At 39.1% G+C, this 71969-nt stretch overlaps 2 protein-coding genes across 6 annotated transcripts in view; both read right to left on the bottom strand.

Moving 5' to 3' along the window:
• Positions 1-2543, bottom strand: part of slc2a12 (solute carrier family 2 member 12) — a 19377-nt gene extending 16834 nt beyond the window's left edge. The window contains exons 1-2 of one of the 2 annotated variants that reach the window (XM_060893797.1): positions 2255-2543; positions 15-149 (exon numbers count right to left, since the gene is read on the bottom strand). In XM_060893797.1, coding sequence (XP_060749780.1) covers positions 15-126 — 112 coding nt within the window. In that variant the 5' untranslated portion in view covers positions 127-149; positions 2255-2543. Of the gene's footprint in view, positions 1-14; positions 150-378; positions 589-2254 lie in introns of those variants that run through there. The other variant, XM_060893798.1, reaches the window with a different exon arrangement.
• Positions 2544-11738: 9195 nt separating this feature from the next.
• Positions 11739-52926, bottom strand: sgk1 (serum/glucocorticoid regulated kinase 1). Of its 4 annotated transcripts, XM_060893721.1 has the most exons (13): positions 52834-52926; positions 44685-44915; positions 29527-29724; positions 25709-25769; positions 16073-16148; positions 15658-15733; positions 15368-15556; positions 14727-14858; positions 14131-14367; positions 13898-13993; positions 13623-13778; positions 13443-13532; positions 11739-12959 (listed from the first exon to the last, which is right to left on the bottom strand). In XM_060893721.1, exons 1-13 carry the CDS (start codon positions 52909-52911, stop codon positions 12792-12794), a joined length of 1788 nt encoding a protein of 595 aa, XP_060749704.1. In that variant the 5' UTR covers positions 52912-52926; the 3' UTR covers positions 11739-12791. The 4 variants fall into 4 exon arrangements, with proteins under 4 accessions (XP_060749704.1, XP_060749702.1, XP_060749703.1 ...); XM_060893719.1 differs by lacking the exons at positions 25709-25769; positions 29527-29724; positions 44685-44915; positions 52834-52926 and adding an exon at positions 18137-18208; XM_060893720.1 differs by lacking the exons at positions 25709-25769; positions 29527-29724; positions 44685-44915; positions 52834-52926 and adding an exon at positions 17142-17293.
• Positions 52927-71969: the final 19043 nt, after the last annotated feature.

Here is a 71969-nt window from a genome sequence, read left to right as displayed (position 1 = left end):
GACACAAACAATACCTGTGTGTGCAGGTGCAGCTTTCTCAGCGGGTGTGTGCACATCCTGAGCACGCAGGTCCGTTCGGTTCAGCAGGTCAGGAGTCGTACGGTCCGTCTCAGCCGGAGGGTCCATGCTCTCCCACCAGGGTAGTGCAGCTGCAGGGTAAAGAGAAATACTGTGAGATTTGGATTCGTGCTATTTGGATTAGAGTCGTTTAACTTGGAGATGAGTTTTTTTTTACAGACTACTTAGACTACTCCGTATTTGACCATATTGTTTTACAATTTCCAGTAAAATGATCACTATTTAATATGTTTCACTGTCCACTTTTCTAAGGAACACCTGTACGCTATGCAGTTATGCAGCAAATGAATAAAATCATACCGACACTGGTCAAGAGCTTCACTTCATGGTCATGTCAAACATTAGAATGGGGAATTTTATGTCTGTGAGTTTCACCATGGCATGATCGAGTATTTCAGACACGTCTGATCTCCACACGCTGTCTCTAGAGTGGTGCGAAAAACAAAAAACAACCACTGAGAGACATTTCTGTACAGGTGTTTCTGATAAAGTGGACGTCAAAGCGTACATCTCGTTCGAATTGAGATGTTGGCAAAGCTTCCATAACGTCCTCTTGTTTAAAAGGTTTGCACTTTTTCTCTTCAGTATAGTGGCACAACAGGAAGCAATCTCTCGCTGCAAGCAAAACAAAGCTATATATCAGCAGTTTCCAATGCAAAACTACAATACAGCCCCTGGGCAAAGCCTACATACGTTTTAGTCCTGTAATGATCCAACAAGAGCTCGTAATAGGAAAATACAGGAAAACTTTAACAGGAAAAAAAACAATTGTTTGTATAAAAATAAGGTGTGTGTGTGTGTGTGTGTGTGTGTGTGTGTGTGTGTGTGTGTGTGTGTGTGTGGTTTGCATGGAATTTTGAAACTATATACACATCAGTCCTATTTTAAACCAAGTTTGCTTATTCTGTCCAAAACTTGTCATCATAATCATCATCATCATCATCATCATCATCATCATCATCATTACAGACACATGTACAGAAAACTAACCCCATGTAAACAGTACCTTAGACCTACAATCTTCTTGTTTTGCCATTCAGGAGATTTGTTTTTGTTGTTTAGTTAAAACTTTGATCTTTTTCCATGCACCTTTTTCTCAATCCCATGAAAAATGGATGCAAATTCATATATTAAAAGAAAAAAGAGAAAAAGGTCACAGATTGCAGTTTAATGCAGACCATCTGAAGGCAAAACAGATTTCTGATTAAAGAAGCGGCAACACACACACACTCACTCAGACACACACATACATGCACACACACTCACATGCACACATACACGCACACACACTCAGACACACACTCACATATACACACACAAACTCGCACACACACACACTCACACTCACTCAGACACACACACATACACACACACACTCACACACACTCACACGCATACATACACGCACACTCAGACACACACACATACACGCACACACACTCACATGCACACATACACTCACACACACTCAGACACACACACACTCACATACACAAACACAAACTCGCACACACACACTCACGCACACACACATGCACACACATACACGCACACACTCACACAAACTCGCACACACAAACTCGCACACACACACACACACACACATTTACACACACACTCTCATACACTCACACACACACTCACTCAGACACACATTCACACACACTATCACACTCAGACACACACACTATCACACACTCAAACACACACTCGCACTCTCACACACTCACACACTCTGACACAGACAGACACTCACTCACTCACACACTATCACACTCAGACACACACACACACACACACTATCACACACTCAGACACACACTCACTCCCACACACACTCATACACACACTCATACACACACTCATACACACACTCACTCCCACACACACTCATACACACACTCATACACACACTCATACACACACTCACTCCCACACACACTCACACACACACTCACACACTTGGGACAAAACAGCCAAGGTCAATTGCATTTTAATAGACTTTCTTGCTAGGACGAAACACAATTAAATAAACTAAAGTGTTAGCATGTTTACATTCAGACCACCAGCTGCAGTAATAAAGTCGCAGTATAAACAAAGCTGCTCTCTTCACACGGTCCCTTTAAGGAAGTATACGAAGAAAAGTCCATTATTAGATTTAACAGTAAAATCTTACCTGTTAACCTTTAAGGTCGTCCGGGATCCTTTCCCCCTTAAATGCTTCTGATAGCATAGCCGTAATGGGAGCTTTTCTTTTTCCCCTGCACTTATATACCAGCCTTAATGTCGGCACACAGTCCTAACGGCTACGTCCACAGTCCCCACACTAGCTTACTAAAGAGTTAAACGCGTACCAAAGCGTTTCCTCTACTTCACCATGACCGTCCCAGGACACTCTTTAGTACGCTAGTACGCAGGCTTATCGGTAACCATGACGACCAACCACATCTCAACCGTTATTTCTTGCGTCTTCTCACGTACTACATAGTAGGCTAGTACGTACTACCGCCTCGAAACCACGCCCACTCCAGCACGCGCAAGAAAAATAGCAGACTCCCAAGTTAGGAGCTCACGCGCAGACAGCAGGGTTGCCATGTCGAACGTTTATACACCGCTCGAAACAGCACGTGTTAAATCTCTTAAAAGAATCTGTACTTTTTTTTTTTTCCTTAGAAACACTACGTTTATAGTGTGCAGTTTTGATATTAAAAGTAGTTGGAGTATATTGTGAAATTGGACGTTTGTCTGAAACCAGGGAGAAATTAAGGTTTTAATTAAATTTAAATTAACTGATTTGTTATGTTTGTGAGAAGTTAGGTTGGGTTGCCAGATTTCACAGAAGTCAAACGTTTTGGGGTTTTTTCCACACTATTTTACAGAAATATTAATGTGAAATTCAATCCAGAAGTTGTAGAAATGCTGCAATAATTAAACCTAATTTTATATTTGGATCCTATGCGTGTTCGGGTTCTAGTTATTATCAAGTTATTATTAGATATCTACAAGATAATGAGTGCAACAGAATTAATGGTGCTGTTAGAATGAAAGTAAATTAAACTGAATGATTGTCATCTCAGTTCAATTCAAATTTATTTGAATGGCGCTTTTAACAATTGACGTCATCTCAAAGCAGCTTTACGGAACATAAACATAGAATTAAAGGTTATTATAAAGAATCAGGGGCGGTTCTAGAGGCGGGGCCACAGGGGCCCTGGCCCCTGCTGAAATCTGATTGGCCCCTGATTGGCCCCCATTCCATCAATCGTCGACGAGAAGAGCAACCGGAGAATTTTTCACAACGAAAAATCATTAAGAACTTTACTGGCTCATATTTTTTTATTAGAGCGTTCCTAAGCCTAGGAAAAAGGAATAACTGCCAAAATGTATTTGCGCCGTACTGAATAAATTATTTTGTGTGCTTGAATGTACCCTGTACTTGGCCCCTGAATGTAACATGTGGCCCCTTAATGCCCCTGTTACAGAAAAATCCTAGAACCGCCACTGTAAAGAATAATATAAAGATTAATATAACACAAAAGTTCAAGGTTAATATTAGATAAATTTTAATGTGTTTGTGTTTATCCATACTGAGCAAGTCTGAGGTGACTTAGGTGACTGTGGCGAGGAAAGACTCCCTTGAATGGTAAAGGAAGGAACCTTGAGAGGGACCAGACTCAAAGGGGAACCTCATCCTCATATGGGTGACACTGGACGGTGTGATTATAAATATACAGTCTGATAAATGTTGTATTCATGAGGAGATTATTGTCCTCAAAGACCACATGGAGTTGCGTCTCCTCTTCTGTATCGCAGAGTCTAACCGGAGCTGGTAGATCTCTAGATGTCTCAGGATCCTCACAGAGTCGGCCTCATCTCAGCGGAGGTACGAAATCTTCATGGCATGGAAGACAATCGGCACGTTTGCAATTTCTCTTCTCTCTTCATCTCTCTTCAGCGCTTTACTATCTGCAGTTATCAGTATTGTTTTTTTTTATTTAGAAAACTGCTTAAGTGTTGAAGTCACGTGCATTCTGTGGCCTCCACAATCACCTGAGGTTAACCTTAAACTTTTACAGGAAGGTCTGAAGTACACCGTCAAGCTGATCTCCATCTCCTTGATCCATCAAAGAACTGGAACTTTTTCTTCTTGAACATTCAACCAAAACAAATTCAAGAAGGGTTAAAGCTTTTCTGGGACTGATCTACTACTTATTACGTTTTTCACATTAATATATTGTTATGGGTTTCCATAACAAAGTATGTTATAGTCAGACAATTTTTCTGATTAATAGCTCTAATAATAACAATAATAATAATAATAATAATAATAATAATAATAATAATAATAATAATAATAATAATAATAATATATAATATGTCCTCATTAGTAGTTTAACTAGAATATTTTACACCAATATTCTCCAACAGACAGCAGTTCTCCCTGTATATATATATATATATATATATATATATATATATATATATATATATATATATATATATATATATATATATCAAATCAATTTTTATTTGTCACATACACATACATACGTACATACAGAGTACGACATGCAGTGAAATGCTTTTTGCATCTGTCCAGTATTCAAACATAAGGAATGCAATTTGGAATAAAAAAATATAACCAAAAGGAGGTAGATAAATAAAAAAATATATATAAACTATATAAAAAGAAACTATATAAAACATGAAAATATAAGTGAAAAATAATGTGTATACATATACATAAATATACATAAATGTGTAGGGTTTTTAATTATTGTCCTTAAAGTGTCCATGTGCAGTATGATGTGTATAAAGTTTATAAAGTGGTACTGTGCTGTGCAAGTCCAGAGTTAAAGTGACACTCCAGAGTTAAAAGGTGTGCAGAAAAAAACAGTGAAGGGGAGAGGTCTATTCTAATCTAAAAATGGCCTCATTTTCCTTCCATTCAAGCATGAGTTTTTTTGAAAAACAAGATCAGCTAAATAAACAGGTGGTATTAGGTGTGGCTCCTGCTTGACTGGAATGAAACCTGCACACCCTCGGCCTTATGCAGATAGGATCAGACACCCCTAGAACAATAATCCTGCCTGCAACACAACCCTTTCCTACCCAGAATTATTTAATAAAGTCAGAAATACTGTTTGGGACTTGAATGGAGTTTCAGATTTTAGGTATATGCTTAAAACCTGGACTAAGCAATGCATTCGGGTTTGCGTGAAGAAATACAATGTAATGTTATTCCTGGTTGTTCTTTGCCACTGTCACTCCCAACACATCTATGTAGCATATAGAGATCACTTTACGCAGTATCTCTGGATATATAGCTACAAAATCAAAGCCAGTGCAATCAAAATTATTATAACCTTTATTTTACCAGGAAAGAAGCACATTGAGATAAAAAATCTCTTTTACAAGAGCGTCCTGGCCAAGACTAACAGATGCAAGTACGTTTGAGTTTAACAAATAACATCCAACAATACATACACACACACACACACACACACTCAAGCAAATCCATCAAATTCCAATATCAATAAAAAAAAAAAAAAACTAATTAAAACACCTACAGCCCGAAGTTTCATTCTCCAAATCATGTAAAAGTTTTTTAAAAATGTCCAACGGAACCAGTGTCCTCAGATTTAATGCACTTTGCAAACAATTCCAGGCAGAGGGAGCAGCAAATTTAAATGCCTTTTTTCCACATTCAGTACGTACCACTGGAACAGAAAGTAAAAATAATTCTTGTGACCTGAGGTTATAGCTACAAGCATACTTTTTACAGATGTATGTACAAAGATATGATGGAAGTAAACCCAGGATAGATTTATATATAAGAACATGCCAGTGTTTTTGTCTTCGGATGGACGGCGCAGACCAGCCAACCCGAGCATACAACACACAGTGATGTGAGGGTTTTAAGATTTCTTATAAACCTCAATGCACCATGATAAACAGTATCAATAGCATGTAAACATTGTGAAGATGCATGCATATATATAAAATGACCCCGGTTTGGGTCTCAAATTGAATCTTCATCAAGATATTGTAATGCAATATTATTAATATGGAAAGTTTGGAGGTAGATGATTAAATAACAAATTCATGTCAGAACCACTCCTACTGCTGTCTGCTACTCATCGATTGTTAGTTATGACACAGAACTACTGTGAATTCCTGATAACAGGAAAACATTAAGCAGAAAAATTTTCCCTATCTATTTTCCAAGCTCTTGTGTGACAAATGATACAAGTCTGTGGGGGATTTGTGTCTGACAAATATGCATTAGAAAAAAGGACAGTCAGCAGAATTAACATAAGGTTAACCACAGGTTCAGTTGTCAGGGTCAACCTGTAAAACATGCTGAGTACACAGAATCTTTACAAAGTATATGTAGTTTTGGTAAAGGATGTGAGGTATGGCTGGAGAGAAAGGGAAAGGCCTATCGGTGCTCGCTCTGTAGATTTTCTCGAAGGCAGCAGAGAGCTTTTAAAAATTTGGCAATAACGCATTCAGTTGTAATTTTATGTTGGTTAAGGCATTTGTTGTACTTCTATATATATATATTTTTTTTTAATTGAGGTATTTAATGCATAATGTTAGGTAGGTTTTTGGAAATTGTTCTTAAATGTATGTTCTTAAAAAAATATGGTTTTCAGTCATTTATGATCCTTGAAATTAACTAGAAGAAAAGAGTTAAATACAAATAAATGGAACTATTTGGAACAGACTTCCAATTAGTGTACGGGACTCGGACACGGTCTCAGTGTTTACGTCCATGCTAAAAACACATTTGTTTAGTCTTTTTATGAATAGATTTTCTTAGGTTAAGGAGTAACCCTAACCCTAACCCTAACCCAAGGAGATCTGGAGGGTTCATGGGCATAGAGTGTTTGGTGAACTGGGATGTCTGGATGCTGTCGGCTTACCATCCTCGCAAGTCGCTCAGGTTTGCAAACTGTGGAGTGGTGGAACGCTTTACATCCCAGGAAGCCCTTGTGTCTGTCATGCCTTCTGGCTCTAGCCTTTTAGTTATGCTGTCATAGCTCGTCTTGCCTAAAGTCCCTGTCTGCACTTTGCACATAATTTACATTGTCCATAACCTGATTACAGTCATACTTAACAATTTTTCTCCTCTCTCTCTCTGTCGAGCTATATACGCCACTCCCGAGCTCCCGGTGTTCCGAGTTCCCAGCCTCATCGTCTCTTCTTACGGAGCTACTGCTTCAATCCTGATGTTCTACCCTGGTTGGAGTCTCGTCACCCGGTGGTCACCTTGCCAGGGATTGATCTGCATGGTCAGCCAGTGACTCATGGGATTGTTGTGTATAAAGCTGCCCGGAGACTGTCATGCCTTCTTTTGAACCAATCTTGTGTCAGTTAGCTGTATGGTCTGGTCTTTATCAGCAATCAGGTTTGTGCTGAACTCAGAGTTTACGATGACCCATTAGTTCCTCAGGAGCTCTCGGCTGCACTATTATAAACTGCTGTAGAGGATGGGTTCCCTTCTGAGCCTGGTTCCTCTCAAGGTTTCTACCTCATGTCCTCTCAGGGAGTTTTTTCCTTGCCGCCGTCACCTCCGGCTTGATCATTAGGGATTGATATATAGTATAATCTTAATCTTACATTCATTCATTTTCTACCACTTATCCGAGCTTCTCGGGTCACGGGGAACCTGTGCCTATCTCAGGCATCATCGGGTATCGAGGCAGGATACACCCTGGATGGAGTATCTTAATCTTTTTTAAATTAATTTTAAACTTTAATTGTATATATTCATTTATTTATTTTCATCCTTATTTCTTCTTCTTCTTATTATTATTATTATTCATTCATTCATTCATCTTCTACCGCTTATCCGAACTACTACTACGAAGTACTACTTTTTGGACCAGGGGAGGAAACCGGAGTACCCGAAGGAAACCCCCGAGGCACGGGGAGAACACGCAAACTCCACACACACAAGGTGGAGGCGGGAATCGAACCCCGACCCTGGAGGTGTGAGGCAAACGTGCTAACCACTAAGACACCGTGCCCCCCTATTATTATTATTATTATTATTATTATTATTATTATTATTATTTATTTATTTATTTATTTATTTATTTATTTATTTATTCCTTCTTTTTCTCTCTTCTGTTTCCATACTTATGTATTGAATTGAAATAAATAATTCACACAAATTTTGCGTTTCCAAGCCAAAATTGTGAATTAGGGAACACATGAGACTGATCCATTTAATAAACCTATACGACTTGTTAACTATAGGGGGCGCTGATCAGCAGGATATCACTATGAAATTACATGGAACCTGTTTGTCTGAAAGCACAGACTACTCTTTCATCCCTGACATGTTTCCTGGTTACAGATCATTTTACTGGTTAAAGATTAGATGTCAGGTTAAATATTACTATCAGGAAGTCTTTCCTCTGGACTTTATTTTTATGGGGAACGTAGTTCACAAAACAGCATGCAAAGTGAAAGATAAAGGGACGACCATCAGTAGCAGCCATGTTGAAACCCAATCAAGTTCTTCTTCAGGATGTTTGAAAAACGTTTAGAGATGAAATTGTAGTCTGTCAGTAGTTATGGCTAAAAGCAGAGGTTTTTATAAACTAATTTATTAATACGTTGTTGTTTCTATAGTAACAACTTACACAGGAATTCGTATAAATAGACAATAACAATGTGTTGGTACAATTCATCAGCAAGATGGAGACTCCAGGGTCTTCTTCCAGGTCTTCTTCAAAGATTTGATGTTTTTCTTAAGATTTCTTAAGTGTTACTTTAAGATTTCTCAGTATCACATCACAAGAAAGTTAAATAAAGAAACCCTGTTGAAGGATCGTCTGGTTTTGGCTGGTATAATATACAGGAATTAATAATAAAAAACTTATTCACAATCGTTTCACAATCATCTTAAGATTTAAGACAAACTAGGCATTTGTAATTCTTGACATATTAATGTGTTATACTGTGAAGGAATAAAAAAACGTACAAAAGTGATGTTAGGATAATAATAAACCTCGGGGTCGTGTTCTACACATCACACAACCTGCTGATGATTATTTTCCAATACTTGAATACTCTGTACTTATATACTATATCTATATAATACAACATAGTCATGACAAATGCCCAATGTTAAACTGCTAGCTTATTTGCTGGTTAGCAAATCTCTTTAAACATGCAAGATATAGACAACACACTCGTTTTTTTTCCGTTCGTTTTTGAGCTACGTTGATTTTGTGAGGAAAATTTGCACATTCTACTTTTGTCTGAACTGTTTTTAAGCTCACGGATGTGACGTGTACTGTATAAACACAGTCATAATCAGGATTAGCGATTTAGCGTCGTGTGTAAACGTAAGAACACCAGCATGGGGGCAGTAGAACACTACGGCTGCGAATACAGTGAAGAGAACATGGTGGCCGTTTAGAATGAAGCCTACACCTGACAGCTTGTTCAATAATTCATATCTATCGTCACGAAAAGCACATTTACTTCAGATTTTTGTCTAGAAGCGAAAAACGCAAAACGATATGACGATTGATTGACCATTTTAAGAAATCTGTACAAATGTCTGAAAACAGTCTGAACAATCCATCAAGGAATATGAGACCAGTCTGAAGATATTTCTTTTTGCAGTCCTATAAGCATTCGAGTCTGACTCAACACCACCAAAGTAGTTTACCATCAACAACATCCTGTCTCGCTGTGAGCATACGCACATGTTTGTTGCATCATAAGAGAATTTCGGCTTGTATCTTTAATCTGATTTAAATGTGTTAAAAATGCCGGTTTCCATATATCATGTCAAATGTTAATGCGATTCTCTTGAGAGATGACTGCATGGGAGAAAGAAGACAGGCTGTAAACGTTTGTGTATGTGCGTCAGAGGGGTCAAATTGTGTAAGAGGAGTGACGCACAAGTTTGCGCTATAAGGGCAAAGTAAAAAGGAAGAAAGTCCATTTGCTACCATCAGGTGAGCTGTTAAACTGTCAGTGAAATGAAAAATTACCCCATAACCAGATATTATAACTAAGACCTTATCGTTCGGTAGATCATTCGGCACAGCGGTCACTCTGTCATGACACACTGGTATGAATGTATCATGTGCTGCAGTATCTGTGGTAAATTTGTTATCAACCTGGAATCACCACATTTAATTGCCATATACACTAAACTGTTTCAGGGATTTGCCTTGATGACCACTCAGACACTCAACAAACACACTTAGGACTTAACTATTGGTCCAACTTGTCAACGTAAAAGTAGAGAAAAGTTTTCTCTACTTAAGTCTCACTAATCTCAGGAATGGTTGATAATTGCATGGAAAACACCAAGACCAGGGTTAATCATGGAGGTACACAGGAGATCAGATACACCTCATATACTGTAGTATAACTGTTATATATATATATATATATTCATTCACTCACTCATTTTCTACCGCTTATCCGAACTACCTCGGGTCACGGGGAGCCTGTGCCTATCTCAGGCGTCATCGGGCATCAAGGCAGGATACACCCTGGACGGAGTGCCAACCCATCGCAGGGCACACACACACACACTCATTCACTCAAGCAATCACACAGTAGGGACAATTTTCCAGAGATGCCAATCAACCTACCATGCATGTCTTTGGACCGGGGGAGGAAACCGGAGTACCCGGAGGAAACCCCCGAGGCACGGGGAGAACATGCAAACTCCACACACACAAGGTGGAGGCGGGAATCGAACCCCGACCCTGGAGGTGTGAGGCGAACGTGCTAACCACTAAGCCACCGTGCCCCCGTTATATATATATTTATATTTATTTTTATATTTAATATCTAATTGTATACATACAATTTGTTTTGTCACTCTAGTTATATGTCCTCACAGTCCGCTTTGGTAGGCTCTCTACATTCAAGCCCACTTCATCTGGATCCTACAACCATGTCATGATTAGTCACAGAGATCAGATTTTAGCATGTCCATTTCCATTTCTGGCATTTTTACAGACACTGTTATCCAGAGTGACTTACAATTTATTTCAATATATACTGTACAACTGAACAATTAAGGGTTAAGGGCCTTGCTCAGGGGCCCAGCAGTGGCAGCTTGGTGGACCTGGGATTTGAACTCATGACCTTCCTATCAGTAGTCCTGTTGTTAGATGAAGCTCTTTACTTGTATACACATTTTGACCTGTATACATTTTACGTATCATGTGCTGCTGCCGCCGCCACGTGATTGGCTGATTGGATAACTGCAAAAAAAATTAAAAGGTGTACCTAATAAAGTGGTCAGTGAGTGTACAATTATACCCTAAAATGCAAGTGTTCTTCAAGGTATATAATAGAATATATATATATAGCCAACTATTATTGGAGTATTGGTATTGGAGTATTAAGTATTGGAACTCGTATGCCAATTCTTTTGGTTTTGCTTTACATTAACTAAATACATTTGGGTTTGAGGTCAAAACATGAATATGACAGAAGCCTTTTAATAGGTTCAAATATAGATTGGCGTCCCATTACATGCATGTCTGTGTGTGCTCTCAATAGTAATGTTCAATGCTTTTAATGGTTCCTTCTGATTTTTAACCCCATTCTAAACCCTGAGATCACAAGCCCCGAGATCCGGTAAATGGAAAGAGGGAAACTGAACATTTTGGGGAAAATAACAATATTGTTTTATTGCAAACCAAACAGTCACATAAATCAAACATTTTACAATTTTACAGTACATGTTCAACAGTTATCATTACATGTAAGCATATCCTTAGTTGCCTTGTTCCATATATATTAAACCTAATACACAGACTCAAAATTTACAAACAAACTTAAATAGCAGTACGGTCATATCGAGTGGAATGTGGCGAGCGGATGCAGACGGAATGCTTTTATTTTTCTGATCGGATTCGTTACGTCACAAAAGTAGGCTGGAAGACTAAAGGTGAGACAAAGGCGTCTGATTGGTCGGTCCAGGCGTCTATCTACACGCATACATAGCAGCAGATTCTTTCCAGCTTTGGCCCACTCAATCAAGAGGAATGAAGAAAAAAAAAAAAAAAAAAAAAAAGGACACAATGAAACTAAAATAGAAACGAGATGCTTAAATTATAGGCAAATTGTGCAACCAAACTTGAGGTCATGCAATTGGTGACAGAGTGTGGTCATATGACCCAGAGGACTCATGAGGGGAGAGGGAAGATGAAGGCACATATACACACAGTCCTCTGGAAACAGAGCATTCACATTCTGACAACAGCAATACCCTCAAATATGTGGGTGGGGAAAGGAGGAAGAGAAAAAAAAAAAAAAAAAAAAAAAAAAAAAAAAAAAGAGGGATAAATTAAAGTCCATTAGCACTCCTGCACATTCTCTCTCTCTCTCTCTCTCTCTCGCTCTGTCCACCCAGGACAGTCTGACCAAGACGTATGTAAGCGGAGAAGTAACCATGCTCTGCGTAGACAAACAAGACAACTATGATGAAGAAAGAAAGTCAATTCTCTCATGTGTACGTTTTAGGCCTTTAAACCAAGGCCTATGGAGCTGCCTAAGGCCATGTGCAAACAGGGGCCCCCAATCTGGGGGCGGGGCAATGGGGCTGGCTTCATTCTCATAGTGATGCACTACAGGTGGGACTCCATGGTACGGCATTTCCATGGCAATGAGCTACGGTTTCAGAGTTTATGGGATGGTGTCTCCATGGTGACAGGCTACAAGAACGAGTCCATGTTTGGAGCGTAGGAGAAGCCCAGAAAGGCCTCGGCTGCGTCGCTGATGCTGGCCGTCACCAGAGCGCTGTCTGGGGAGCAGCCGATGGAGCTCGGCACCGGCTCGTCTGTGAACTCCGGATCAAAGTGCCGCAGGTCGTTAGGGCCAGTCTGAAAAAACATCACAAAAGTGAATTAGCTTGAAGAAAGATCATGTGTGTATCTGTATTTAAACATAAGAATCGTTTCATTTTATCATGGCGTAGAGAAAGCGTCATCATTGGAGTCAGTCCTATATTTCCAGCACGTTTGTAATTTTGGGAATTCCCTAGACTCTATTCCTCATTGAAATTTTCTAGAGAAAAGTATGTCAGTATGCAAGTTGTGTTAATTAGCTCCGTTCATACATGAAATGCTTAAATCCCTTGTGGAAAGGATACCTTTAAAATTCGATTAAAAACAAAATGTGTTGGACTGTGACTTTTGGTGACCCCCCATATCCCCAGCCATTATCTTAGGAACCCCCTAAGGAACCGCAGCAACATTGGGAAAATCTTAAAGCATTTGGAAAATACACGGCTTTGAGAGCACGGATACTTTCTGCAATCACGACCCTTATCCTTACCAAAAACATGGCAAAATAATGGAACGTACCACGTTGGGGTTGAAGGGAGGGGTGAGTTTCTTAGCATTCAGATCATCCCAGTTAATGGGGGAGAAGAACATGTGGTTCTTGATCTCATTCTGTTAAGAAAGCAAAAAGGAAAAAGATGAGCCATTGGATCACATTAATGTTTCAGGCACCGTTATCGTTACAGGCAACAACACACTTACAAAGTCATCGGTGCAGCCTAGCCTCTTAGTACGGTCCTTCTGCAGCAGACCCTCCAGCAGATGGCGGGCAGCGTTTGAGATGTTGGGCTTCAGCTGCAGCGGCTTGTTCAGGATGTTGTCGTACATCTCGGCTGTGTTGCGGCTATAAAACGGAGGCTGTGGGCCAGATAAAAAAAAAAAAAAAAAAAAAAAAAGGTGCAGGGTTAAAACTCTAGTCTTGGTTGTGGGTGTAATTATATAGCTGATTATGGCTGCTTGTATTATGCAAGACTCACCAGGCCATACAGCATCTCATAGAGCACAGCACCCAAACACCACCAGTCTACTGTCCGGTCATACGGCTGCTTATGCAACACTTCTGGAGCCAAATACTGAAAGCAAAAGGACAACGAACAGAATTAAGATGAGATTAAAGCACCAACTATGTATAGGTATTTAACAAAATAGAGCCACATCGGCTCCTCTGGTCTCTACGGTAATTGTCAAGCAGCAGACGGACGATGCGTACCTCCGGCGTCCCACAGAAAGTGGACGTGGTTCCGTTAGGCTCAATGTTCTCCTTGCAGAGGCCGAAGTCTGTTAGGATGATGTGTCCTTGCGAGTCCAGGAGGATGTTTTCAGGCTTTAAATCCCTGTAGACAATGTTCAGTGAGTGCAGGTAGCCCAGGGCGCTGGCGATTTCAGCAGCATAGAAACGGGCACGGGGTTCCAGAAAGCACCGTTCTCTCTGAAGGTGATAGAACAGCTACAGAAAGAAAGAAACAAAGAATGAATGACTGACTACATCCTTGGACCTACATCCTGCAAGCCATATTTAATCAGAGCTTTCTTCACTCTTCACTCCTCCAACAATAGGAGGAAATGAGAGTGTACTCTACTGAAAGATACAACACACACACACACACAGAGGACTAAAGCTCAATCACTGCTAAATTGAGCTGCCCCTCTCTCTCTCACACACACACTTTTCCTGAATAGCTCTCTTTAAAGAGCACAGAAGGGATATCCGCTCTCTGTCTCCGTCTGCCCCCCTCCACCCCATGCTGTCTCACTTTGCCTCTACTCACTTTACTTCTCTCACAAAAAAAACTGGGATAGTCTTACCTCTCCTCCATTGATGTAGTCCAGCACAAAGTAGAGTTTGTCGGCAGTTTGGAAGGAGTAATGCAGCCCCACGAGGAACGGGTGTTTCACATTTTTCAGCAACACGTTACGCTCGGACATTATGTGTTTCTCCTGCAAAGTCCAAAAGAACACGGTCAGGGATAAGACAGGAAACATCCCAAATTTAAAGTTAATGAATGTACAATTATTTGAAGCATGTCGGAAAAGTACAACATTCAGCAACCTAATCTTAACACATAATGCAGCTTTGCTTACCACAGACGATACAGAAAACAGTTTAACTACTGTATATTTGTCTCAAAACCCTTTTAAAATGCATGCACAAATTCATCCAAACTGTTTAGAAATAATTTTCTAAACATGTACAATGAATCATTTGAGAGATGGGACCGCTTTTACAGAAAATAAGATCTTAGTGACACGAGGAAATATGGCAAAGTTCTTGTATGTGATAATAACACGCATGCAACAAATGCAGTAGATTGAGAAAGGGTGGAATATCCCTATAATACGTGCTAGATGTCCCAAAAGATTTTAACTGAATCAGAAAACACAAAAAAAAAACTAGACACTAGACACTAAACCCAGTCTGGCCTATTTAAAGAGATCACATTTCGCACCTCTTTCTTTTTCAGGATGGCTTTCTTCTGCAGCACTTTAACCGCATAGAATTTGTCGTCGCCGCGATGCCGAGCCAGAAGAACCTTCCCGAAGCTTCCTTTTCCGATAACCTTTAGGAAGTTGAAGTCGGAGGGTTTAGCGGTCGGGTTGGACGAAGGACCCAGGTTTATCTGCTGAGACGGACTGGGCTACAGGACGAGACAGATGCACGGTCAGATAGATGTGTGCCACACCGTGGGTGTATAGTGTATATATATATATATAGCATAAGCACAGTACAGGTACTTACAGGAGGAGAAGGGTTGCTCGGCATCAGCTCGGGATCTTGCGGTGGTGTCAAGGTCAGGATGGAATCCACCTCTGGGCTGTAGCATGCAAGAAAGACCAGAATTATTATTATTAATAATAATAATAATAATAATAATAATAATAATAATAATAATAATGCAATCAGTAGTGCTATGATGCATGCATTCTCTCACTATTGTTTGTCTTTGCATAATATATTGGATCGCAAAATAATCCATGATTAATTTTTTTTTTTTAAATATTTTTGAAAAATGTTTTGAACAACGAATAAGTTTTTTGGGCAGGAAAAAAAGTCGAGATAAATGAGAATTTCCCCAAATAATTAATTATCAGTTCTGGTTGGTTTTATTTCACTAAAACTTGTTTGTTTATCATTAGGTGAAGTGAATACTCACTGTTTGCAGGCGTAGGAGCTGGTCGCCAGTTTCTGAATAAAGTCATTCAGTCCCATTTTCCTCTGTTTCATAAAAGCTGAGAGAGAGAAAGAAAGACAGAAAGAAAAAAAGAGAGATAAAAGGGAGTCACTTGATATTCTTCCAGTGAAGCAGGTTGGCTTGAAGGAGCTCTATTCATCACAGCTATAATGAAAGCCTACCACTGAGATTAGCCACCAGTCCCCTTGTTTTAGAGTAGGTCATCGCGGGAGCGCTCACGCTCGTCTCCGTTTGGATGGTCATGACTGTCGCTGTACTTTTCCAGCGCGGGCACGAATCCAAAACGACACAAAAGCTTCACTGAACTCCTACACTGCACTTTCCTCAATTTATACCCAGACAGCTGTGGGCGGAGACTTATCGACACGCTCGAAAGGTTCATTGACCAATCAGACGACGCGGAGTTTTGAATAGTTATGAGTCACGAGTCACGCCCCTCCCACGCCCGCGCGCCACTATAACGTTCCATTGCAAAACGGACAAAAAAATCGGATTCTCACGCACAAAACGCGTTGCCAGATTGGGCGGCATTTAAACCCATTTACTTTCCGATTAAAACTTTTTTTTTTACCCGATGCCATAACAAGTTTAATTAAATATCAACCACGTGTTCGATTTAATTGTTTAATCGAAGTTAAAGTTAAAACGTACAGTAAAACATTTACAGTAAACCGAATAAGTAAACAAAAAATCTGGGATAAACTAACAATCTGGCAACCCAGATAAACATAAACCCTGATAAAAAAATAATAGTTTTTATAAAGTAACACGAACGACACCGTAAAGTAATAAACTTGCTAGTAAACAAACACACGGTTGGGTTATTTACATTCGCGTTAAACGCTTGAACCCTAATAAACAATATAAAGCATCTCTATTTAATATCGCAAGTGATTATTTTTTTCTGTATTTAAGGGTCCAGTCACATAGAAGACAAACTGAGATACATTTAGCTAAATGCTAAGCTAAATGAATGAATGAATGAATAAAAATAGTTTTGGACGTCATTTTACACCATATAATGTCCTACCTGATCAAAGCAAGTTTCCTGACACAGATATCACACCGACGAACCTGCCGGTGAACCCACGAGCCCATAAGAAGTCAGTGAGCTCGCGCTCTCTCCTTATTGCACCGGGTGGCTCGTGCTACGCCGACAAAAAAAAAATGAAAGGAAACTTGTGCCAAAAAAGTTGCCAGATTTCTGTCAAATCACCTTGTCCAAATTAACTCACGATTCCGTTTTAAAAATGTATATACTTTCTGTTTATATACATTATATAGCACGGAATAAAAACGATTCGTGTTTTAACGTGTGTGTGAAGTGATTTTATATTCGAAACATTGACATTTTGCTCTTATAAAATCATGCAAAACGTCTATGTCCAAGTCTTGTTACCTTTTCGAGAACCTTGGTAAAGAAAATGGGACATAAATGCCTTTATAAGTACAGCAAACGAAAACGATGTCTGTAAAGACAACAAAAGCTTAACGAGTGTCATATAAATAAACCAAATAAACCAACACTAAAACTGTTTCTATACTGTTTCAAGCAAAAAAAAAAACAACAATCTGGCAACCCTGACTTCAGCTCATACTGTAAGTGGTAAAAAAAAAAAAAGCAATAGATTTAAGAGTTAAAATATTTGGACAACATCCCTCACAAATCTAATCTGCACCAGTGTTATATATTACTAAAATATGGAAATCTTAAATAGAAAACATTCACGCAATGTCAAAGGGGAACAATCCGATTAAACCTGTCACTCATAATGCTCCATCCTTTATAGAATAGAATTTAATAGAAATATTAAGAGTTCAACTCATGATTAAACCAAAAACCCTTTTCCAGACGTGCTGTGGGGGTGAACCCAAAGCTGGATTTATATATACATATAAATAAAAAAAGTGTATAAAGGTACATCCATGAGACAATTCGGATCCAGATGTTGTTAGGCACCTAACGTATGTAAACTATAGCTTTTGGATTCAAAAGAAAATTTTAAAAAGCCCCAAGACACAAACCTTTGAGTCTCTCACTGGTCCTCATTGCCTTATGAGCTGCCTGAGAAGTGAACTCAACCTGGAACAGATTACTTTATCACACGCTATCCAAGTCTCCTTATCGGGTTTAGGCCAACCTGACAGATATTAAGTGTGTTAAAACCAGGTCAAGAGTTCTCACAGAGGTGACACTTGGTGTGATTTAGTGCAGTTCATGCACTCCTAGAAGAAAGTGCATTGAACTATACATTTCCCTGTTACTATTGTAACTTTATTACATATCTTTTAACTGGAAGCCTTTTAAAAATGTTTATGGTACAGAATTTAGCCCATTATTGCCTTTTCGGAGTAAAACATTGTGCCAGTTTCTAGGTAGAAGATTCATACAAAAGATACACTTAAAGGTATTACTCCAGATAAAAGGAATGGTAAGGAGTAGTACTCATATTTCTTATTACTACGCGGTTGTTGAACTCTTATTTTATCGGTCCATTTCAATTTCCCTGTAGAGTTTTTCATATATTAAGATGACTTCTGAATTTTGTATTTGTTCTACATTTTTATCCACGACCCTTTGCAGATAGAGCCATGCGTCTAAAAACAAAAAAGCAAGAGCTTCTTTTCTATCTCGCTATTTTCTAGTGACATTCAACGTCATATTAATGAGAGATCCACCGTAGAGTAGTGGAAACGTCGGCACAAAGATCCACTGCAAAGCAACAACATGATAAAGCTAAGCTTTGTTACAGCAGAGACTCAGCCTGTCTTTTTAGGGATTTATGAAATGACGTGCACGATGACATTGACATTGGGATTAGCATGACAGTTGAAACTTTATAAAGTGATCTGTTTAATCAGGGTGTAAAACAATCTGGCAACCCAGCATAAAGAATGACAAAATAATTGTTTTTCTAAAGTAATGCGAATGACACCTTAAAGTAAATTAACTTGTAAACAGGTAAACAAGCACAAAATTGTTTTTACATTCAGGAAGCGAGAAGTCTGGACAGACTACAGGACTAAAGCACCACTGCATTGCTCTCCTTAGGTAGAGATTAAAGGTTAGTAGTTGCAGATAGTTGAACAGTACAGTGTTTTGGGCAATGTATGAAATCAAAAATCACAGTAATTTAGTAATCAGTAATCAGTTGGGAGTAACGATATTAAGAAATAACTTTTCATTTTTTGGTATCATTTCATCCCCTTTTTCAACCCCACCTGCTACACTGTGAAGGTGGAATTGAACCAAAAGGCTATAAATGCTATGGTTTATAATAAAGTTGTAATCTGAACGTACTATAACTGCTATTCAATGGAACTGTTTAATGAACAACGACTTTATATACTTTTATAATGTCTATAAAGCGAATATATGGAGATATTAAAACAAAAATTTGCATAAGACGTGGGCTTCATTACTTCCTCCTAGTTCAGGTGCAAATCTAAAGCAAATACCTTCCAGTGTTAGTGGAAAATTTGTGATTTGCTTTTAGCTGCCCAACGTTTGAGACTTAAAAAGAGACAAAACATCATCATCAACAACAAAACAGTGACTAGACGAATGTCTGGCCCTGAAATGATGACCTCAGAGAAAAGGTGAAGTTCAACATCAGGCGTCACTCAACCGAGAGACAGACAGGAAAAACAAAGAACAAGAATCATCTGTGCTGACAATAAACAAGTCTAACTTTACTTTGTTATCTTCTTTCAGGAAGTCATAGAAAAGCTAGAATGTCAATCATAGAGGTTTATTTTTAACCTCACTACCTTTTACAATCCAAAAAGTGTTATAAGGTTTTATACTTTTTTTCCTTTACACCCACATGTAGTCTTCTTTTGTACATAGCGGCATCCATAAATGTGAACAAACAAGGTTAAACATCAAATTATTTATAGAAAGATTATAGTCAACTAGTTAGCAGGAGCTAACCTGATAGGGTTTCTGAAGACCTTTAAGTCTAATTTTTTAGATTATAAATATTTTCTAAATCTTTTCTACCAGACAGGATTTCGTAGCAGATTTTAAAATTTGTATCTCTAAATCTTAAAAAAAAAAAGTGTAGATTTTACCGCTAATGCTAGCTAGATGGCTAGCCTAGATTAATAAGACCAGATTTCAAAAAAGATTTACAACTAATATTTATAAATATTAATCATCTCTATTGCCTTTAGATTGATGGCTAGCATGAGTTAATCTGACAGGATACCTGAAGGAATTTTTAATTTATATCATTTAATGTTGTTTGTCTTTACGTCTAATGCTACATAAACAGATAACATGAGCTAGCCTGACAAAATGGACAGTTAACTGATGGTTGTAAATGTTTTTATCTCTACTGCTAGGTAGACCGCAATCATGAGCTAACCTGACAGGATTTCTGTGAGAATTTTAAAGTCATATTTAGACATGTTTATCATCATTACTGCTAAATCTAGACAGACAGCTAACATGAGCTAACCTGACAAAATTGACAGCTAACTTGTGGTTATGCACGTTTTTATCTCTATTTCTAGGTAGACCGCTAGCATGAGCTAACCTGACAGGATTTCTGAGAGTTTTTGGATCACAGAAATGTCTGTAGTCTTTACTGGTAATGAGGTAGCAGGACATGACTTTCAGGATGTCTTTCATAAATGTTAGTGATGAGCTAAAATTAGACAACTTTACATGAATAGACAACAGATGAATGATTATCATTTTCACTGCTAGCTAGTAAGATAACATTCCATATAAGATCTCAGAAATCATGTCGATTAATGGAATCGCATATCGTCCATATCAGAGTTCCAGTCAAATAATTGTTATTAAATTGATTTTTGAATATGTATTACTTGACATATTTGCCCATTGAGGCAAAGCTAATCTGTACTAACTGACTGCTCTACAGGCTAATTTATGTTGCTGTCAAAGTCCTCTGAGTCCTGATGGTGAGCTTATGGCGATTCTTAAAAATCCAGAGAGCCCAAATATATTACATAGCATACAAATAGAAAATACCTTGTTAGTTTACCATGATGAATGATTAAAAAATAAAGCCTATAACATTCAAAAGTTTTTTTTTCCTCTCATGATATTGATGTCTGCTTTTCCACACGAGAAGACTATGCTCCTTTTTCCATCCATCATATGTAGATAGATACAACAGCATTGTATCTATTATGTCTTCATAGAGCACTGAGCCAAGTCCACACATTCACACTGTAAACACACACACACACACACACACACACACACACACACACACACACACACAGACGTCAGCCAGATTATTTGAGGCTCCCTAGCTAAGCGGTTAAATAACCTGCTGTTCCCTGCACACTGACCTTACACTCATCCGTCGTCACCTAACATCAGCTTTCACCGAGCAGCCATACACAGCTGCCATAATTACGACTCAGAGATGAGTCACTGTGTTATTGTGTTTTCTGTAACAGGACTAGGCCTGGTTGTGGGTTTTTTTTTTTTTTTTTTGTTCATGCTTTAAGACTCAAAATCTAGGTTTTTTTATTTCTCTCTCCTGCTGACAATTTTTATTGATGCATATTTTATCTTTCTGTAGTGTGTGAAAGAGTCTGAAAGACAAAGATCTGGTATGAACTGATGACAGAAGAGGATTTTGAGGATTTAGACCAGCAGGATTCAACTTTCAGTGCCCAAACACTGTTTTTATTTGTGCTTGAATATTATTACGTAATATGATTTAAAAACCTAGTAGAGTATTGAACTAAATCCAGCCATTATGTATGCTAATGTGGTTTTGGAGCGTAGTGTTTTGGGGTTTTGTGACATTACTTAACCACACACACACACGCGTATGCACAAACATAGGCACCCATCCTGGAGACGAGCCAGATCTAGATCCAGTGTTGGCAGAAACTCGCTACAAATGGTATGCTCTTTAGCAAAGGTGGCTGATTTTTATGAGATAATGTAAATGGATTTAGTGCATGACTAAGCAAGCCCAACTATCACTTGGGATGTTTTTCAGTGTTTCTGCAAAAAACAACAAGGACTAATGTGGAGAGCTGCGGCTTTCTATAACATCATGTTTCTGTTTGACTGTGCAACCCAGATAACAAATAAGTGACAGCCCACACTTACCACTTCCATCTGGCCACGAAATGACGTTGATGGAATCCGGCCACCAGAACTCGGCCACAAGTCGACCTTGATGAGTCCGCATATCCGCCAGGAAATGAACCAATGGTTACAATTAAACTATTTTTGGTTTAGAAACTGAACTGCAAGACATCACTATTAGCATTTGGACCACTTTGGATCCTGATTCCTTTGAAAAGTATAAATATGTCTGCAAAATTTAAATTTCACTATGCATAGTTTAAAATTAAGTTACTATTTATCTCCAAATATTTATCCCTAATGATCAAGACTGAGGTGGTGAGGAAAAACACCCTGAGATGATATGAGGAAGAAACTTTGAGAGGAACCAGACTCAGAACTGAACCTCATCCTCATTTGGGTGACACTGGACAGGAAGTGATATAAATGTAATTAACGTACTTTCAACAACAGTTTATATTAGAGTGTAACTAAGTAACCAAGAGCTTTTGAGGAACTAACAGGTCAGAGTAAGTTCCAAGTGATCCTTGTATTGTCTGCTATCTGGAACCATAATAATTACATTTACACTAAAAACTAAAAACAGGTTTAAGCCTTCAAAGGTCTACTTTGAATGTGTGAACATTGCCAGTCCGTGTGGTTGTGTATTTGGCACAGATTTTTAATAATCTTAAAATTTCTCCTGTCGTATTCAATTTTTTTAACTTAAAAACTGTATCAGTGCATTTTTAAAGTGTTTCAATGAAATATTTAAAATACATTTTAATAAAATGTCAAATAAAAGCTAGTCCTTGTGAGTGAGTTATATATCATTTGCATACATTTGGGAATGAAACACATTGTGTGGATTGAACTGCTAATGAATCGTGTTATTATCATTTCATGACTTTATCTCTTTAACTTTCCGTCTAAATCAGGAAAGCTCATAGTTCAGTCTAGTGTTGTAAAATGAGGTTAGCAAGTGGAAATAAAAATTCAATAATAAAAAATAAATTTAAAAAAATTATTTATTTATTATGGTCCTACAAACTTCCCACTTGTAGGCTGAAAACCCAGCAGACATGCTGATTACGTCCTTCCATACTTCCTGACTTTACTGTACTGTTTCTGTAGTAATAAGCAATGTGGACACTTTCAATCATCTACAGTACTCTGTACCAAGCTATAGCTTTCCTAGTATCTCTTACTGTAATTTAATACAGTATTCATTACATGGGCAATATAAAACTAGATTTGTAAAGTTTGTCGCGACAAACTCTGATGTTGGCTTTGACGAGGCAAGTATTCGCAAAGGCCAGTGCTTTTTGGAGGTGAGTGGACATAAGGGTTAGTGTTACTTTTGGAGGCAAATGGACAGAAAGATAGGGTGCCAAAACATTTGGGGGCAAGATCCCCTCATTGGGCTGAGTGTTTGATATGTCACATGTTCATGTTGTGCTAATTTTTTATCATCAGAATACCCGTGAAAAAGTTCCCCTCATTGTTCTGAGTGTTTTGTTATGTCACATGTCCATGTTGTAAAAAGTTTTTTGATTTTGCATATTTTGGGGTCGGGGTTGCGGGACACCCGAAAGACCAGTCGGTACACCAATTTAAAAGTTTGTTCAGAGTATCACCCTAAAGGAGCTGGCCGAGTTTGGTGTAGATAGTTCGAAAGCTTGCCGAGTTATAAACCTCCAAAGTTTATAATGGGAGTCTATGGGAAAAAAGGCCACTTTGAGACCCGGTACCGGAAGTACCGGTACTCGGATCGCTTAGAAAATTAACAGCAACAAACTTCAGACCAGCGTCTACAACATATCCGAATTTGGTGCATGTGGCTCGAAAGCCCTAGGAGGAGTTACTCTTGATAAATTTTTGTCTAAGCTTAAATAGGAAAACAGAATTTTGGCTTCTACAACGCCAACATAACTATTCTTAGTCACTACTTTTGCTATTGAAACATATCATTCTAATATAATTCTACATATATGACATAAATACAACTCTATGATTTTATATTGTGTAAAGAAGAAACAGAAGTCATATGGTATAAATATTATGTTGCAGAAGTTGTTAGTCTAGCAAACAATTCTTGTTAGTCATGTCATTTTGATCTATGACCTATTTTTCTTATAATCCTGTGACGCTAAATGCTTTCTGTTTGTAATAAAACAAACAAATTCTATGGTTCATCAGACATCATGGAGTAGATGAAACACATAAAACACCACTATTTGGTCAACATGTCTAACCAGTATAAGTTTTGATAAATTTGTTTCATCACTTTTATGATCTATCTTAGTGAGTGCAGTGGGTTACTCTACGTTTTCTGTTAAAGAAATAAACTCCGATCCCCAGATGAACTGACTGTGTGTTCAAGGTCTTCTGGGAAATTTGTTTAGAAATTTATGAGTTGAGAAGTCATAATTATGACATCAGGCAAGTTACATTTACATTTATGGCATTTGGAAGACGTTCTTATCCGGAGTGACATATTTAATCTCATTTTATACCACATACCACCAAGTTGGAGGTGTACCTTCTTTTAATTAACTACAAAACTGAAATCAGCTTCTAAGGAAACATTCAATTTCAACAAATTTACCTTCAACTACAGTCACTGCATGTATAGATTTTGCCTTGTTTTTTTTTTTTTTTACTGAAAATCGTAATTATGACTTTGTGTGCAGTTCACGGTGTTCAACTCGTAAATAAAATCTTTCAGATATGAGTTGAAAACACCAAGAGTTTATTTGGAATAAAAGATTTTGGTTATTTAAAAAGGTGCTGAAATTTACACAGCGCCTGGAATTTACCTCTACAGACTTACAGACTGCTCCTTTAAGTCTCCCTTTATTAAGCCCCTTATTACACGTCCATTTATGGCCCATTTTAAGTAGACTACAGGAACGTCTAAAATTTTCTAGGTCCTTAAAAGACGCATTAAAAAACTTTTCGTTTATTCATTTTCAGTCATCACGGGAAGGCTGGATGCTAAGCAGTAATACACCTGAACCCTGGAGCTGTGAGGCATCAACACTACCACGCTGCACCATGGTGTCATCCCTGACACATCGTTTCACATCTTTAAAGTGCTCAGTTTGTGCTAATCTTTAGCAGTTGGTTTCCTGAGCATGCCATTAGCGTTCATAAAATGAAATTTGCCTTAATATCCTCACAAACAGAATGCAGGCAGAGATAATGGCTAAAATAATGGAAGTGGATATAATTGCCGAGGCATTTCTTCTAGCCAGTTTGCGCTGTCGCTTTTGTTCATGACATTTCCAGGTTGTTTTCAGCTTCGACACAATTATGAGACAAAAGAGCTGCAGTGAGTCATCAGGCTTTATGAGCATTAATTAAACCGGAATGCTCTTGCTTTTCTACATATTTTAAGCAGAGAGAATTATTAGGCAGTTACAGAAAGCAGGGAGTTTTTTTAAGCTCTGGAGGAGGAAGAAGGAAATGATCATGACATGTTACATAATCAGTCCTGAGATGGAAATGAAAGTCTTGTAAAGAGCTCTTACTAGTGTCTGATGTGCACCCGTAGTCTGGATCAGATTCTCCATGATAATAGAGGTCCATCGCCTGAAAAAAAAAAAAAAGCAACAAAGCTGGTCAGCATGGTTTCATCTTAAGTCCTGACTTTCAAGTCCTGACTTCCATATGAGCTTCAGATTAACCACCATTTTTGAGTGAGACACAAAAAAGACAATCAACGATGAACATGGACACAACAAAACAGGAGCAACTTTTTTTTAGCCTCTGTAGAAAACATTTAAAGTAAATTGACAAGAGAATATAAGAGCAAACTGACCTTAACTCAACTTAGTGTCGAAACATGAAATAATAAAAAAAGATAAAATCGTGTATATATAATATATATATTTGTATGATTAAGGAGAAGTGGGTCAGAATTTGAATGGAAATGTAGTCGTTATTTGAAATTTATGTATACGTTTCTGTTTTATAAACACATTCGGGTTAATGTCTGGGTGGGCACGGTGGCTTAGTGGTTAGCACGTTCGCCTCGCACCTCCAGGGTTGGGGGTTCGATTCCCGCCTTGTGTGTGTGGAGTTTGCATGTTCTCCCCGTGCCTCGGGGGTTTCCTCCGGGTACTCCGGTTTCCTCCCCCGGTCCAAAGACATGCATGGTAGGTTGATTGGCATCTCTGGGAAATTGTCCGTAGTGTGTGATATCGTGAGTGAATGAGAGTGTGTGTGTGTGCCCTGTGATGGGTTGGCACTCCGTCCAGGGTGTATCCTGCCTTGAAGCCCGATGACGCCTGAGATAGGCACAGGCTCCCCGTGACCCGAGGTAGTTCGGATAAGCGGTAGAAGATGAATGAGAGTGAGGTTAATGTCTGATGCTATCCTGGAGACTTGTTAGCAAGATTAGGTTTGTAGCTTCGTTGTCTATTCGTGTCTTGTCTGATCGGGTACATTTGTGTACATTTGATTTTCACCTCCTTTAACCCATATTATGGGTTAACAGAACATTGTTTGTGCAGCTCCAGAGCTGCAGTATTAAGTAAAGTCTGCCATCACCTTGCTTGTTACACAACTTATGATAAGCATCTTGATGCAGATAAAAGATTTCCTATTATGTAGCTCAACTTGTGTTGCTTCGTGACATACCTACAGTATTCCAGCAATAAATGACCTGGAATGTCATCTACATTTACTTCCTTCATTCATGAAGCTCATATATTCTGAAGTAATAGTCTAAATATGAAAATAAGGCTATGTTTAAAATGACACGTTTCATTTAACTGCAATTATGACCTAATATTTTTTGCAGACATTCACACTGTTGCTGTAGCCAGGATACTATATGAGAATGTTTAGCTGCACACAATAGCGTTTATAGGCTGCTAAACTATGGCTTCATCCTGAGCCTGTAACCTCTTGTTTAGTTTTGTATCATTATTCCAATGAACCATGTCTGTTTTTCCTGGAGAAAAGATGAGTGTAGCTCACAGCAGGGAGGCTGGGGTATGAAAGTGAAAGATTTTTGACTGCTAACCTTAACCTACTTACTTGATACATGATACACACACACACATACACACACACACACACACACACACACACACCTCCCTGTGTCTAAAAATGATGCCTCTATTCTCTCCCTCATTCTTTCTCTCTCTCTCTCTCTCCCCCATGTTTTTGTCTTTTTTCTTCCTCTAAAGTTTATTTCCCAGACTCTGAGAATGTATCCATAGCGATAGCAGATGTAGGCCTCATCAATAATGCATGACAAGTTTTTCTTTTCCTTTGCTAAGTACCACACAGCGAGAGTTCTGCACAAATCCCTTCGCTCTCTGCAGCACACGCATATTGCATTAAATAAATTGAAGAGAGAGAAAGAGAGAGAAAGAGAGAGAGAGAGAGAGAGAGAGAGAGAAGGAAGATGGCTGCCATGATTAATGTACACACCCTTATCATGCAATTATCCCATTGGTTAGTGTGGTTTTAGACACCCTAAACACGCAAGTTAAATAATGGAGATAGTCAAAAAGCAGCTTTATAGAGATCCAGAATATAGGTTTATATTTATGCTTAATGACAGTGCCAAGGAAAAACTCCCTGAGAAGACACAAGTAAGAAGCCTTGAGAGGAATCAGACTCTAAGGGGAACCTCATCTGGAAGACACGGGATCTTCAGTATAAGAATTAGGGTCCTGTAATTATTCATTCATTCATTCACTCATCTTCTACCGCTTATCCGAACTACCTCGGGTCACGGGGAGCCTGTGCCTATCTCAGGCGTCATCGGGCATCAAGGCAGGATACACCCTGGACGGAGTGCCAACCCATCGCAGGGCACACACACACTCTCATTCACTCACGCAATCACACACTACGGACAATGTTCCAGAGCTGCCAGTCAACCTACCATGCATGTCTTTGGACCGGGGGAGGAAACCGGAGTACCCGGAGGAAACCCCCGAGGCACGGGGTGAGCATGCAAACTCCACACACACAAGGTAGAGGCGGGAATCGAACCCCGACCCTGGAGGTGTGAGTCAAATGTGCTAACCACTAAGCCACCATGCCCCCCTCCTGTAATAATAATAATTATTATTATTATTATTATTATTATTATTATTTTTATTATTATTAATTATTATTATTATTTCATTTACTTATTACTTACTTACTTATTTTTTCTTATTCTGTCGCTATACTTCTGTAAAGCTGCTTTGAGACAACATGAATTGTTAAAAGCTCTATACTGTACAAATAAATTAAATTGAATTGAAATGAATAGACTTACATCAAATCAAACAATACAATATGACAATATTGATATTTGATACATAACAAGTGCAATAAACGGTCGGGTTAAATATATAAAATAGCTCATTTAAATACAAGAAGAATAAAATGATAATAAATAAAATAATAATAAAAAAATAATAAAATTAATAGTAATTAATATTAATATTAATAATTATAATAATACATAAAGGTATTTAAATTCGAAGCTTATTTTAATACAATTAAAAAAAAAAAAGTTTTACCCTAAATTCCTAAAGTTACCTTATAATAAGATAATGTTTTATTATGTTGAAATATATATAAGGTACATAATATATATATATATATATATATATATATATATATATATATATATATATATATATATATATATATATGCATATTCTTACATCTCACATGACCCAGACTGCTGCATTCACCTTATCTTTAATAATTTATCTCAATTTCTTATCCTTTGATGTTTTATAAGTTTGTTTTCAAATGATGACATTCTATTAACAATTGTTTTTTTGTTCATAATGTGATTCTTTGGTAGCAATAAAAAGCACCTGCCATCTTCAAAAACCAGTTTTCATGAGATTCCATGTGGGAGTCTTTTTTAATGACCCCCTTGGAGACCGAGATGGAAGTCGAGCGTGAGCTAGCATTAGCAATGCCGCCTACTCTGAGCTAACCAGGCGTATGTGTTTCAGCCTGAGGAATCCGGTTCCCAGCAAAATCGATACAGCCCTCACGATCTGCTCTGTTATGGTTAAACCTCCCAGACTGAAAGGAGTGAAATGTAGTGTAATGACTCTGTAATGAAGGCTAAAAGTGGCCTTATTAGTGCACTTGACCTAGTGAATAAAAGTCTGAGAATAAAATAAAGCAGGTAATAAATGTTACATGTAATAAAAGTACATCAAATGAAACTAAGGGTCAGTTGTGAATTGAGACAATATCAGGAGTAGTTACCAGTTAACACTGTGATGTAGCTAATATATGTAGCTACAGTATAGTGTGTGTGTGGTGTGTGTGTGTGTGTGTGTGTGTGAGAGAGAGAGAGAGAGAGAGAGATGACCTGTGTGCGTTGCCGTGGTTGCCAAGCCTCCTCACTGCTATAGGTGATGTAGGGTCCGTTGCAGATGGAGCACTCCATGAGTACAGGGTTTCCCATCAGGGGTGACATTGCCCATGGGCAGACCATGTGACCTTCTGGCTCCGCCTCTTTCGCCTTCCCATCGCCATGGTGGCGACTCAGCATTTTCCACTTCCTCACCTGGACAAACAAACAAATACGCATGCATGCAGGTAGGTAAACAAGTGGTGTTTAGATGATTTTGAACTTTTAATAAAACTCAAAAGTGCATGTCACACACACACACACACACACACACACACACACACACACACACACACACACACACACAAAGAGAAACCCACAGTGTCCTAATTACCTCAACATAAAATGGTGTTGACTGTCTAAATCCACTCTAAGATAACAGTCTAATTAACAGCAAATGTCTCTTCTTTCCTCTTATTCTCCCTTCTCTAATATCTCTCCTTCCCTCCCCTTTATCATATTCTCTGCTCCTCTCTTCACCTCTCGTCTTCATATTTCTTCTCTCAATATTGTTCCTTTCCTCTTAATCTTCCCCTCTCCTGCCCTTTCTTTTTCTCCTTCACTCTCCAATCGTCTTCGCTCTTTTTTCTCATTATTTCTCCTCTATCTATTTTCTTCTCTTCTCTCTCTTTATCTCCTATTTCTATTTCCTCTTTCCTCTTATATATACACACACACACACACACACACACACATACTGTACATAGATAGATAGATAGATAGATAGATAGATAGATAGATAGATAGATAGAGACATCTAGACCTCTATCTCTATTCCTTCTTTCCTTTTCTGTTTCTATTCCTCCTCTCATCTATCATCCACACTATTCCTCTCCCCTCTAGATTTTCCCTTCCTTCACACATATCTCTTCACTCTCCTCTCTTCTATTTTCCACCTTTTCCTTCTGTATTTCTCGTCTCTTCTCCTCACCTCTGATCTCCTCTACATTACACATCTCTCCTTTCATGCAATCTCTTTTTATTTCTCCTCCGCATTCTATTCCTCTATTCCTCCACCCATATGTCTACAGTATATCTCTCATCTTTATTTGTCTTGTTTTCTTTCATATACGCTATGTCATTTCCTTAATCAGCTCTTCATACCGTTTCCTCTCCTCCATTTTTCTCCTCTACTTTCCTGTCCTACACTTGTTTGTGTGTTTCTCTCTAATGCCTGTTGATTGGCAGTGGAAAGCTGCTGTTTTGGAAGCCTGTATTTGTGTGTGTGTGTGTGTGTGTGTGTGTGTGTGTGTGTGTGTGTGGTGTACCGTTGTATTACAGCTTTAAGGAAAGTTCAGGCCAGAGCTGCTTGCGTTGGATAAACATTCTTGAAATTCCCAAGATCCCACAAGGCTTCCTTCTGCTGGCTGTACCCATGGAAACCAGCCGAGTTTTTTGCCGTGTTTTAGGTTTGTACATGTGTGGGCACTGCTGGCTACGGGCCGCCTAAAGTGATACGCTGTTTTGCAAAGTGGGAATGCTTGCGTGTGTGAGTGTGTGTTTATGGTTCCACACCAAAGTTTCCAGCAGCCTAGATTTGGTAGATTTATTTATTTATTTATTTATTTAACATTTTTATTATTTTTGCTACGACCTTCCATGTTTTGTGCTTCACCTGTCTGTGAGAGTGATGACCTCTGAGTTAGATCTCTACATCAGGCAGAACTTCACCCTCACATTTTCTTTGTGGCTTCATATCCTGCTCTTTCTCTCTCTCTCTCTCTCTCTCTCTCTCTCTATCTCTCTTTCTCTAACATAATTAAAACTCCTACATGACCAGCCTTCCTTCTCCTTTTACACACAAAAAAAAAAAACGAACCTTATTTTTCGCGGTTAGTTTTACTAATGCAATTGTCAACTCAATATTGGAAGGGAATATGAGCAACGCTGCGGAAATATTTTATAAGAACGCAGTTATCTGATGTTGCAGACCTGCAAAGTTGTTTTTCCTACATTGTACATGTGGTAGAGTTTGAAATTTAAATATATTGAAATACAAATACAAACAAGCATTATTCACTGCTTTAAAAAGCTAAGTATCAACATAGATAGACAGTATAGACAGTTACACATTCACATCGAGTATGTGTTAGCTCAGTGACTGAGTTGTTGGACTCCAAGGCTTCTAATTTAGCGTAAACATTTCTAACCAGGGATCTTAGCTTCAGAGTGATTCAGGACGAATCTCAGCGCAAGAAAACTACAACAAATTTTATCTTAGAGAAGAGGCGGGGCTAAACCCTGTTACTAGGTGACACATTCTTTTGAAGACGGTGATTGGTTGTCCAATAAAAAAAGAGCGCTTTTAAAATCTGGTCTATTATAAACCTTCACTTTGTCTCCATGTTAAGATATAATTGAGACTATATAAGCTCGTAGCATAGAAGCTCGTAGCATATAAGCTCGTAGCATATGATCGGGCACGATTACGTTCGTGCCCGATCATATTAGAGATGTTCTAACATCTGTATGTTATAAATGTAATAGATGTAATGTAAATGTAAACACCTCCGACACAAAGCAGAAATGTCATAGAGACAAACTTTATCGTCAAATTATATTATAACTCACTATCATTATTAAATATCGTATAATAGCGACCCCTGGTATAACCGCCTATACTTTAACATAGCGACCCCTGGTATAACCGCCTATACTTTAACATAGAGACCCCTGGTATAACCGCCTATTCTTTTACATAGTGTATACATTCATTCATTCATCTTCTACCGCTTATCCAAACTACCTCGGGTCACGGGGAGCCTGTGCCTATCTCAGGCGTCATCGGGCATCAAGGCAGGATACACCCTGGACGGAGTGCCAACAAATCACAGGGCACACACACACACTCTCATTCACTCACACAATCACACACTAGGGACAATTTTCCAGAGATGCCAATCAACCTACCATGCATGTCTTTGGACCAGGGGAGGAAACCGGAGTACCCGGAGGAAACCCCTGAGGCACGGGGAGAACATGCAAACTCCACACACACAAGGTGGAGGCGGGAATCGAACCCCGACCCTGGAGGTGTGAGGCGAACGTGCTAACCACTAAGCCACCGTGCCCCCCTACATAGTGTATACGATATTTAATAATGATAGTGAGTTATAATATAATTTGAATTAATTTTCCCACATTCCTAAGAATTTTCTTACTTTGTATTAAGAATGTTCATGAAACAGTTCTGTTACAGTGTAAACTGTGATGTAAACTGTGATGCGGTGTTAGAATACTCGGCAACAGAAGTCATAAATTGTGCCTCATATCAAAAGCTTGGTACACTCACAGAAACTTTGCATGCTTTGTAAACAGTATTCTAAAGTTGTTGCCTTTATACATCTCAGGAAGCTTCAAACAACCGAGCGGGATTTAGACGACTAGACGAGGTGTTGTTTGAAGCGGTCACAGGCTGTATTTATTTAGTAGTTGTTGATGCCAAAAATTACGCAAATAAGAAGGTTAACCCAGGGTTCAGGAAATAAAGTGTGAAAAGTCAGATTATGAATATACATACTCAGGATTCAATGTAAACCCTGGGTAAAGTATGAGCAGTGTGAAACAGGACACAAGATAACCCAGGATTCTGTAAACCATGTGGTTTCCAATCACACAGGGAACCAATTCAAACTTAAAACAAGCTTGATATTTACCACAAAGCATTAAAACACAAGCTAGTATAAATTAGCAAAGTTTTTCAAAGCAACAAAGTCGCTGCAATCATGAGGGAAAAATCACTAAAGCATTAAAAAGGCTGATTTCTTTCTAGCCCAAACTGTGCATTCTTACAGCCTATAATTAACATTAGTGGGACAGTGGTGGCTCAAGCAGTTAACACTCTGGAATGTTGATTGGAGGATCAGGGTTCAGGGTTGAGGTTTTTCCCCAGGAATGCCAAGCTGTCACTGTCGGGCTTGAGCAAGTCCCCTAACCTTCTCTGCTCCAGGGTGCTGTATCATGGCTGATCCTGTGCTCTGACCCCAACATCCAAAGTTGGGATGTGTGAAGAAATCATTTCACTATGCTGTAATGTAGATGTGACAAAAATAAAAGGCTTCCCACTAACAATTAGGTCAATAGATTGAACTTGGCAAGTATGCTTTTTATATCAGATTGGGCTAAATTATTGAATTATTATTCATAATATTCATAATCGGGGGCACGGTGGCTTAGTGGTTAGCACGTTTGCCTCACACCTCCAGGGTTGGGGGTTCGATTCCCGCCTCCACCTTGTGTGCGTGGAGTTTGCATGTTCTCCCCGTGCCTCGGTGGTTTCTTAAGGGTACTCCGGTTTCCTCCCCCGGTCCAAAGACATGCATGGTAGGTTGATTGGCATCTCTGGAAAAATTGTCTGTAGTGTGTGATTGTGTGAGTGAATGAGAGTGTGTGTGTGTGTGCCCTGCATTGGGTTGGCACTCCGTCCAGGGTGTATCCTGCCTTGATGCCCGTTGACGCCTGAGATAGGCACAGGCTCCCCGTGACCAGAGGTAGTTCGGATAAGCGGTAGAAAATGAAAGAATGAATGAATGAATATTCATAATCAACAACCGTTATTGTGAAGGTGCATAAAAAAACGGGTAATAAAATGTGGATCCGATTTTTTCAGAAGTGTTGTCAGAGAAACAGGAAGTACAGAGAATCAGAGTAAGTACAAATGACACCAAGCGACAAATGACAAAACTGTCAATATTACCTAACAGCGGAAGAGCTTTCACGCTTGAAAGAGACACGGCATGAATACAGGCTCAAAAAAAAGATTGCGTTCCTGTGTGTAATATAATACGACCCTTACTATGAATCTCAACTTTCATGGAAGTACAATTATTCTCCACCGTGCCATTGGACATCACGGCTCACCGTCATCGTGTCCGTCACTCATCTTATCTACCGTCTAAATATACTTACCATTAAACACTATAACAAACACTACAGTGGCTCTGTGGCTTTTCATGAAGGTATCTCTATTCTGTTCTTTCATGGAATCATCACCGCTGCTGTGTGTTGTTCTTAGAAATTTTCCATAAACTTCATCCAATAAAAAAAGTCTTCAAGGCCACGGTAGCAAAAGTGGGTAAAGGACATGAACTTTCTTAATAATACATCTACTAACTGACAGTGCCAGAGCTTTCCTGGAAGAGAGGAGGCAGAAGGGAAGCGTGCCAGCTAGGTAATTGTACTCCACATCATCTTGGAGGTAAAAATGCAGAGCAACAGACACAAAGAGAAGAAGAAGAAGAAGAAGAAGAAGAAGAAGAAGAAGAAGAAGAAGAAGAGGACTCCAATACTGTATTTCGAGTTGGATTCTGCTTCAAGAGGATTTCAGACATTCAGTGAGAAGATGACAACTCCATGTGGTGTTTGAGGACAACAACCTTCTCATTAATACACAATTATCAGACTGTAGAAACGACATTATTCATAACAACACTCTCTGGTGTTTATAACAGTTTATAATCACACCCTCCAGTGTCACCCGATTGAGGATGAGGTTCACTTTTGAGTCTGGTTCCTCTCAAGGTTTCTTCCTCTTCCATCTAATGGAGTTTTTCCTCACCACAGTCACTTCAGTCACCACAAACTTATATACAAACACATTTAAATATAAGACTTATATTAATCTTGAACTTTTGTATAACATTAATCTTTGTATAATAAACATTTTGTACTATATTTCTTCTGTTCTGTAAAGCTGCTTCGAGACGACGTCCGGCGTTAAACGCAGTACAGAAATAAAATAGAATTGAATTGAAAGGGTCTTTTTTAAAGGGTCTGTACTGATGTAAATAAAAAGGTTAGGATAAATAGCTGTATTGCGATGACTGACTACAGACATTCAGGCACTGCAAGACATTTCAGAATAGTTAAAGCATAGAAATGAAAGTTCAACTCTTGCCTTAAATCCGTGTGATGACTCATCTGGAAGATAAGCTGAAGATAAGCTCACAAGTAAAGAACTCAGGTCAAGACAATGGAATTTCTGAAAGCTTTCAATCGATTTGAGTTCAATATCCAAAACATCCTGAGAACTGAAAGTTAAAGGGAAAGAATAAATTGACATAATTTGATGGGACTCATGTTTTACAGTGGGGACGTCCACTAAATTAATATAAAAGGCCTCCTTTTATTAAATAACATGCCTCTATATATATATATATATATATATATATATATATATATATATATATATATATATATATATATATATATATATATATATATTTAGATCCTTCTATACAACACTCAATAACTAAAAGACTGCCAAGTCATGCACAGTTCACTGTCCCAAATTTGTACTTTTTTCCCTGACTCATGCTCAAAACATTATCCCTGCTCATCATTAACCGTCAGCAGAGATACAGTGGGACAAAGAGCACGGGGTCGAGTGCTACAGAGCGAAGCTGACGCATGCGAGAGAAAGCAGGAGGTGAGAAACAAGAGCAGCGCTAATTCATCTGTAGTGTGACAGGTACTGTATATATGTGCGGCTCTGGAGGCTGCTCTTATGTAACTCCGCTTCACGCACCTTTCCTGACCTCGGCTGGAGGTCGACTCGGCACAGAGGTGGACAGCCATGAAGATGTGAAGACCTGGCTCAAGAGGGTGGAATATTAGCTTAACTGCTGGAGATGAAGTGCAAAAGGAATGAATGAAAATGTAGAACCAGTTATGCGTTATGCTTCATAATAACACTCTCTGGTGTTTATAACAGTTTATAATCACACCCTTCAGTGTCACCCAAATGAGGATGAAGTTCACTTTTGAGTCTGGTTCCTCTCAAGGTTTCTTCCTCTTCCATCTAATGGAGTTTTTCCTCACCACAGTCACCTCAGTCACTTCAGACTTGTTCATTAGGGATAAATACATACACATTTAAATATAAGCCTAATTTAAATATAAGCCTAAAGCCATAAGCCTAACTTTTGAACTATATTTCTTATGTTCTTTAAAGCTACTTTGAGACAACCTCCATTGTTTAAAGCGCTATAGAAATAAAATTTAATTGAATACAATTTTAATTGATGAATCAATTAAAATGTCCTTGTGTGTTTTTTGGTTACAAATAGTAATGACTGCTTGAGTAAACCTCTAGGTTATGTAATATTATAAAGGATACTATAACAATGAACAGTGAATCTAGCTCTGTTCATGAGATTAGATTAGGTTAGATTAGAACAATATATACACAAAGAATATATAGTACTGTGTGTTGTGTAAGACATGAAGCCACGCTGCTGATGCATGTCCAAGGCTCCATGAGTAAGTCTGAACTGCATCGTTGACCTTGTCGTTCAAGGTCACTTGTTCTTGGCACAGGCTTTAATCAACACTCATATTACTTTCCTGACAAGCATAATCTCAGTCGCACACTGTAACACAATCACCAGCCATATCAATTTCCACTGAGCTATAATCTCTCTTGCGTACAGTAATTAGCGTGACAACAATGCTGCTGCTCCTGCTGCTGATGATGATGATGATGACGATGATCTGCACTTCTGAGTGCAGGTCAAAGAGCATACACTTGGTAAAACCTCTTTAATCTACAATCACACTTCTGACACCATAAATAATCCCACTTTCATGTTGTGTTGTGTGTGTGTGTGTGTGTGTGTGTGTGTGTGAGTGTGTGTGTGAGTGTGTGGGTGTCACAGCAGAGAACCCGGCGATGACTCATCAGCACACTACAGCCAAGCTGAATCTTCCTGCCACATTAATTCTCTGCCTCATCACACACCAAAACACATCCAAACCCACACACACACACACACACACACACACACACCATACAAGTGTACTTTGTAAAACAATTTCTATTTAAATAACAGTCCCTTTCTTGTGACAGCCAAATTTCCTCAAGGTGGAGGGAGACTTCTAAGTATAACATGAACATAAAGCGCGCGTGTGTGTGTGTGTGTGTGTGTGAGTGAATGATGTGAATCTGATACGTGTCACACTCGTGAATGAAATCGTTCACAGCTGCTGATGGTTTTGACATCCGCACAGCGAAACCTGCTAAATCACGACACCTCCACTAGAACAGCTAGTGAGACAAAAATACCATGTGTCATGATTCTTTAACTGTCTCTGTCTTTCTCTGACTCACAGAACCACACATCCACAATCCAGTAATCCGGCTCTGCTCCAGAACTCTGGAAGTGTATCCCAACAGACACAAGACAGTTGAGCTAATACTGACCGGATCTGGATAAGATCTGCATAAGAAGAAAATAATTATCATTCATTAATAATTACGACACATTTACCCAGTTCATACATTTACTTTTAGAAAAAAAAACAGGTTCAGTTGACTCTAACTGTTTTAGAAACTATTTAGGAAACAAAGAACACATTACTATTTAATAAATCATGGATTGTATGAATTAACTGGATAAGTCTGTGCTACAAACTGCATATTTTAAATTTTCTCTTAACCCCTTCCACCCTAGCGTAAGCCAGGACAGAAATAATAAATCCTTCCTTAATCAAAAAAGCCTGAAGGGGGAAGAGAGGGAAGTCGTGGCCTAATGGTTAAAGAGTTTGACTCCTAAACTTAAGGTTGTGGGTTCGAGTCTCGGGCCAGCTCGAGTCTCAATACCACTACTAAGTTGCCCTTGAGCAAGGCACCGAACCCCCCCAAATGCTCCCCGGGTGCCGCAGCATAAATGGCTGCCCACTGCTCCGAGTGTGTGTTCACGGTGTGCGTGTGTGTTCACTGCTGTGTGTGTGCACTTTGGATGGGTTAAATGCAGAGAACGAATTCTGAATATGGGTCACCGTACTTAGCCGTATGTCACGTCACGTCACTTTCACTTTCGTCACTTTCAATCAAGAAAGCCTGAATGTATCTACAACATGTAGCATAGCAGAAATAAGAGAAGAAGCTCAGCTATAAGACTTCAAAGACCAATTCCACCTAAACAAAACAATTCCAACACCGAGCGGCTAAACGAACAGACAGAACAAATGCACACACAACAAATCTGACACAAGCGATCGGCCGTTACACAACCACATTACAAACACAGCCAGATTTCGCAGATTCCAACGGTATAAGAATGAGCACTCTGTGACCAAAACTCACAGAACCAGAAGCAAAAAAACCACTTTTTTATTAACCACCAATAATTAAATTATTATTATTATTATTATTTTTTTGCTGTGTTCCATTTTCTCTTACTCTGACTCGGTAATATATAAACTTATTCTAAGTACCAGAATTCTTCAAATCCGCCGTGAGATTTACTTAAATGTTTCTCAAGCAAGAGGCTCAAAATTAGGCCTAGTGTTGAACAGGTTGAATGCATTACATTGTACCTGACAGGCATTAAAAAAGTTAGTACCAAAGAGAAAATGTAGGCGAGACACATTAAAGTGTCCATACAACACGTTTGAAAAAAAAAGTGTGTGAAGGTTGCTAAAATTGTATGGAATTGTTCGAGCAAGACATTTGCTATAAAGCTGCTACAAGCGTGGAATAACATTCAGCCACCTAGAAATGACAGATAAAACTATAATGTACATTTCCTGAAGAAAATGTGAATGGTATCAATATTGGATTGATAGTGTGGAGTTGATAGTTACATGTATTGAGAGTCATCTTTACATCTACAGTCACTAAGAGAACACAGAAGAGAAGCCGTGCCTGAGCTCTGCGCACACTGCGTGTATGAGAGCTTAAAGGAATTTCATGAATTTCTCATTCATTTCTACGCGACTTTTTTGCCCGCTTTTTCGTCTGCTGTGCGAACATTGTTGGTCGGGTCGCTTATAAAAGTCATAGCACACCTCTCCTCAACGAGCCGGTCGATTGACACCTCATTCATGGGTCTAGGACAAAAGCTGCGGGACAAGTTACGCGCCGAAATTTTGTCCGGCACAATAGCAAGAACAAGAACTAGAATGTACATTTCCTGAAGAAAATGTGAATCGTGCTGAGTGTTTTGATATATGACATGTCCATGTTGTGCTAACTTTTTGATTTCGCTAATTTTGGGGGCAGGGCTACACGTCACATCATGTGACGTCATCAAAATACACGTGAGGAAGTACCCCTCATTGTTGTGAGTGTTTTGATATGTCACATGTCCATGTTGTAAAAAGTTTTTTGATTTTGCATATTTTGGGGGCAGAGCTGCGGCACAACCGAAAGGCCAGTCGGTACACCAATTTAAAAGTTTGTTTAGAGTATCACCCTAAAGGAGCTGGCCGAGTTTGGTGTAGATAGTTCATAAGCTTGCCGAGTTATAAACCTCCAAATTTTATAATGGGAGTCTATGGGAAAAAAGGCCAATTTGAGACCCGGTACCGGAAGTACCGGTACTCAGATCACTTAGAAAAGTCATAGCACGCCTCTCCTCAATGAGCCGGTCGATTTTACACCTCATTCATGGGTCTAGGACAAAAGCGGCGGGAGAAGTTATCGCGCCGAATTTTGTCCGGAAGAGTTTGCAGGATAGTAAGAATGTTGCTTTGCAAGCACCATTAATAATAATAATAATTAATTGTTCAGTGCAGATTGCAGGGCTCTCATGTTTTGAAGACAGGCAACAGTGACATTTCCAACCTTCCAGCAAACACCCCCCCCATCATGATTGAGGACAATGTCCCATCCTGAGACAAGCTGTTTCATGTTGAGGTTTTGTTCAAACCGACCATCAAAAATACCCTCTTTAATTAAATTTTTTTTTTCATTGGTTGTTGCGTTAAATCTTACCCAAAATCTTACTATTTTCTGATTGGCTATTTCTGATTGGCCTTTTTTTTTATTGGCTGTGAAGTGTGATAAGTGAACTCCAGTGGAGACGCGCTTGATTCCTGCTCGGTTCCATATGGACAGCGGTGCGGACAGATACGTTTTGGGCGCTGCGGCTTATTAAATATATGATAAATAGTCAAAACGTTTTTCTGCGTGAGAAATACGATGTGTGTCGGGAGAACGTGACAAAAGACCCAAATGAGTGACTGTCACTCTCAATGCCTGACACTTGACAGCCCTGAAGATTGTATAGTCTGAAGTGACTTCTGTAGAACTTACCCAGTATTATAAAGTGTATGATATTATTTATCATCCACTAGAACATTACAGAGCTAATATTAGTGTTATCTGGTGTCACTTATCTCTTATGAAATGCAGGACTTTGTCTATTCCAGAATGGATTGCTACAGTACACCATTTTGTCGAGCCAGTGTTAATCTACCAGGGCTGAAATACTTTCAGCCACCGTTAAATCCACCTTGTTGTTATGGAAAGTGCTTCTTTGCAAACACTGGGCAGCATTGGGTCAACTTTGTGAGTGCTCCTGTGCCAACGTCGGTCCAGTGTTTGCACAACTTACAGTATATACGCAGAGGGACAACACATGCACCCAAAATAGACCTTGTTCCAACTTCCTTTTTTTTTTTTTTTATTGTTACCTTTTACTACACTTTCCAGAGTCCAGAGTCACTGTACTCTGTAGTTTACGCAGATACACGACTATCTTTGATAGTGTTTATTATAAGTCGATAGATGTTTGATGTATTTTTTTTAACCGGAACCAGGACGGACTAAAGAGACCTAAGCTCTGCCCATTAAATCCAGTCAAATTAAGCAAACCAGGTGGAAACCGCAGTATAAAACTAAAGGCTTTACTTCCAGAAGTTGGGTTTATGACTCTAATTCCAGGGAAAGTAAACATTGTAATGACACATTAACTGTAAAATGACATTTTAAACCGACTTCTTTAAAAGAAACCCCAGAGTTCAGAACAATTTTACGCATAATAACGAACGAGAGTAAGGGAAGCAGAGCGCTAACGTCACCTCGGGCACTTCGTTAGCATACTCTTCGGCTGAAATGTTAGGCGTAACGTCACTTAATCATTATACATTTCTAGAAACTAAGAATAGCGATGCTGAGCATTTAGTGGAACACATAAAAAGAGCAAAGTGCATGTTTTTTTTTTTTTGTGAATGGTTGTTAAATTAGCTGGAAAGAAAAGTCTTATAGCAAGTTTGTCTTGTCATAGACAACGTTCAAATTGAACAATTGAACACTTTTCACTCAGTGTTTGTTCTTCGGAAAGCATTTCACTAATAACAGAAATATGGTCATATAGGTTTTTAGCTTCCAGCTATTGGTTTTTACTGTAGCGTTTATCCTACACAAGGTCACAGGAGGCATGGACACTCTGGACGATGCATAATCTCACACACACTTACACACATTTATACATTCCATACAATACAGGGATGAGAATCAGCCTATGTCTTTGGGTCTTTGGGTCAGGGGAGAAAACTGAAGCACCCTGAAGAAACCCCCGAAGCACAGGGAGAACATGCAAAGTCCACAAACACAGAGTGGAGGAGGGAATCAATCCCCCATCCCTGTGGTGTGAGGCAAATGTGTTGATTTGGACAAACAACAAAAGTCTGACAAAATAAATGTGTGAAGTTTTGAACCTCACAAAGCTTAGAGTTGCCATCCATAAAATCTGACACCAAATCTGATGCCAGCAGGAAGTCAGTGTAAACACACAAGCATACACACACGAACTGTAGGTGAACATTAGCAAATATAAATACAGACACCCATAAGCCATCTGGAAAATATCCTTACACTCTAAAAATGGCTCAGCTAAAAACAAACTGGGCTGGTTTTAAGAACAGGACTATGGAATTGAACTCATGCTGGGTTCATCTAGTTCAGAAACATGGGTTTGTTTATGTAACATAACAGGTTGGTCACAACTTATTTAACCTGGCATGATAGGTTGAGTAAGCAATCCCAATATTTGACAGAATTCAATTCAAATTTATATGTATACTGTAGCAATCAGTGTTGTAATGTAACGGAGTACAAATACTTCGTTACTGTACTTAAGTAGAAATTTCACGTATCTGTACTTTACTTCGCTATTTAAATTTATGTCAACTTTCACTTTTACTCCACTACATTTCCTAGATAAAATGTAAACTTTAACTCCGTTACATTTCCACTAAGCATCTTCGTTACTCGTTACTACAAAATAAAATCAGAAGAAATGTGTGTGACTGCAATAAGGGAGGTTTGGGGAATCACTGCTCCTAGAATGCATTACGCTCCGCACGCTCTACGGAGAAGCACAGGGACGCGCAGCGTGCACGCGCAGTCAGAGCTGGAGGCGTTTATCTATAACGTTAATCGGCGGAAAGCCACAAAGACGGCAACCAAAAGCAGTGAAATGTCACTATTCTTATTACCAGAGTTGTAGCACAAACAAAATATTAATGCAAACAATCCATTCAATACTAAATAAAAATAACATTTATTGATTTGGTCTTTGTCTTGTGAGTATTTTTTATTAATGACTGCATTCATTGGACACACTGTTTGTAGAGAATGAACACATACATGAACTGATCTGATTTGAGACTAGCATCATTACATCATGCATAACATTTTGGTGTCCACTTTTGCCATTTAATAATACCATAACTTTTGGCTTACTATGTAGTCATATAATATATAATATAAAACTCTTCTTGTTTTAAATTCTCACTGAGGACTAAAACCCCCTAAAGATGAGACCCTAGAACCGCCCCTGCTCTTATGCCTACAGAAAATCATTGAAATTTTACTTTTTACTTTTACTTCAAATACTTAAGTACATTAAATATCCAAAAATTACTTTTGGTACTTAAGTACATTAAATATCAGATACTTTAAGACTTTTACTTGAGTAATATTCTAAAAGGTAACTTTCACTTCTACTAAAGTCTTTTTCTAGTAGAATACTTGTACTTTTACTCAAGTATTGCTTTCTAATACTTTATACAGCACTGATAGCAATTTTAACAATGGACATATATAGTACAAATAGTTCAAGATTAATATTAGACTTATATTTATAACGTGTTTGTATTTAAGTCTGAGGTGACTGAGGTGACTGTGGTGAGGAAAAAGTCCCTTACATGGAAGAGGAAGAAACCTTGAGAGGAACCAGACTCAAAAGTGAACCTCATCCTCATTTGGGTGACACCGGAGGGTGTGATTATAAATATACAGTCCGAAAATTGTTATTAGTAGTAGTAGTATTAGTGCTAGTGTTATTATTATACTTAGAGAAATAAATGCAATCCAAACACGCATTACTCTACCCCTTGTCCTTCAGTCAGAGGTCCGATCTAAAGTTTCTAAATCAGTCCCTGTTGTCATTAGCACATAGAGCACATAGAGTGCTGTACACATCCTGCTTCAGATTTCTTCACACCGGAAACATGCTCTTGTTCACGCCGTTCCTTCTAAACCGAGCAGCACAGTTAGTTCTTCATAGGATTAAAGATGACAGCCCAGGTCCCGAGGCTGCTGTAAAAGAGCGCGGATGATGTAATAGATCATCTTTTCTTTCTCACTTTGTCTCCAGCGCTGTATGATTCTGTCTTTCAGGTTTGGCCAGTGACAGCATCTCGACTGGAGTTTAAAGCAGCCTCGCGCATGCTCATCACCTCGCTAGGAGATTATCATCAAACCCCAGAAGACAAAGGAGAGAGAGGGGGGACAAAAACTGACTGAGACTCTGAGAGACAGTGTGACGCTCTACAGCCTCATATAACCTGTATAACTGTGAAGAAAGAGTGAGAAGACCTGCACAGCGTGACTAACACACAGAGACATAGTGAAAATCCTTAAATCCATCCGACACGGGAGATCTCTGGAGAACTCGAACCACCATCTCACATGCTGACAAGATGACGATAAAACAAGCAAAATGGTATTTCAGGAGAAACTGAAATGTGGTCACTGTGGGTCATAATTACTGGCTTGGAAATGAAACATCTTCCAGCTACTGTAGCACTCACTTCCAATCACTGCGTTCAAGTAAAGCTTGTAAAGAAAAGTCACCTGTAAAGAGTTTCTGTAAAAGGAAGCTCAACAGTAAAACAGGCCAATTCGCCCACTATCTGTCCTAAATTATATCCGAGATCTGAATTATTGTCAGGATAAAAGTCCCAAATGAAGAGGAAGCCAATGTAAAATTTTTCCAGACATCACGTCCATATCTTATTTCCATCACCACATCCGAGTCTCCTGACAGATCGGACATGCTTGGTTTTCAACAATAATCTTTATAACATAGCCAATGAAGTCTGACCTTGCAGTTTTTGGTCTTGTCTCGCGGGCCTGGCATGCAGGGTTGGCACAATGGGCTGGGCGGGTGCGGAAGATAATACCCTCCGGGGCTGTAGGGGCAGCAAGCATAAGAGGTGGGGAAGTGTGTGTACCACAGGTCCTGTCCATCCTGACACTTGGGACATGGTGAGAGGAAGGCTTTAGCCTGGGGCTTCTCCACACTAACCTTCGGGTTTCTCATCCACCTCCGCACCTGTTTATCCAAACAAACACGGACAAAACACACACACACACACACACACATTAATGACACAATAACCTTAAGGTGTCTTAGAGCTTCAGTTGGAGAAACACTTATTCTGAAGTGATTCTGAATCACTTTACTACAGACCAAGGAACCGGTTTGAAGAATTTAGGTCTTGGTTTTAAGGGACCTTTTTTTTACTGTTTACATGGAGTTGTGGGTATGTTTCACTTAAAAGCATGCCCTTAGTGAATTGCCCCTGTATGGTGATGTACTGGGGTCCAATCCAGGGTCTATTCCTACCAAGTACCCGGTTGTGTCTAGAAGGTCCAATGCAATCCTGATAGTGAAGCATTCGAGCCCTCTCAACTAGACTGTATTAGTTTCTTCCCCCCCTGCCATCAGAGTCCTTAATACCCAGAGGGACTGATACCAACCCTCAACCCCCGAACCCACACACACTCATAGTCAACTGTAAAATCTTTGTACTCGACTGCAGTTTTTGCATATTACTTTTTATGTTGTTACAGTCACAAAAACTAAATTCTGCACGTATTCTGCCCACCTACATCTTTTCTGCTGCTAGATGTTGTTCTTTATGTTTACATCTGTGGATTTATTACTATTGAACTTTAGTCATTACAGAAAGGTGAAAAATACTGTATAATATTATACTGTATTCACACTGTCTTTGTCTTCACACTGTCTTTGTCTTCACACTGTCTTCAGTGTTTACACTGTCCTTGTCTTTACACTGTCTTCTGTCTTTGTCTTCACAATGTCTTCTGTCTTTACTCTGTCATTTGTATGTCACATTGTCTTCTGTCTTCACACTGTCTTTATCTTCACACTGTCTTTGTCTTCACACTGTCTTTGTCTTCACTCTGTCTTTGTCTTTACACTGTCTTCAGTGTTTACACTGTCCTTGTCTTTACACTGTCTTCTGTCTTTGTCTTCACAATGTCTTCTGTATTTACTCTGTCATTTTTATGTCACATTGTCTTCTGTCTTCACACTGTCTTTGTCTTCACACTGTCTTTGTCTTCACTCTGCCTTTGTCTTTACACTGTCTTCAGTGTTTACACTGTCCTTGTCTTTACACTGTCTTCTGTCTTTGTCTTCACAATGTCTTCTGTATTTACTCTGTCATTTTTATGTCACAATGTCACACTGTCTTTAGTGTTTACACTGTCTTTGTCTTCACTCAGTCTTCAGTCTTCACACTGTATTTGTCTTCACTCTGTCTTCTGTCTTCACTCTGTCTTCAGTCTTCACACTGTCTTTGTCTTCACACTGTCTTTGTCTTCACTCTGTCTTCTGTCTTCACTCTGTGTTCAGTCTTCACACTGTCTTTGTCTTCACTCTGTCTTCTGTCTTCACACTGTATTTGTCTTCACTCTGTCTTCTGTCTTCACTCTGTCTTCAGTCTTCACACTGTCTTTGTCTTCACTCTGTCTTCTGTCTTCACACTGTCTTTGTCTTCACTCTGTCTTCTGTCTTCACTCTGTCTTCAGTCTTCACACTGGCTTTGTCTTCACTCTGTCTTCAGTCTTCACACTGTCTTTGTCTTCACTCTGTCTTCTGTCTTCACACTGCGTTTGTCTTCACTCTGTCTTCTGTCTTCACTCTGTCTTCAGTCTTCACACTGTCTTTGTCTTCACTCTGTCTTCTGTCTTCACACTGTATTTGTCTTCACTCTGTCTTCTGTCTTCACACTGTCTTTGTCTTCACAGTGTCTTCATACTCTCTTTCTGTCTTCACACTCTTTTCTGTCTTTGCACTATTTTTTGTCTTTGCACTATTTGCACACATTTACTTTATGCAGTACTGTGTGTATGTACTTAGTGCTGTGTTGTTGTATGGAGTTCTGTGATTCATATAGCACTATGGTCCTTAGTTCCTTTTCCTCTGTATTACTCCAGCTGTATACGATTGTAATGAAAACAAAAGTTTCATGACTTGACTTTACTTGACCAGGATAAAGAAATTAGAGAGAAGTTTTCCAGTCGGGATTCACGTTAATTAAGGCTGTGTCTTCGGTACCTTTTTATCTCTCTATTGAATCATCTTTATTATTTCTTTGCAACAGTGAACTGCAAACAGTGTATTGTTCATTAGCACATCTCAAAACAAGTGTTGGTGACTGCCATGACAGACTAAAAGCACATGTACAGAGCGGTCCTTCCTTTTCACATATTGCTGTACATGTGGCTTTTATCATGAACTTTGTTTAGTCGCATACTTCAGCTGAACATTAACTCAGCAAGTCTTGAGTCATAACTGTTACGGTAAAGAAGAACAGGAATGGCATCCAAAGGGCACACACACACGCATACACACACACAGACACACACACTGAAATTTATGTCTCTTCTTTCTAAAGGAAACGACAGAATCATTAGAACTGCAGCAAAATAACAAGATGTTCAGAGAGAAATAACGAGGAATCGCGAAATGAATTTCTGTCCTGTTGCCTCAGACATTCCTTTTGATCTCTCTTTTTACCCAGCTGATTAAAATAACTACAGAATAGTAAATTATTTTGGCTGGATTCATTACAGTGCCAATTACATCGACTATCCTCTGTATGTATGGAATATCTCTCTCATTCTCTCTTACTAGCTCTTGCATTCTCTTGTTTTTCTGATACACACACACACACACACACACACACACACACACACACACACACACTTCTTTTGATCTGATTTTCAAAGTCGTGTCAGTGTCATCCCCTGCTGTCTTTGTGCCAGTCTGCTGGCATTGCTGCATTGAGATTGAAACGCTCTCATCTTTCCCTGCCTCTCTTCTTCCAACTCTCCTCTCTCTCTCTCTCTCTATCTCTCTCTCTGTCTCTCTCTCTCTCTCTCTTTCACACACACACACACGCACACACACCGAATCGATGAATTCTCAACAAACTGAAGCACTTTCTTCTTGTAACTTTACAAAAACACACACACACACTATATATATATATATATATATATATATATATATATATATATATATATATATATATATATATATATATATATAAAGACAAAAGGAAAACTGAATTGCTCTAATGATGACTCAACTTTTCCAGAACAGCTCTCTCTCTCTCTCTCTCTCTCTCTCTCTCTCTCTCTCTGTGCTTTCTTTATGCAAGCTGATATCACACCACGAACTGGAGGAGTGCAGCGTGCAACGAATACAATTTCAGAAAGCAGGGTTTATTATGTTATGTTGCATTGTTTATCTATTCCAAACTGTTCCATTACAATATCTTCAGCTTTTGAACCATTGACAATTTGAGAAATGTGCTGCTTTTGAGTTAATATTTAAATGAGCAGCCACAACCTGCTACAACCTGAGACCCCTCAATCATACCTTGTTGCACATTACCACACCACGCCACAGTTTGCGCACCTCACTACACCCTTCCACGTCCAACTACATATTGGTACACCTTGCCATATTTCAATACACCCTGACACACCTTGGTATTCCTTGTCATACCCTAAGACACTGCCACACTTTGCCACACTTCACTACACCCTACTACACCCAACTACACTCTGCCACATCATGGTACACCTCAAGACACCCTGAAACACCTTGGTGTACCTTGCCACGACTCGAGACACCCAGCCACACTTTCCTTCACTTTATTACGAGCTGCTATACCTCTCAACACCTCCCTACAACCCGGCCACACACTACCAATCTGCTACTATATGCCATACATCAACACTACGTCCTTCTCCCCACAGCTATATATCTCTACACCCCCCTTAACCCTCTACATCTCGCCACACCATGCTACAACTTGCATACGTGTACACATTCAGTATAAATGCAAAAATATAGTCTCTCTCTCTCTCTCTCTCTCTCTCTCTCTCTCTCTCTCTACGCAAACAGAATCGCAGTTGGCATAACTACATAACAACCCCAATCCAATCTCACTGAGTCAGCTGCTAACACCCCATCCATCTGCTGAGCGTGTGCTTGTTTGTAAGAATATGTGTGTATATCTGTGTGTGTATGTGTGTGCGTGCAAGGTTGAACACAAGCCTGAGCCGAATAGGCACACAACAATCTCCTGTGGACCACAACAAAAGCAATGTGGTGGAATTTCAAAGCGAAAGCCTGCAGGGTTTTACTAAGAAAGTCTTTGAGGCGTATTACCAACATTTCTGTATACATCAGTGTGACTGATCAACTGTGGAAAACTGTGCGTGTGTGAGTGCATCTGTGCGTGCGTGCGTGTGTGTGTGTGTGTGTGTGTGTGTGTGTTTGAGTGTAGACATACTTCCTGTATAATGGTCAATCACAATCAGAGATTAGAACATTTTATAGAATATTAAATCTCATAAATCTTAGACAAGGTTACATGATTTTTTAAAAATCTCTGAACATGTCTCAGTAGAAGGAAGTACACTGTGTTGTACTGTTGCTAAATCCAGCAGTGTCTACACTGAATCCTTTAGCTTTGACCTGAAGAAATACCGGCGAATTGAATCGGCTTTAACATCTACAGTACTGCTGAAATGATACCGAACATCGTGATGGTGCATCAGGGAAATTTGGAAATCAGTGTGAGTTCATGGATCTTGGAATTTCTGTATGAGGGAAGATATTCTTATTGTCTCAGAAATCTTATCATATAAAAAAATACTGTTTCTATAGCAACAACCTACACATTAACTCATACAGCAGATTTTGTATAGAAATTGATTTTTGACTATGTTGATACTAGTAACATTTTTAGAGGGAGTCTCCAATGTCAGCATTTTATAACAGTCAGTATGTTTTCCCATCTGATCTAGGATTTCCAAATGGAGTACATGTTCGTTCGTTCATTCATTCATTCATTTTCTACCGCTTGCATCAAGGCAGGATACACCCTGGACGGAGTGCCAACCCATCGCAGGGCACACACACACACACTCTCATTCACTCACACAATCACACACTACGGACAATTTTCCAGAGATGCCAATCAACCTACCATGCATGTCTTTGGACCGGGGGAGGAAACCGGAGTACCCGGTGGAAACCCCCGAGGCACGTGGAGAACATGCAAACTCCACACACACAAGGTGGAGGCGGGACTCGACCCCCCAACCCTGGAGGTGTGAGGCGAACGTGCTAACCACTAAGCCACCGTGCCCCCCCCTTTGAGTACATGTATTATATTGAAAAAAGAGAAAGATGCTGAGAGCCTTTTATCCAAAGCAATATAGAACTTAGCTAGAAACCAGACGTTTGAAGTTTTAAGAGTTCAAGAACCACAAAAAGTCTCTTTGCCAACAACTGTTAGAACTCAGAACTCAAAAACTCTTTGCTGCCACTGAGTAGAAAATAACATCATAGCAAGCATACAGTGGAATTTTAGCTGACACGATGATGTAGTTTTGTAAGCGAAACCTTAAGGAATAGATCATGCTGATGATTAACATTAACATTAAGACCGGGGATTTTAGTTCAGGATGATTTGAGAGTCAAAGTAAAGAACCACAGGGGGGCACGGTGGCTTAGTGGTTAGCACGTTCGCCTCACACCTCCAGGGTTGGGGGTTCGATTCCCGCCTCCGCCTTGTGTGTGTGGAGTTTGCATGTTCTCCCCGTGCCTCGGGGGTTTCCTCCGGGTACTCCGGTTTCCTCCCCCGGTCCAAAGACATGCATGGTAGGTTGATTGGCATCTCTGGAAAATTGTCCGTAGTGTGTGATTGTGTGAGTGAATGAGAGTGTGTGTGTGCCCTGTGATGGGTTGGCACTCCGTCCAGGGTGTATCCTGCCTTGATGCCCGATGACGCCTGAGATAGGCACAGGCTCCCCGTGACCCGAGGTAGTTCAGATAAGCGGTAGAAAATGAGTGAGTGAGTGAGTAAAGATCCACTGAGGTCCTGTAGGCTTCTTAAAAATGAGCTTCAAATCTAAAGACGTTTTCAGGAGCTATGAGTGTATTTGGCGTGATTAGTGCTCTTCATGGCTAATCTGAATTGTGTTCCTGGATGTCACAGGATACCACATATTTAGCAAGGAAAATGACAAGCTTCACTTGTAGTAACTAAAGTTACAGTTCCTCCAACAAAAAGATTTAAAGTTTCCATTTCCCACAGTGTAATCAATCAGCCAAGACATGTTGTTTTTACTTGATGTTTGCTTCTGTAGCTTTTCAGTAGCGATTCAATGCTAATGTAGCTAAGACCTGCTAACTACCCTGCAACCTCATCCTGGTTTACATAGCAACCATTACACAAATGTTTACACTGCACTTTATTCAAAAACACACCCATGCTCCCATCAATCTTTATATTGTCTATCTATCTATCTATCTATCTATCTATCTATCTATCTATCTATCTATCTATCTATCTATCTATCTAAAATAGTTTGCTAAACAGCAAACTGAAGAAACTTAAACTATAGCAGACACATAATGTTACTGTAAGTCTTTTGCTACTCTATGACTGTTTGAATCACAGTTTCCATGGTAACAAGCATCGCATATTCATGTCTCCTCCTGTCCTGTCACTGGTTTGTTTTCTGACTGTGTTCACCTGTTCAGTGTTCCTCCTTGATTAGTCTCTCAATGTATTCAAACATTCAAGCCAACATTCTGTTTTCCTATTTAAGCTTAGACAAAAATATATCAAGAGTAACTCCTCCTAGGGCTTTCGAGCCACATGCACCAAATTCGGATATGTTGTAGACGCTGGTCTGAAGTTTGTTGCTGTTACTTTTCTAAGCGATCCGAGTACCGGTACTTCCGGTACCGGGTCTCAAAACGACCTTTTTTCCCATAGACTCCCATTATAAAATTTGAAGGTTTATAAATCGGTGAGCTTTCGAACTACCTAGACCAAACTTGGCCAGCTCCTTTAGGGTGATACTAGGGTGAACAAACTTTTAAATTGGTGTACCGACTGGCCTTTCGGTTGTGCCGCAGCCCCGCCCCCAAAATATGCAAAATCAAAAGCATTTTACAACATGGACATGTGACATATCAAAACACTCACAACAATGAGGGGAACTTCCTCACAGGTATTCTGATGACATCACATGCTCGTCTCCAATTACCTCCAAATGTTTTGGCACCCTAGCTTTCTGTTTACTTGCTTCCAAAAGTAGCACCGACCCTTATGTCCACTCGCCTCCAAAAAGCACCGGCCTTTGCGAATACTTGCATCGTCAAAGCCAACATCAAAGTTTGTTGCAATGAACTTTATAAATCTAGTTTTCATGTTGCTGTCTTTTTACTTTTTGGTTTGTTTCCGATCCCGGGGAAGACCTAGGACACGCTGGAGGGACTATGTCTCTCGGCTGTGCCTGGGAACGCCTCGGTATTCCCCCGGAGGAGCTGGAGGAAGCGTCTGGGGAGAGGGAAGTCTGAGTGTCCCTGCTCAGACTGCTGCCCCCGTGACCCAGCCCCGGATAAGCGGTAGAAGATGGATGGATGGATGGTTTATTTCCGAGTTCTTTATCTACTTTATCCTGGTTTTGACACTTGCCTTTATTCCTCATTTTTTGAGTAAGGATTATATTTGTTTTGTATCACCAAATTACAGTAGAACTAACAAAATACATATTTTAACGTGATTGCGTCTTGCCACTACTCACACTATGCTCATTACAGTGAAGTATTGTTTACGTTTTTGTTAATAGAACCCATTAGTTCACTCTGTATCATAGTTATCATAGTACTAGCATCAAGGCTGTTTACATGAGTTAAACCTGAGTCTACCTGAGGCAAAGACCTGGAGGAAGTTTAACCCAATTTGGAGTTGCTGGCTAACTACATTAGTCTCATGGCTCCATTGCATGATATAATTGAGTAATAACACATAGGAGGAGCTTTCTAAACTTCACAATCTTACAGCCAATCAGGTTAAACTGCATACATCCACAAGGCACTTCCATACAGAGCTGATCATACATACCTTCCTTTTGACGAACTGGAAAGCAGAGCACTTCTTAAAGGAGAAGGTCTGTTTCTCTGTGCCGTGGACTAAGCGCATGGCCTCCGGCAGCCCCGCACACTCCGCAGAACCCAGTATGATGCCTGTGGAGCGGTTCGGAGAAGACGGGGCAAAGAGATGTCAAAAGCTGTTTACATTTTCTTTGCCAAAACACATTCAGAGACAAAGTTCTAGCCATGACTGCTTTAGTAAATCTGACACAAGCATCTGTATGTTTTTGGTATAGACAATACTGTGCATGTGTGCATAAGCTAGAAAGGACAAGCAACAATTACTCATAGTCTCACCGGTATTGTTGCTTCCGATGGTCCAGGATGCACTCGCTGTTCTCGCTGACTCCGATGATGTCGCTGCAGGCGGGATGATGGTGCTGATAGGAGATGATGCCGTTTCTATTACATCATGCCCACTGAGCTGCTTCGACTAAGGCTCTGCGCTGCACTGCTGCCTGCAGGTGGTGTGTATGTGTGTCTATTTTATGTGTGTGTTTCTGTGTTTGTGTGTGTGTGTGAGTGAGAGAGAGATAAAGAGGCAAGGGAGATGAAGCAAATGATGCACTTTGTCAATGAGAGACAAGAGCCCAATATGCAGCGTCCCTTCGTCTCCTCTGCGCTCCCCCTATCTGTACGGTGCTCTCTCTGTCGTTCTCTCATCCTTCTGTCCCCCTCCCCTTTCTGCTGCAGATGATGCTCTCTCTCTCTCTCTCTCTCTCTCTCTCTCTCTCTCTCTCTCTCTCTCTTTTGCATTGTGTGAATGAAGGTTTTGCCTCATAAATGGATGAATGAGGAATGATGGATTACTGAGGTGTGTGTTCAGCTTCACCATTCCTGTCAAATGAGATGATGCAATGCAGCAACCTTGACTTAATGTACAACACACACACACACACACACACACACACACACACACACACACACAAAGACGTGCAAAAGATGTTTACAAAGCACAACAATTATTTATTCTACTAATATAATATTTAACTTTTACATCGAGACAGGAAAACTGATAAATAAAAACAACTATGAACAACTAGGACTGCCCAATTTTTACCCAATTTTTCTCACAGTTGGTGATTTTGGTGAAAATTAGATAAATCTAGCTGTTTTGGAAACTTAAAACTGAACCAAAAACAAGACCACACCCCCAAAATAAGCACAAGCACTAAACGCCTAAAGGCTAAATGCTAAATTGCAGCTAACATGATTGACAGCTGGTTTGTGAGGAGTTGCAGCCTCACATCTCCAGGGTCTTGGGTTCGATCCTGAGCTCAGGATTCTGTCAATGCAGAGGAAGAAACCTCCCTGCATCAATGTTTTCTCAGTAAAAACAAGTATCTCAGTAAAAAAAAAATAATCATGTCATTGTGCTATGGTTTTGTTCTTATTGTGATGCTGTGACTTGCTACAGGATTCGAAGTTTTAAATCTTATTACTAGCAGGATGATGTAGTACTAGTGGTGGCTTAAGTAGTTAAGTCTCTGGGGTGTTGATTGGAGGATCAGGGTTCAAGCCCCATAACCACCAATCTGCCACTGTTGGGCCCTTGAAAAAGGCCCTTAACTGTCTCTGCTCCAGTGATGCAGTATCATAGCTGACCCTGTGCTCTGACCCCAACCTCCAAAGTTGGGATATGCAAAGAAATAATTTCACTGTTCTGTAATGTATACATGACAAAATAAATGCTGCTTCTATTCTACCCATAGCAACACAAAACGTATTACAATATTACAGCAATTAAAGTTAGCATGGTTAACAAAGCTGTTATTTATTTCCAAGAACCCAGTATTGTTTTTAGCCCCACGTTCAAAACCAAAAACAAGCTTCTTCAGTTGCATGTGGGGCAAAAACGCTGATTAGTCAGCCATAGTATCTGCCATTCATTCAATAATACCTCGTTGTACAATAGTTAGTTCTAAATAACAACAGGCAGAAATGTGTTCTCGGGGTCACTCTGAGACTCGTCGAATGAGCCAATGATTATTAGCCAGCAGGTGACTAAATCAGTCAATAATGTAGACTTGACACTGAAATAGCTTTGCTGAATGGCTAGTTTAATGTTTAGCATTGCTCAAGCACTTCCAAGAAAAACAAGGCTAAAAGATCTGTCTGCTCTGTACAGAGAATCGAGTCTTTCACAGAATTAAGTCGTTTAACACTGCTGCTTTCTGCTACATTAACTTTCTGTCATGACCAGGTGAGCAGGTGAGTGGCAGCATGCTGGTAAACAGGTACAAAAAAATACATACATACAAACAAACATACACACACACACATACACACATACATACATACATATATACATACATTCAAACAAACATACACACATACATACATGCATACATACAAACAAACATACACACAAACATACACACACACATACACACATACATACAAACAAACATACACACACATACATACATACAAACAAACATACACACAAACATACAAACAAACATACACACACATACATACATACAAACAGACATACAAACAAACATACATACATACATACATACATACAAACACACATACACACACATACATATATACATACATACATACATACAGTACAAACAAACATACAAACAAACATACAAACATACATACACACATACATATGTGCTTTTTTCCTCCTACTTGTTCAGAAGTAAATTCTATTATATATCTAAATGATAAAATGTTCCCAATAGTCAACAGTCGCTGGTCTTTGTATGATCTGTAAATGATGGCAATTGGTAGTCCAATTTCCTGTAATTAAAAATAATTTTTATTCAATTATAACCACAACAGAGAAGAATTCTGGAGGTAGGTTAGACAAAATGCTGTACAGTATAACAGGAGCTCGGACAGCAGGTTTATATTAACTTTAATATGACAATTGCTCTAATAGTAACTGCTTACTTAATGCATACCAAATGCTTCAAATAAATCATATATAATAATTTTTTTGTTTGTTTTGTTTTGTTTCTTTTTTCACACTTTTTCTTTCAGTCATCTCCAGCATCAGAGGTAAAGCTGCACCTTTCTTTGTTCTCGCTAACATGACCTTCTGTATTTTGTCTTATTAACTGGCTGGTGTGTGATATCAGGAGCAATAATGTTTAACGATGTCTTGTTTAATGTAAGTTTAAACAGCAAAAAGTAATATGTCCTTCTTTAATAATATAAGGCTGCTTCATGCCACACTGTCATTCTCCAATTGTTCCTGTAACAGGATGTTGTTCCTGGTTATGTTTGAGTCCTGTCTTCTGAATAAAACTGAAATAAGGTGAGTGCAGCAATGTTCATGTTTCTGTCCTTCTCCATACAGTATGCAGGGAATAACTCTGTCTGTGTGTGTGTGTGTGTGTGTGTGTGTGTGTGAGAGAGAGTGAGAGGGAGAGAGAGTGAGAGAGATTTTTAAACAAGCATGAGTGTGGAACAGATTATGTCATCCTTGGATCTCTCTCTCTCTCTCTCTCTCTCTCTCTCTCTCTCTCTCTCTCTCTCTCTATCTGTCCTCCTGGCCTGCTCTGTGAATAACCACAGGAAGCGTGACACCGTCACAGCCGAGTCCCGCCGTGAATCTCCACCATTACATCCATCCATCTATCTCGGTCTGAAGCCAAGGAATAACGTCATTGTGTGGACAGGAGATGCATCAACGTAACTGCAATTCAAGATGGCAGATCTCCTGCATAATGCAGGCAGCGTTCTCCTGAAAGTAATAAGCACATAGAAACAGCTAGAAAGTCTCATTTTTCTATCATAATCTCACATCCACCATGATTATGCTGAGTCATTTGGAGATACAGTGCTGCCTGAGTCCTAACAGAGGGAGGATGGCTGATAGCTAGCTACACTGCTAATTACACTGCATTGACAGATCGAAAAAATTACTTATCTTTAGCGTCTCTGGTGTTAAATCTTCAACATAACCAATGTACACTCTTACATAACAAAGACAGGTTTTTTACTACTGTAAAGTCAAAGGTTAAGTACTTTATGGTACATTTATGTGCTCTTCTACCCTGAAATGCTTCATCATTAACGATCACTATGTAAAAGCTCACTGTGTTTTGTTTATTGATTTCAAAATTGTTAGCTAGCAACAATTACAGCCTGTTTATGCCACATTAAACCTTTGATTGTTCTATGAAAAATGTGGTTGTATCACTGACTTCATGGAATTTGAAGCTTTTCCTATCACGTCCACCTTACCACAAGGCCAAGATATAATCATGTTGTGCACAGGAAATATAACACAAGGCTGGATTTTAAGTCATAAATATGTTTTTGGTAGTCATTTTGTTTAGGTAGTGCTTCAACAAAAAATTCCATGTTGAAGATGATAAGTATAAATAATGATGAAAAAAAAGATAAACAATCAGTGACACTTTTAGTTGACTAGCGTTAGCAGCTGTAGTAAATTAACCATTAACATGCAAGGTAGAAATTTTATCCCTTTTTACTATTATATTGATGTTCCATTACACCCACTAGGATGGGAATCAACTCATGGGATATTTTCAATCAGTTTAAACAGTTTAAATATTATTTTATAGTTTTAAAGTCTGATCTAAAATGAGTCAGCATTAAAATTAGCATTTTAAAGTGATAGCCACCCGAAATGCTGTGTCATTGGGAAATACATTTGTTAGCTTGCTAGCTGTTGCTAGCACATGGTAAAGGGCTGCATTAAACAAATCACAATATAAAATTTTATACTACTTTGACAGTCCATTATTATTTTTGAATTTAATGGGATTTGAATCTGTGCTATCATGAACCTTTAGCCTTGTAGCATGTTGTGTTTGAATTAAAGATGGTGGATTTTTCTTAATCCAGTTTTTTAAATCATTTGTTTAAATGATAATATATTAATTATATTCTAATATATTTAAAATATTATAATAATAATATAATAACCAACATTATAAGCTAAGTTATTAATTTCTATTTCCTGATTTTGTTTATTAAGAATAGTCTTGCTAGCATAGCACAGCACAAGGTTACAGCTAAGGAGCCACCCAATAGTGTGATGTCTGTAACTCTGACACACTGTAATGAGAATTAAATCTTCACTATGATATCGATGGAACGTGAAATGAAATACAAAACCACAATTCCAATTGACCGAGATTTGATTATTCAGTCGAAGCTTGTTAGCTAGCCTGCTAATCACAAAGGATCAAGAGCTTCATTCAGGAAAGCACAAAAGCGTAATTACTCAACAGTGTACCTTAACAGAATGTTCTTTCCCTTATTTTCATAAGATGTTAATTCGGTATTCATAATTAATAAAGCGTCAGAAAAAGTGGGTGATGAAGATAATCATCTGTGATAAGAAGAGCATCCAGAACTTTCCACAGCACTCTGGAACATTCGTAGCATTTCCATTTCTAAAGCAAGATTTTGTTTCTAAATTGTTGATTTCTTTTGCAGCACATACAATCACACACACACACACACACACACACACACACACACACACACACAATGACACACACACACACAATGACACACACACACACACACACAGCATAATAAGGCAGAAAAAGAAAGAGTGCCTTATGAAATAAACATAGCTCATGTGATTTGTATGCTCATGACAGATAGATATCACACACACACACACACACACACACACACACACACACACACACATAAGTTGCAGTGTAGCAAGGACAACAGGTTAAACCTTTTCTTTAAATTATTGAATAAATGTGGCACACACAGTGTGTGTGTGTGTGTGTGTGTGTGTGTGTGTGTGTTTGTGTGTGTGTGTGTGTGTGTGTGTGTGTTACGCTGCTATGGTCTGGTGATTGTCTATTCCCGGCACCGGATCTCTTGCCAGGATAAGCGCTTACGGGAAGTGAGATAAAGGTGTAGTTTTGGAATTGTCACACCTGACCATCACACCCACACATGTTGAACATCATATTCCAGATATAGTACTTACTTTAACTGTTATAATAATCTCCACTCTTTCCAGTAGATGCTGAAGCATCACTGTGGGGATTTGTGATCATTCAGCTTCAAGAGCATTAGTAAGATCAGGGGGGTTCTGTCAGTGTTCAAGTTCATCCAAAGGTGTTCAGTGGGGTTGAGTCAGAGGTAGGGCTCAGTGAAGGACCCTCGAGTTATTCCACTCTAACATTAACACAAAATGTCTTTGTGGAGCTCTCAGTGTTTAATTTTTCCAGTTCTTTTGAGATTCCAATGCTTTGGCGAAGGTCCACACGTGGTTGTGATGTTCAGGTGTCTACTGTACATGCTGTACATGACCATTTAAGGGTATTTATTCAAATGACAGTAAATAAACTTTCATGTAAAAATCTGATAGGCAATTTGTATAATGGTGATGCTACAGCCATCAACACTCCATGCTGTCTGGAACAGAGGAAGAACATACTCTCTATCCTGTCAATCAAACATCAGTACCCAATCAAATGTGTCTGGAATATCATTATGCAGAAAGTGGCTTTTCCTGGTGATAAATCTGTGGTTATATTTGGGTTTGTTCAGGGTTTTTTTTTCTTCTGTGAATTAATTTAATTTAATATGTGGAAATTACAAGATCACAACACACAAAATTATTTCAATCATTTCTCATAATTCTTGTCTGTGGTCATCACAGCTACATGCCACATAATCACCAGAGTGAGTTTTTTTAGTCAAAGGTCTGTTGTCGTTATTTATTTTTAAAAAACATTAAATGCAACCTGGTGGGCACGGTGGCTTAGTGGTTAGCACGTTCGCCTCACACCTCCAGGGTTGGGGGTTCGATTCCCGCCTCCACCTTGTGTGTGTTGAGTTTGCATGTTCTCCCCGTGCCTCGGGGGTTTCCTCCGGGTTTCCTCCCCCGGTCCAAAGACATGCATGGTAGGTTGATTGGCATCTCTGGAAAATTGTCCGTAGTGTGTGTGTGCGTGAGTGAATGAGAGTGTGTGTGTGCCCTGCGATGGGTTGGCAGTCCGTCCAGGGTGTATCCTGCCTTGATGCCCGATGACGCCTGAGATAGGCACAGGCTCCCCGTGACCTGAGTAGTTCGTATAAGCGGTAGAAGATGAGTGAGTGAATAAACGCAACCTGATGGATATATTCACTGAAATTTGGTTACACATTAAAATGAAATCTATACAACGGCGCTGTAGCTTTCTCGAATCTGATTGGTCAGAATGGAAAACAGCATAAATACAAATGGTTTAACAGGAGAAATATATATATTTTTTTACATTGTTAAAAGTCCTGATAGAAAATTACACAAGAACAGCTTTACCACCCATCTTAAACTTTTTATACGATGTCTTGCGCATTCACTGAATTGATGTTTTGCATTTCAAAACCTCAACCGAGGATAGAGTCAGGTGGAAACAGATGATTCGCTGTGGCGACCGCAACAGGAAAAGCCAAAAGAAGAAGAAGAAGAAGAAGACTGTACAATATACAGTTTACACACTGATCAGCTCTATTTTGTGTATTTGTCCTGTAATGTTTTGTATTATATGTTTGCACCAGGTTGTAACTCGGACAACTTACTTTAAGTCCTTAGCTCTGTGTCATTTTATATAGCACCATGGTCCTGGAGGAACGTTGTGTCGTTTCAAGCTTCACTCTTAACTAAAAGAGTACGAAAACACATTTTCTCATAATCGTTTCTCGTCACTCCAAATCAAAATGAAATACAAAGCTGATGGATATTTTCAGCGTAAACATAGAGTACTATCACATTCGGTTAGACTCATCAGTGAGTCATCAAAAAAAGAAACCTGGCTCGTCTTTCCTTTGGGTGTCATACATCCATTCTGTGTATCGCTCTGTGGATAAATACACGGGGACAGAAGTGTGTGTGGGTGTGAAGAATGTTTCACTGTGAGTGTCTGTGATACCTCTGTGTGTTTGTGTGTATTTGCTTGTACTGTAACTGATTAAGCCTGCTTGTACTCAGCAGCCAAACCACAAGGCCAACAAACTCCTACTCCAACACAAACATACAAAACAATACACACAATATTATTAAATCCTTAAATTGTATTGATTTTTACAGAGCCGTAGGTGACATGGGGGATATTTTGGAACAAGGTGTAGCCACGAATAAATATATTGATGCAACAAGTTACAGAAAATCCAGTGAAATGGACCCAGACACTATTACACTGTAATATTAACTGTTAATATTACACTGGACTGAAGCACAAAGACAAACTACAGTCACTGGTGTTGCAACATGGACACCATTATCCCGCGTCACCGTAAGCAAATAGAAATTTTCACCCATCACTGTTAAATAATGAACTGAAAGGCGTATATTACGTATGACTTCCCACAACATGTATGTCTGTGGACTTCATGGTCATTTAAAATACTTAAATTTAATACAGTTCTCACTCACTCACTCATTTTCTACTGCTTATACGAACTACTCGGGTCACGGGGAGCCTGTGCTTATCTCAGGCGTCATCGGGCATCAAGGCAGGATACACCCTGGACGGAGTGCCAACCCATCGCAGGGCACACACACACACTCTCATTCACTCACGCAATCACACACTATGGACAATTTTCCAGAGATGCCAATCAACCTACCATGCATGTCTTTGGACCGGGGGAGGAAACCGGAGTACCCGGAGGAAACCCCCGAGGCACGGGGAGAACATGCAAACTCCACACACACAAGGTGGAGGCGGGAATCGAACCCCCAACCCTGGAGGTGTGAGGTGAACGTGCTAACCACTAAGCCACCGTGCCAAGTGCTATACAAATAAAGTGAATTAAACTGAATTGAATAAAAGAAGGGGTCAAGATCACTGGTATCTCAGGAGTAGCACATGTACTGTAACGTGTGGAGATTTGAGGGCAAAGCTGTTCATGGACACTGCAGTCCAAAGCCTTTTTCATGACAGCTTCAACATATTAACTCATAGCGGCATCGTATTCAAAAATTGAAATGACTTGTTAATATAAATGAGTAAAAATAAAAAGTTTGGCATGTGTTTTTTTTAATTGTTGTGGTATTATATGAGTAATATAACCCTTAGAAAAAAATCTTCTTCATGTTAGATCACATCACATCATCCCAGCATTGATTATTTTCCTTTAACAGCGTGCACTGTTGTGTTTTATTCCTCTTTTTAGCAGACAGAAAGTTTCAATTCAATTCAAGTTTATTTGTATAGCGCTTTTTACAATGGACATTGTCACAAAGCAGCTTTACAGAACATAAACATAAAACAAAAGATAAACATAAGGAGAAGTATAAAGAATTAATATAATAAAAATTCAAGATATATACAGTTCACAGTGTGTATGTATGTATGTATGTATGTATGTGTATTTGTCCCCAATGAGCAAGTCTGAGGGCTCAGGCAACAGTGGCAAGGAAAAACTCCCTTAGATTGGTAAAGGAAGAAGCCTTGAGAGGAACCAGACTCAAGGGGAACCCATCCTCATATGGGTGACACTAGATGGTGTGGTTACAAATATACAAGTATCACAGAGTCCAACTGGAGCCGGTAGATCTGTAGATGTCTCAGGGTTCTCACAGAGTCAGCCTTGTCTCAGTGGAGGTCCAGAAATTTCAACGCACGGAAGACGATCTTAGCATGCTGAGAAAGCTCTCAGTCATCTTTTTATGCGTCTCTACATGACTCCTTTTGCTTTCTCACTATGTATACAGGATGGAAGGAGGACAGATCTGACTCAGACCCTAAGAGAGAGAGAGAGAGAGAAAGAGAGAGAGAGAGAGAGAGAGAGAGAGAGAGAGAGAGAGAGAGAGAGAGAGAGAAAGATGAATCATTACAGAGATAAAACATAACACATCATCTCTCCATCTTGTGTCACATGCTATAACCTACAGTATTTCCACTCTAAAAAAAGTCTTTCATTTTCTTCAAACTTTATTAATCAATACTGTTATCTACTTGTGTGTGAGAGTGTGTGTGTGTGTGTGTGTGTGTGTAATATGGGAACCCTTGACAGATTTATTTTTAACATGGTTCCTTGTCCTCTTGTTGTGACTTCCTCTTAACATCTCTCTCTCTCTCTCTCTCTCTCTCACACACACACACACACACACACACACAGAGCATCATCCTATGTGACTTTGAGAACAAATACATGGAAATCTTTTATATATATATATATATATATATATATATATATATATATATATATATATATATATATATATATATATATATATATATATATATATATATACACACACACATATACACCATATATATATATACATATATATATATACACACACACACAAATATATAGAAATATTTTAAATTGTTTTGTTTATAATCTTATTAAAAGAACTCTATATAAAGCCTTTTGGATGATGGATTTTAAGCAACATGAAACCAATTTGTATAAAGAATTTCTCAGTCGTAGTACATTGAAACTTTTATACAGGTTTGGAATTTGGCAGATGGAATTTTTACTCATCCAGAGTATTACACAAGAAGAATACAGACGTTTCCATTAAAAACATCTCATCGCAACAACAAACACAGTACATACTAGTGTTCATTTATTCTAGGAAGCAAGACACCAGAACAATTTTCTACCTCCAGGCATTCAAGCTGCTGACTGTAAAAAGAAAAAGAAAAAAAATAATTGACACCTTTATGTTCTTCTTTTGTTAGCATCAAGCTAGGCAGCTAACTGTGAGGAGTAATTCCAGGGCTCAACAAGTTTTGAAGACAGGCAAGAGTGACATCTCACACACACACACTCAACACTCACTGTGTGTGAGTGAGTGAGTGTGTGTGTGTGTGTGTGTGTGTGTGTGTGTGTGTGTGTGAGCGAGAGAGAGAGAGAGAGAGAGAGAGAGAGAGAGAGAGAGAGAGAGAGAGATTATGACTGGTGTTGTTTATTGTAAGTGTTTGTTGCCTTTTTGGACTCCTTTATCATTTGTAATGTTGCTCCCATTTAAAACAGTTCGGCTCAAGCCCAGACATTTTTAGGGTCATGATTGAGGACAATGTCCCGTCCAGAGACAAGCTGTTTCGTGTTGAGGTTTTGTTCAAACCAACCATCGAAAATACCCTCTGGGCATCAGCATTAGGATGTGGAAGCACTAAAACCAAGGCTGCGATCTTTGATAGCCTCCCAAATTGGTTCAAACCAGTCACCTTTGAAAAAAGGAACCAGGAGCCTCTATTACTCAGATGTTTTCTGGCACCATCTCAGGGCCCCCAGTTTGAGAACCACTGGCCTACACTACTTGTTCTGAGCAGGTGTTGTCAGTGAACAGGTTATAAAACTGTTGGCTAAGTTACAGACACTCATGAAAAACTGATGCTGATTATCTGGGAAACGTCTCTAACAGCAGTCACAATGGCATTGTTTGTGTCAAACAAGTTGTGAATTTGTTGTAACATTAAAACAGGAGATCATGACTTACTCTGTGCTCAAAGTGATGCTCGCAGCTCCAGTGGTTATCTCTGTGGGTGAACGAGGATGATGCTGAACAATTCCAGGATTTGCTGTTTTGCAAATCTATGAAATAACTTATTATTATCTAATGAAATAAGTCGTTCGTTACTTCTGCAAAATAAATTCGTTTACATTTTTATTTTGGATCTATTCCAAAAACATTTCTTTAATAGCTTTGGTCCAAATCTTCTACTTAGTAATCCATAAACTCAGGAGCTAAGCTAAAGCTAGCCCTTCATTTGCTAGCATTGGATGCTAGCTTCCAGTCAGTCTTTAAGCAGTACGTGTTAGCGCTGCAGTTAAGTGTATTAATCCCTATATTAAGATAATAGAAAAATATTTCTGAAATGCTTGTATTTAGTAAAATACAATAAGACGTTTTCTAGACTACTCTGGCCTTGTCACAGGTGGGGAAAAGCATTTGCAGACGGTAGATTTAGATAATGGTTCAAACGCACTCCTTAAATGAGCCAATTCCTAATCGGAGCCACCGTGATGGATTAGCTGCAGCGTCGAGTTGGTGTTAATTAATCAAATCTCGCAAATAAATGTACTCAGCTGAGAATGAGAGAAAAACAAGCTCATGTTTATGGTCGGATGATAATGTGTGGTGAGTTTAGGCAGGACACAAGTGCGTTGTTCATTCGGGGCTTTCTACAAATCATTATCCATGTCTGTAACACACAAGCATAATCCATAATCATACATTAAGTCTTATAATGGAGCTCCTAGTTTACTAGTCAAGGAGTCTGCTAGTTTAAGGCCTGTCAGTTTAAATGGAAAAATCTTTCCTGTAAACTGGAACCTTCGCTTTAAAAAAAATACCATAATGCACTGCAAAACTCATGGCATATCTATGCTCACTATATTTCCTTACTGAAAAAAAGTGATTTAAACCTGACAGAACCGCATGTGAGCTAATAAATGATATGGCATAAGAATCATAAATATGTTTGTTATACAGTATGTTTGGGTTTTTATATTCAGTGCCCACACGAGTGCCCATCACAGTGCGTACACAATGTACCGATTCACTACCTAGGGAGCTAGACAGCAGATTGAGACGCACCTACTGAAAGAAAACAAGGCTCTGTTTGTCCGGTTAAACAAGAACAAGATACAGGACGGTATAATAATTCAGCGAACACAAACAATACACAATAGGAATATAACCAGTGACGAAACCAGTGGTGGAGAAAAGCCCGAAAACAGTAAACACAAAGCACAGGAAGTAGAGCTTTTTGAATTGAGAGCAGTGAGAGGAGGATCTTCGTGACAATACAATGGTTTTGTTGCTAATTTAAAAATAAATAAAGTCCAAAATGCAAATCACGTCATGTTAGGTATATTTACATATAATTCAATTTTAGATAAAACTAGGATACAGACTCAAACAAACCAAAAAAAAAAGAAAAACAACCTGCTCTATGTGACAAGGGATAGTGGGACTATTACACTATACAACTATTACAGCATGCAGGGAAGGTAAGGAACTAGGTACAAATCTACAGCATCCAGTGAGATTATCCACCGAAACAATTGTAAAAGTTGGAAATAAATTGTTTTTGGGAAGTGTGAATCTTTAGAGTGTCCATGTGAGACCATCCATACTATGATGTAACTGTTTACATTTAGAGCATTTGGCAGAAGCTTATACAGAGAAACTGCTCAGTCGTCCACTCGAAAAACAAATCCGTATGCCTGCACAGATTGGCCAGAGTTTACAGACACTAACAAGCTAAAAACATTGCCAGAAAGAGGAATCTGAGCAGATAAATAAGTCAACAAGCGATGTGTACCGTGTATGTTTTAAGTGCATGGTTAGTGTTTGTTCGAGTGCTTATCTCAGCTGTTTAAACAGTCAGGGGTACTTCATAGCAAAAAAAAAAAAAAAAAGCCATGATGCTTGACATCCTTGTGTTTTTGATGCAAGCGTTTCAAGCTGAGATGTACTTGTGTCTCAAATGGCTTGAGGTACATTACTGAGAAACCATGTGATGATGGAAGGAGCTGAAATACTGAGCCAAAAGGACACCGAGCTCTGAACAGTGCATCCTGTCTGTCCGTGTCACCTGATACATGTGCTCTTTCAGGTACAGAGGAAAAGCTGCCAAGAATGAACAAGATATTTAAACATTTAAATTTACGGCTTTTGGCAGACGCCATTATCCGAAGTGCTTCGAAGTCTCTGTCGATAAATACATTAACACTGGTTCACTAGGTTACAGACTTATGATCAACCTAAAACTGTGTTCAGAAAAATAAGTGCTAGGTCTTCATCCGTTGTTTAAAGTTAGCTAGTGACTCAGCTGTTCAGACATCTAGGGGGAGTTCATTGTACCACCTCGGTGTCAGAACAGAAAAGAGTCTTGCTGTATATCTCTCTCTTACCCTGAGAAATGGTGGGACCAGTCGAGCGGTGCTGGTAGATCTGAGGGAGCGAAGGGGCAAGAGTGAGGAGGGTTAAGAGAGGGTAACTAACTTGGAAGGACTCGCTTGGTTTACAGATATTCAGCTACATTAAACATAAGTATAAATGGATAAAAACTACAGTAGAATTACAGTGTCTGTATATTGCTGCGGTGAAAAAGACTTCAGGATGTGATGGTATTGGTATATAGCGATACTTATAACACTAAACATTAATCCATCATTGTCAATCTACTAATGGTAAGGTGTTGACTTTAACTTTAATTGAAAACATAAATTTGCCTTATAATCAAAGAAAGCCCTGAATTAGACATAAATAAAGAGAGAGAGAGAGAGAGAGAGAGAGAGAGAGAAAGAAAATGAATACATTCCCCCAGACTTTTGACATCTTTGACTATTGCCGTATTCATCATCTCAGTTTTCTTTCTGTTATGCTCTGCTTTCTCCACTGCTCTTTTAATAGCGGGCTAAATAAATTATAAATGCGTTCAAATTAAGCACGGAGTTTCACGACGAGCGCTTTATTTTCAGAGCTTTATTTATAAAAGTTGAACTTTAATGACATGCTGCAACACCGAATGAGTTGAATGAGAATTCCAGCTCAGTAGTGGACTAATAAAAAGAAAAGAGCGAGAATCTGCGAGCCGTTCGTTCGGCAGCCGTGTAAATAGACTCCGAGAGGAGCTAAGAGAAGCGAGAGCGGCCTGCACAAAGAGAATATTCAACAAAGAGAAAGAGGGAATGAAAAGAATCCATTAGAAAGTGAGCTGACAAGTTAAAGTGAATTGGATATCAGTGGTCTGAGCTCTGGGGACGTGGCCTGGATTCTCATGACTGAAATCCCACACCGCGGCGTAACGGCTTGGCGCGTCTACGCAAGCAGCCGTGGTCAGTCATGGATATGATTAGAAATAACCAAGATTTACATAATTCAGCTCTCTTTAGACATAAATAGCTACAGCAATCCTGGTGTGAGTACTCAACCTTTTGGAACATTCTGATATCTGGTAAAAAAATGTAAAGGAAATCTCTCACTCACAAAAACACATTTCCCTTTTTTCCAGTTGGGTTGGCATGCATTGTCCTCTCCCAAGAATGCCACGCCGGAGACGTTACATACCTCAGAAAAGCTTTCCTGCTTTTAGGAATGCCACTGATAACATTCCAGGATCTTTTTTCTGCATACATGCAAGAATCAGACCACGATTTTCCTTTAACTAGTGAAAACGTACGGACACAGAGAACTGTGAAAATATAATATACAAATCTCAGAGAACTTCACTAACGCTAGTGCGGATTATATAACTAGAAGTATGTGGAACTAATATTTAATGCATGATCTAAGATGTATAGACGGATAAATAAAAACAGACCCTACAGTAACAGGAGTCTTCTGAGAGGTTTGTAAACACAGTGATCGATGTTTGTGTGTGTATATATATATATATATATATATATATATATATATATATATATATATATATATATATATATATATATATATATATATTTGTAGGGCTTATTCCACACAGTGCTGCAGGGATCCTGGAGTCTATCTGAGGAGACTCACAAGGCAAGGCAGGTGACAGGGTGCCACCATCACACACACACACACACACACACAGACACACACAGACACTATAGACAATTCAGTGATGCCAATCAGCCTACGACACAAACTGGTGAACCCAGAGGAAACCCCCAAAGCACAGGGAGAACATACAAAGTCCACACACAACAAAGACAGGAATCGAAACTCCAACCACAAAGGCTCATTGCAAATGTGCTAACCGTTAATCCACTGTGTCCTTGTTTCCTCTTAGATATTTGAAATATTTTTTTCTTTGGTCAGCATCTCATCCAGAAATCATCTGATGACATAAAACTAAAAAAGCTTCATAAAAAAAGTTTCATTATTCATTGTAAGAAAATGAAATCATAATATATCTAGCAAGGATTTAGATGTCTTTAGGGAGGCTGATTGTATTTAGCACAATGTTTGGTGGCCAAAACACCCACAGGTTGAGATACCGCAGGTTGTCTTACTATGTTAATGGTAGAAAAACACAACATCTGGTTCCCACCGACATCCGAAATGTTTTCCAGGACTGCTTTTAAATCTCCTCAAGTCATCATTTTTCCCCCTCAATGCTAAAGATTGCAAGAAATTCCAAAAACTGTCCTCCGATTATCCAAAAAAATGAATAAACAAACCCTACACGCTGAATGTTCTGGAATATTCTTGGATCGTTCTGCTGTTGGATTTCAGCTAGAAGCACAATTGTATGATTATTTAAAACCATCACATTTTAGTTATACTATTTGCCAAACCTATGTTCAACCATGGTCACTGTTTTACATACAGTAACAAATGCTGTTTTGCTAGTTATTAGTAGCTGTCACACAATGTTGGTAGGTGTATATCTGCGCTGTTGAATAACAATCCCCAGGCTTGTAAAAATAAAAAAAATGCAAACAGAAAATCTTACAGCTCAGCCTTATCTATCTTGCAAAGATAAGTGACCTGGTAGAAATCCACAGAGGAAAATGACAGCTAACAAGAAACAGGTGAGTTTAATAAACAAGTGAGTGAGAGAGACTAACATCTGGACTGGACTTGACCTGACTGGACTGGATTGCGGATCCATGGTGGCTCCTGTATTGGTGGTGAATTTGGACATAACAGAAGCTGTCTCATATTTGCTCATTTTAACAGTATTATTATTATTATTCATTCATTCATTCATTCATTCATTCATCTTCTACCGCTTATCCGAACTACCTCGGGTCACGGGGAGCCTGTGCCTATCTCAGGCGTCATCGGGCATCAAGGCAGGATACACCCTGGACGGAGTGCCAACCCATCGCAGGGCACACACACACACACTCTCATTCACTCACGCAATCACACACTAGGGACAATTTTCCAGAGATGCCAATCAACCTACCATGCATGTCTTTGGACTGGGAGAGGAAACCGGAGTACCCGGAGGAAACCCCTGAGGCATGGGGAGAACATGCAAACTCCACACACAAGGCGGAGGCGGGAATCGAACCCCCAACCCTGGAGGCGAACGTGCTAACCACTAAGCCACCGTGCCCCCATTATTATTATTAGTAGTAGTAGTAGTAGTAGTAGCAGTAGTAGTAGTAGTAGTAGTAGTATGTGTTTTATTCCTTGAATATAATGATATAATGGAAAGGTGTGGTCATGGGGGCTTAGTACATTTGCCCCACACCTCCAGGGGGTTGGTGGTTCACCCTGGCAGTTCATTACTGCCTTCACCCTGTACATGTGTGGAGTTTGCATGTTCTCACCATGCTTTAGGGGTTTCCTCCAGGTTCTCCGGTTTCCTCCACCAGTCCAAGGCATGCACTGTAGACTGATTGACATTGAGCAATTGTCCATTGTGTGTGTGTTTGAGAGAGAAAATGTTAATCAAAGGAGTGAGGTTCAAGCCCCAATGCTGCCAACCTGCCACTGTTGGGCCGTTGAGCAAGGTCCTTAATCCTCTCTACTCCTCTCTGGGGTCTGACCGTGTGCTCTGATCCCACCCTCCAAAGTTGTAATGTAAAAGTGACAAAATAAAGACTTCCATTCTAAATGAACAATGAACACCATAAGATCCAGCTGTTAATATCAAGTCTTCTCATACATTTTTGAATGTTCCAGAATTGCTGTGCCGTGAATATTAAGACTTTGTATTATTCTGGATTTTCAGGCTGCAGTTTATGAGCTTTTTATTAACCATCCTGCTTGTACTGTGTGTTGATTAAATCCCATCTGAGAAGTTCTTCATCAGCTCCCTGCCAGTCTGCCTGCAGATCGAAAGCCCTCTGCCTTCATTAGCTTTCTCATTAGTGACAGTACAGCTCCTCAATTAAGTCTTATCTTGATTTTTTTTTTTTTTTGTTCTTTAAAGCCAGGAAATGAAATGCTCTAATCTAGAATGTTCTCTACCCTCCACAGAGGTTGTGCCGACGTCTGAAAGTGTGTGTCATGGCTTGGTCTAGTGTGTGAGTGTGTGCCTGGCTGCTCTGTATTCAAGGTGTGTATGAGCCGTGACACACTTAAGTATCCATCAGGGTGCTGTGCGTTCTGATTGGCTAGGTCACCAAGTCTCTCTGGCCAATCAGAACCCTTTAAGATGACCGCTGAGGGATACAGGACACATACAGAGACAGCTGTATCCAAGCAACTCACTCCCAGCATCAGATAAAGACCTTATACTGTAGGACTAACGATTACAACAAAAAAAAAAGGCTCTTTAAAGACATTCTCTCTTTCCTTCCTGAGGCTTTTCTCACAGTGAAATCTCGGCAGTAGATCAGCTCCAAACTGACCAGGTCAAATCAAATATTTGGGATCTGCTTGCTATTAAATGTGTCTAAGTTCACAGAGATGCTGGAAGAAGCTGGATAAAGGTTTGGTTACGTTCCTGTTCAAGGTCACAAGAGATTTATTGATCATTTATCAGGTGCACATGAACAGCTTCACAGATGTAGTTTAATCATTACATATCATACATGAAACAAAGATTACAAAGAACAGTAGCATCTTTCTTTCTTTAGCTTAGTAAATTAAAAATAATTTAATTTAATAATTTAATTTTTTTTACTTATTCTAAACAGTATTCTACTTTTATCCTATTTTTTTTTAATTCATTTTAAAGATATAAATTTCACAAATTTGTATTTTTCTATATAGATTTCTTTCTAGATATATTTATTAATCTGTTTGTTAGATTTTCTTTTACGAGTAAATATAAACGTGTTGCTTAAATATTGTCGGTCTTTTTTTTTAAATTTGTGTACTAATTTGAGCTGGTTTTCAAATGTGTTAAAAGAATAAAAGAATTAAATAATAAAAATAAATACAAATAAAATAAAAAAGTATCTGTGATTCTGTGCTCTTAAAATTCTATGGAACATTATTTGAGAGTCATTAGTAAGTTCATTTATAGAGTCCAAATTTACAAGAAAGTCTCAATGTTACAAAAATCTACTAATCCTAAAGTCTTTCCTAAAAAAAAAAAAAAAAAAAAACAGACCAGAGAAGCAGAGAAGAAGGTGGCTTTTCTCCTGTAAGTGATAAGCAGACGGACTTTTCTATACAGACTGACAGATCAGTATTTTATCTTCACTGTGTTCAGTGTGGGGGGGCACGGTGTCTTAGTGGTTAGCACGTTCGCCTCACACCTCCAGGGTTGGGGGTTCGATTCCCGCCTCCGCCTTGTG

Source organism: Tachysurus vachellii, chromosome 19 (genome assembly GCF_030014155.1).
Source record: "Tachysurus vachellii isolate PV-2020 chromosome 19, HZAU_Pvac_v1, whole genome shotgun sequence".
Taxonomy (NCBI): Eukaryota; Metazoa; Chordata; class Actinopteri; order Siluriformes; family Bagridae; genus Tachysurus; species Tachysurus vachellii.
This window is presented reverse-complemented; position numbering and strand designations above follow the sequence as displayed.

Coding starts and splice junctions, on each gene's coding strand:
- sgk1 (XM_060893721.1), bottom strand. CDS start 52,911: ATGCGCTTAGTCCACGGCACAGAGAAACAGACCTTCTCCTTTAAGAAG. Junction 16,149..25,708: donor CGGGTGCACATCAGACACTA/GTAAGAGCTCTT, acceptor TCTCTCTCTCAG/CTTTTATGAAACAGAGGAAA. Junction 12,960..13,442: donor CTCCCTTCAACCCCAACGTG/GTACGTTCCATT, acceptor ATGTTTTTTCAG/ACTGGCCCTAACGACCTGCG.